The 72,089-nt window shown below is 41.0% G+C and overlaps 4 protein-coding genes across 10 annotated transcripts; 2 read left to right on the forward strand and 2 right to left on the reverse strand.

Annotated features, from left to right (window-relative positions):
• Positions 1–1,430: 1,430 nt before the first annotated feature.
• LOC139209186 (N-acetyltransferase family 8 member 3) lies at positions 1,431–2,736 on the reverse strand. Its single transcript, XM_070838810.1, has 2 exons — positions 2,718–2,736; positions 1,431–2,176 (listed from the first exon to the last, which is right to left on the reverse strand). Exons 1-2 carry the CDS (start codon positions 2,734–2,736, stop codon positions 1,431–1,433), a joined length of 765 nt encoding a protein of 254 aa, XP_070694911.1.
• Positions 2,737–23,389: 20,653 nt separating this feature from the next.
• On the reverse strand, positions 23,390–27,953 carry pfdn4 (prefoldin subunit 4). Its single transcript, XM_070839389.1, has 4 exons — positions 27,894–27,953; positions 27,308–27,415; positions 26,296–26,436; positions 23,390–24,043 (listed from the first exon to the last, which is right to left on the reverse strand). Exons 1-4 carry the CDS (start codon positions 27,918–27,920, stop codon positions 23,912–23,914), a joined length of 408 nt encoding a protein of 135 aa, XP_070695490.1. The 5' UTR covers positions 27,921–27,953; the 3' UTR covers positions 23,390–23,911.
• A 1,666-nt stretch (positions 27,954–29,619) lies between these two features.
• On the forward strand, positions 29,620–43,204 carry bcas1 (brain enriched myelin associated protein 1). Of its 7 annotated transcripts, none has more exons than XM_070839381.1 (16): positions 29,620–29,846; positions 30,002–30,058; positions 30,283–30,367; positions 31,258–31,565; positions 35,450–35,629; positions 36,603–36,662; positions 37,164–37,199; positions 37,520–37,738; positions 38,961–39,026; positions 39,413–39,454; positions 39,637–39,702; positions 40,014–40,052; positions 40,649–40,771; positions 40,882–40,962; positions 41,321–41,530; positions 42,057–43,204. In XM_070839381.1, exons 2-16 carry the CDS (start codon positions 30,020–30,022, stop codon positions 42,135–42,137), a joined length of 1,635 nt encoding a protein of 544 aa, XP_070695482.1. In that variant the 5' UTR covers positions 29,620–29,846; positions 30,002–30,019; the 3' UTR covers positions 42,138–43,204. The 7 variants fall into 7 exon arrangements, with proteins under 7 accessions (XP_070695482.1, XP_070695484.1, XP_070695483.1 ...); XM_070839383.1 differs by having other exon boundaries at positions 38,961–39,020; XM_070839382.1 differs by having other exon boundaries at positions 38,964–39,026.
• Positions 43,205–54,746: 11,542 nt separating this feature from the next.
• Positions 54,747–59,658, forward strand: znf217 (zinc finger protein 217). Its single transcript, XM_070840416.1, has 5 exons — positions 54,747–56,061; positions 56,250–56,357; positions 56,499–57,881; positions 58,007–58,131; positions 58,277–59,658. Exons 1-4 carry the CDS (start codon positions 54,747–54,749, stop codon positions 58,117–58,119), a joined length of 2,919 nt encoding a protein of 972 aa, XP_070696517.1. The 3' UTR covers positions 58,120–58,131; positions 58,277–59,658.
• Positions 59,659–72,089: the final 12,431 nt, after the last annotated feature.

The following is a 72,089-nucleotide window of genomic DNA, read 5'->3' on the forward strand; positions in this document are numbered from 1 at the left end:
CTCGAGGCCAGTTGTACTGGTAATTGTGAGAGGATGACAACAGGTTGGCCAGCATTAAGGCTCATCTTCCTCCGGCTAGTTCAGCACCTGCCTGCTGGCCGCCAGCCTAATTTTTTTCCGACAGCCTCTGCAGGAATGATTGATGCCTGAAGGCCTCTGATGGTGTGTGTGTCTCAGTGCCAAGCTGTTCTATCCTTACAGTACCCCCTCTTGAAACTCATTTAGGCCACACCTGTCATTGCACACAGTGGTTGCTTGAAGTTTTCCTTTATAGGCTTACTGTGGACACACAATCGCTCGAGATAAGCAGGTACTGTGTGGGGTTGATAATATTTTGGAAATTGTAATAACCTTTGGGGGATTTCTGAGGCAATGTAGGTTAAGAGATGTGTACATTTATGTTGCTTAGCTGGTGCTGCTCTGTGTTTGTGGCCAATGGTGGGTTTATTAAGAAAACATCCTGCTTGCATCATCGCAAGCTGACGGGAAACTCCTTGTTAACATTGTTTCAGAAATAGTGTCCGAGTAATTCCCATGGCCTTTTAACCTCTAATTTGTCCCGCAACCCCCCCTCCAACATATCATAAGACCACCAATATTGAAACACTTAAGCTTTCTATTGTTTGGTGTCGATAATCTGAGTCTTTGCCTTGTATACGTTGGCCTGAATGCACTGCGGTATACTGAACTCTTTATCCTCTTTTTATGCCGCACACATACACATACACACAAGGCTCTTTCAGCTCCAAAGAATTTTAAACCTCCCAATGTCCTGATACTATTGCATTTTTCATTGGTATTTTAAGCAAAGAGTTGTGAGGTCTTAGAAGTCAGCTGGCATTAATTCCTCTGAGGCAGAGGGATTCAACTTCTCCCTGGAAAGAGGCTTAAAAGAAAGTTCTCCTGCTTCCAAATGACTAAATTTCTCCTTTCTCACACGTAGCTTTTATATTCCTTAGTGGACAAGAGAACAATGGAGAATTGAATGTGAATATAGTTTTTTTTTTTGTTCAATAATTAATTTAATAAAATATCTTATTGAGATTAATTGTCCTTCTATATGCAAATTATAAATTAATTTGACTAACCAGATAGGTTGACCCATTGTCTCATTGTTTTCCATGGTTTTGGGCAATAGACTATCAGGGATGCACATGTATACATAATAGATCAAGGCGAGAAAAAATACAAGGAAACTGAGATCATTAATGCTGCTTTGTGGAAAAACATAAAATTTAATGTGTGTTTTTTTTGTGTGTTCAAACTGCCATGATAGTGAGCCGAAGACATGAGTGACTAAACATCACACAACAGAGGGATTTGTGCATCAAATGAGACAAGAAGCATAAATTAACGGTAAGTATTCTTAATGTGGTGTACAGTTGAGGTTGTATCAGGTGCTGAGGCATTACAAGTACGTCCATTTTGCATCAAATTAACTTCTCCATTCGCATCACATTTATTCTGGCCAGTTTGGAGAACCAGCGATTAGCGTGTGTGTTACTATGGGACGTAATTTGAACAAAACCGAATTTCTGGTACAGGGAAATGGCGGCTGACTGTGGCGAGCTGACGTCCACGACGAGGCGGGCGTAGCCTTGCTCTTTGCAGAAATCGAGGGCCTTCCTCATCAGCTGTGAACCCAGGCTTTTGCGACGCCATGGAAACAGCACAACCATGTGGGTCATCTCGCCGTGACTCCCATCTCCAGCATCTTGGGCAAACTCTGAGCCTCCTCCCACTGCTCCCCCGTTGCAGTCATCAAACCTCTCCCCTTCCTCTCCTCCCCTCTTCCCCATCACCGCCACCATCCCCACCGCCTTAGACTGGCCGTTGACGTCCGCCTCTGCCACCCAGAAACCGTTATCTGGGTTTTCCAGGTAGGTGGCTTGAATGTCAGCCATGTCTGTGCTCAGCCTCCTCATCATGTAGCCTTCGTAGATCTCGTGGCAGCAGTAATAAATGAGGCCAGCCCATACGCTGCCAAAGAGTAAAGCTTGGAAGTAGGAGCTTCCTCCCAGCACATAACCAGCCATGGAAATGCTCAAAGCAACGCCAACATGGTCTGGATGGCTCATGGCCTTGAAGAACGCCGGGTATACGTGCTCAAGTATCCCATCACGTAACATGACCACATGTTGATCAGAGGGTCTATATTCCCTGATGGTGAATTGAACTGCATGTTAGTGAGGGAAGGAAACAGAGAGAGAGTGAGGGAGGGAGAGAAAAAGAGCTCAGTGAGACTAATCTGCCTGTTGTTGCAGCAACGAATTCCTGCTGGATTTCACAATGAGCTCAATACGCTCACGTAACATGTTCAAAAATAAAAGAATCAATACAGAATCTTACCCTTTTCTTTTCTAATTTAACTCTATACCACAAGAGTGTAGTAACACCTGCCACTTAAGTATGACAACCTGAGCTGAAAATCACAATTAAAATGATTTTCAGCGTTGCTTTCTTTTTAAGACTTCAAATGTGAAAGTCACACAATTAGATCTCAGAAGTGCCAATGAGGAAAATCAAAGCAAGGTGAGAATCCTGTGGCAACAAACAAAAGGTCTTAAGCTTCAGTGAAATGTGTTATGTGTCATCAAGCCAGGTTAGTAATGCCATTCATTTACACCCTGGCTGTCTTATTAGTGCTCTTGTCTGTAATCACCTCGCCTGCTTGAAAAAGGATATAAAGGATGAACATAATCAGAACATCAACTTACAGTTAGTTTCCTGCGCCATGCTGACTCTTTCCCCTCGTCTTTCGCTCACTCTGAAGGACTTAACGCTGCAGCTCCCCCTGAACCTAAGCCACAGATTGTGATTATCAGCCATTCACAAAAGGGATTGAAATTAGTCTGAGCATGCTCACCTATGACTATACACACACACACACACACACACACACACACACACAGAAAACTAAACCTAAATGACTTTGAAATAACATGGTGCAAAATACTGATCATATAAGAAATTTAACAATTAGATTGAGATGACGGCGATTTGAGGAAGCATGCTTTAAGTCTAATTGAAATTAATCACAGTGTTGCCTTGATTATTAAATGTAGAACATTTCTTTAAACTTAATTAGCTTAGTCAACAGAGTAAAGAACTCTATCATTGGATTTCTCAAGGAGAATGAGCAAAGATCCTGAACACATTAAGTCAGGATACTGAGCAGAATGTGAATTCAACGCTCGCTCGAGCACTTCATAGATATTTTCCCCTCAAAAAAATGTTCTTATTAACCTCATTTTGGTTGCTGCAGTTTTAGTGGTGTTCTGTCAGGGAACTGCAGTGGATCTCCACAGCGATTTTCCCCCGGAATATAAGGTGAAAGTAAAATTAATATTGTCTCGCCCCCTGACATAAAGTCGTCCTATGGTGTCGGTGACAGTGTCTCGTGCAATAACCCGGTGGCCTTCTGACATGATTAAATTTCCTTGGCAGGAGAAGGGCCTTTACACCTGTTTAAATCAATAGGGCTGCCTCATGAATCTGTGAGCGCGAGAAGGTCAAGGAACTCTGGAACTTTCTCAAACCACCGACCGCACAACCGCCACGTGATTTCTGAGTTGTGCACCCAGCGAGTGAAAACCGTTTCACAACCACTGTAATCACATTTGAGCACACATTATTTCTCCTGCACATAAAGAGCAGCATGATATTAGAAAATCACAGGCCCCTTTCAGGCATGTTTGTAGTTACACATGAATGTGAGGGCAGTTCAACGTGTTGGTCTCATTTCTGAATGAGTCACCTTTACTTTGAAGTCACAATGGCATCTCACAAGGTCGAGCCAAGTAACGTTTCTTTGGCACGGCACAAGTATGAACTGAATGCCATCTGATGTGAAAGCTTCAGCGGGACAAGGTTAAATATACTGCAATCGCTGCAATACATTTCTCAGGTGAGTCATTTCCTACGCTCGCTGAAAGTAGATCAGTTTAATATTGGGACACTGTGAATGAGCTGATTTTCAGTTATTAAGTAGATGCTTCTTCTCTCACATGGTCAACGATAAATGGACCGCACTTGTATAGCTCCACATTCTAGTTACACTCGCATTCATCCTTTCACACATTACTGACTGGTGCTACCATGCAAGGTGACTAACACATTCTCAGACACCGAAGCACAGCTTTCTTGCCCAAGGATACTTCGACATGCAGACTGGAGGAGCCGGGAATCAACCCCCAGTCATGCAGCATGGAGAAATACAGGTTAACAAAAACCTTCATTATAATTAGACCAGCTGTTTATTCTTAGTTTTTATCGGTGCCAACTGCATGCTGTACGTTAGCTCAGGGTTAGAGAAGGGGGTCGCCTCTCAGGGGGCTCAGTGCAGTTGTGACGGCACAGTCTGACACCCACCACAGGGCCTATGACGGGTCAAAACAGCATTAACGCTAATACTGGGCGTCCACAGGAATGCTCACCCACATTCACATCTCAGTAGCTTAATGAGGGCAGCAGAGTTAGACATTAAATGTCTCTAATGTCGCACTGCACAGACTACAGCTCACTTTGAAATAGAGACCGACCGTTTGCTACTGGAGGGAAAAGAAGAATATCATCAGAGTCGTTACAGGGAACGTATCTATGTATTCACTGAAAATACTTTGACTTTTAACTCTCACATTATGATTGATGTCTGAAAACAGTGAAGAACTCAAATCGTGTCATAGTCATTATATCACATCATGATCAAAAAGTTGTTACAACAAAGCTGCTTGCACCGGCAGTTCTAAAAACTACCTAGAAGTCATGACCGTTACTTTTAAATTAATTCATTAGGTACAAGCAGCATTAATCAAGACATATTTGAACATCTTGAATGTGCTGTGGTATGAAATGCTGCAAAATACTTCATCATCACGAGCAATTTCACTCGATAAAATTAACTAAGGGTGATTCAGAGTTGATTGCACATTGTCTTGAAACAAAAAGTCGCAAGAAAAAGGGTTGAAGTTGCCCTGGAAACTAACCACTGTAGGCTGAAATGCAAGCTCCACTTCTGAATGGAAGACGAGTGCCCAGTGAATTGCATTTTTATTCATGGACATGTACTCGCACAAGCATTGTAAGAGAAAGAGGCTGTTCGGTATGCTTGTCATTGAGCTACGACATTAAGGGATTAAACCATTGCATTATTGAGTTTTTCCCCTCATATCCAATGGCTAGCCATCATTTCAACGCACCTCATACAACTTTATTTCCAACCCGCTGCCTCTCCAGAAACTCTGAATGGAATCGACTTTTCTTGTGTCTTCCTGTGCTTCGACAGTGCATATGCACCGAGCTAAAACTCTCCCTGGGGATGTCTATGTAGTTACAGCCATCTTTCATTATTATAGTAATGCATTTGCTTTTGATTAGAATATACTGTGTGTTTGGAAACAGCGTTTATGATGTAGTAATGTTGGAAAGTGCCTCTGTCCAAGTAAAACAGATATTGAGTTGGACCGGTGATATGTGACAGTAGAAACTGGTTCAGTCTCATGCACCAGTAATGGCACCTTCCCCTGGTGCAGGACATACAGTGTCTCTGGGAAACACTGAAGAAAAACAAGTCTGATGAAGCAAATGTTTGGAGTCAAAAGGGGAACGTGGTTCAAGTCAATCACATTTTTTTTGGTCCAGATTGATGTGTCTTCGGTCAAAGTTCAGAACTGTATTGATCTGAGGTACAAAACACTGTTTTCAGTGAGAATGATGATCAAATGATTATGTTTATCTGAGCCTTGTATCCTAGGAATATCATTTATATACTAGTAATTTGTTCTGACAAATATGTTTGGAAATGTAATGCAGCCAATGATTAGGAACATGGTTTGGAAACCGGGGCTTCCATCCACCCTAAACACCTTCCTATGAAAAAATTCATTGCATTAAATAAACAGTGTACCTCCTCCTCTCAAAAAAAAAATGGAGCATAATCCGGGAAGCAGTTAGGTTTTCTTACAAAACATATTTGTCAGTACAAATTAGTATTATACAAATGGAATTTTTCAGTGACAAGGTGGGCTTATCTGTGTGTCACAGGCAGCAACCTTCAAGTTTCTGCACGACAAAAAATGAGAAAAGAGCATCGGGAAGTTACACCTTAGTTTTCTGCTGAATGCAAATTCTTACAGTTTGTGGTTTGTTTTGTCTTTTAATCACAGATTGCAAAGTAATTGTGGTGAGAATCCACGGAGCGCATTATGCATTGGTTATCTTGCAACGCTGTTTTAGATTATGAGAGATAAGACAACATAATGAAAGTCTGAAATCACAACAAACCCAAGAGCAGTGGAGGGCTGTCATCTCTCAAATCTTATTTTATGATAATCTTACTTCATCACAATCCAAGTCATGCCTCCTTCTTTGTAGCTGCTAAAACACTTCACCCACTGAAAGCAGACAAAAGTGATTGTCTCACCTCAGAGTGAGAATCCAAGGTAATTTTCATACTGGAAATAACAGGATTTCTGACAGACACAAAACTCCCTCAAGATGCTGCAGTCTACAGTATCTTAAACTCTACCGAAACGTGACAGGAAGCTGTCCAGACACATGGAAAGTGGGAAAGTGATGATGGGGTCGGCTATAAACACTGTGTAGTTACTGTTAGTGCTGGACATTATCTTCTGGAGTTCATAGGTGTTCCATGGCTTCATTTAACAGTGAGGATTTTATTCCACCAAACCAATAAAAAGTTAATAATCACCACAATGGTCCCGTAAGGATTTCTCTGCATACGCAGATAAATGAGCAGTAAATCGAGACGTATCTATCCTCAGGTGGACACTAAAGCGTTTAGAGATTCTCATGGCATCTCTCTTATTCTATCTTTATTTTTTTTCAGTTTTTGGCATGAGGGTGTTTCTACAGGAAAGGGGGTGGGGGGATATCTCGGGGATGGGAGTCATGTTACAATGACAATATGTTGACAAGAATAACAATAGGATCACAGTAAGAACGATTACATGAGACAGGTATCAGTGGAATAGATGGACCCAGTGTGCCAGTACTAATTACTGTTTGTACCTTCAGGCAGCAAGATCTTTGCTTTTGCCATCAGCATTTGGGTACCTAAAATATTGTGTGTTAAACTTTGGAACATTATGTTCAGCAAATATCAGTTGTGGGAACAAGATCATTAGTTTCAGAGATTTGTTGTTTGAGTTTGTTGTAAACAAGATGGCGAAAAAAAAACAAAACACTATTGGTGGCACTAAAACTTCACTGAAACCACCAGCATTCATCCTCTGGGGAGCATGACTATCTACCAAACAGTAATCCATCAGTAATTTATAATTTATTAGTAAAAAAACATGTAGTGAATTATTAACCGTGTTGGCATTTTGATGTAAGCCAGCACTATGGAAGCTTCTTGATTTGTCAGTTCTCCAGAAGAGCAGAAATTTTAGATTGTTATATTGGGGGTCCTGCTACAGGGGAGCTGGAGGGAGCGTGACACATGACTTGTGTTATTTTGTGTAATCAGTCTCGAAATTATTGACAATATGTTGTTATTTTCCATGCATTTCTATTTTTCTGTATCTTCATCACAATGGATCATGCGTAAAATTAGGCTATTATTGATGTATGATTAATGCATGAGGGTGATTCATCACTAATTCACTTTAATATACTGGCAGGCATGAAGTCCTGCCGTCACCATCGAAGCGTGGCGGCACAATATCCTAAACTTCACTCACTTCATCTATAATTAAACTTTACTGTAGTATACATTATATTAATCACTCTGCAGAGAATACTGTGCCCTGCTTTAGTTGTATCATATTTGATCACATCATAATGTGTTGGGTTTTGATACCAGTGTGGAGCTTTGCTGTGACTGATTCTAATATGTCAGATGTGCAGACATAAAACAAGTAGGCCTGCATGCTTGCAGCTATGAATGAGACACAGTCAGTCTCCGTTTTGGGGCACACACAGCTCCCTTTTACACTACACCTTGTCAACTCTGTCTTCTAGAAATTACTTTTGTATATAAATTGTTTTCCCAGTATGCTTTGCTGAGAAACACAATCGCTTCCAAGATTATGTTCACAGACAACTTTCCTTGAATGAATGAAACATTACATTTATGTACTGTGGTGGATCTGCAGGCTGGTGGTCGGGGTGGCTTATAAAGTGCAGGACTGAATCACGGTTAAGTTTAGGAAATAAGAGCACTTTGGTCAATGTTAGGAAAAGATCCTCATTACAGTTATTTTAGCGAATGAAATTAAAATTCAGCTTGCTAGGAACGCTGATTAACCCTAGAACACTAACGTTGGGTGATTTTCACCCATGTGATTGTGGTCACTTGATTTTCATTGTGTTTCATTGTGAGTCTTTTTTCATCAACGATTTCCTAATTTTTCACTATTTTTAGAGCCTTTTTATAGGGTTTTATGAGACGTTGTATAGAGGAAAATAAAAGAAGAATACTTACCTTTGCCATGTATTGTTGTACTTTAATATATTTTTGATGAGACGTATTTTTTTACCAGGTATATCATATATAAAATATACCCGACGTTAGTGATGGTGTTGCTAACTGTTAGGTTAGTGTTCTATGGTTAACAAACAAGAAAAATGTACTTTGGCCGGCATACAACAAAGCAGTTGTATATTTCTAGTAGACTGGGACAAAAATAAAGCTTTTTTTTGGACGTACTGCTCCAGTTTCTTATTCTAAGTCTGACACATACAACTGTCTATTCATTAAATTATGAATCCAGATTTTTGGAATTGTTATTGGTCTCAAAGGGGGATACAAGCCAAATGATGGCTTATTGGTCTCATCTGAGAGTGTTAGGCGGGAGACAGCAGCAAAATAACCATCATTACAATTATTTTACTTTATGTATTATTTTACAATGCAAGAGCAACACAAATGATACATATTTAAGGCATCTACGTGACATAAACCACTTATAGTAGATTCCTGTCCCTTCTTTGTATGAATATTGTTAATTGAATCTAAACCCTATCTATCTATCTAACTCCACAAAGCTAACAAATAAAAAGAAAAATCTTTGAGTAAAGGTGGTCTGTTTGCTCTTCTTCTGAATACAGATTGAACGACAACAAAAGGCTTTTCAGCAGAACTATATTGTGGCTCAGGCTCATCCGAGGCTCTCTGGGGACGGCTGGGTCAGAGAGAGAAGAAGCTGCCGCAGCAGCAGCAGCAGCCTGAAACTAAACTCCATCTATCACACTTAAAAAGCTGCCCACCTCCACCTAGCCACCAATATGCCAGGAGATGTTGGGGGATTATAGAGGGATTTTGCAGCGAGATAAAGCTGTGAATAACCATTGGCTTGTTTTTCATTAGGAGAGGCTGGTATTGTTTAAGGTTAATTACTGACTTGGGGACATGGCTCTACAGAATATAAGTCCCTGCGTGGCTGTGGGCTGTGTTAAACAACTGATTGGTCTCAGACAAGGTACATTTTAAAGAGCAGCGTCTTGAAGACAGCTTGATAAAACTAAAACGCAGCACTGAGGCAATAAGTAGGTAAATAAAGACAGGCGGGATCCTTCCTTCGCTCAGTCACAATCACTGCGACGAGGCAGAATGAAGACAGAAACAGACACTATTAGACTATGTGACCTTGCTGACACTGAGATACTTAATAAAGAAATTACTTGAAAAGCCTTGAAATAAAGATAAAAGCAGAAAAAATGAACTCCTTTCAACATTTAATCCTTTCTACTTTTTTCTTTTTCTCTTTTGTGGTTACAGTTTCTGAGAAATCAACACAGGTTCGCTTCTGCATACAAGAATTAACAATGCATTTGTATTATTATTATAGCAGGCGAATCACAGAAGTTATTACTGAGGGGGGAAAAAAAAATCCAGCTGTGACTATCACACACATTATCAAGGGAAAAGAGTGTATGTTACAGCTATTTTTACATGTTTGGACAGCAATGCATTGCTTTCCATGTCAGCTTCGCTCCAAAGACAACCAGGTAACCTTGCTGACTGTAGCTGCCTCTCAGCTCTCGACTGATCCTGAGATTCTCCACAGAAAAAGTTGTGAAAGTTTGGATCATTCACCCATTTTAATACCATTATTATTCATGTGTTCTTCCCACCCATAAAGGTAAATATTGTCATTTTCATCACTCCTCCTTGTGTGGTGTTATTGCCCATCAATCTCATGGAATGCCCTGTTTAATATAAGTCTTAATTTTACACAGTCATGCCAACAGAGGAGTGGAGTCTGTTATTAGTACTTTCTGCTATTTATTTTCCATGACCTGGTAGTGCTCGGAGTTCATTTAAAAGTAAACATCCTCCTGATCGACTGAGAGGATTTTTTAATGGACTCTGCCAAACTGTATCCCAAAATTGGATTAGATGTAGAGAGGATTAAAGCCTAAAATGTTTCCAATGCATCAAATCATTTTCTCTGATATAACATATTACAAATGCACATCCCATAATGCACAAGGCGTAAAAGTGCGACACTTTTGTCTTTTGACAAGGTGAAAGCACTATTTGAGAATGCAAATTAAGCTGTGAGATTGAAAGGATGAATAAAAAAAAAAAGCAATTTACTCTTTCAATTTGTTGCATTTTCGAGAATATTAATATTGTTTGGGCGCGGCTCCAGTAACAGGGAGATATTTTAAAAAGTAAACAAAACTAAATAAGACATCATCACCCTGGCATCCTGCTACTCATCACGGCTGTACAGTAACGTCACCTCTGATCCAGCCAATTTCACCACTACACCTCCACCTCTGAGTGGAATTATAATTAGTGAGACAGATGCAACAGCAACTGCTGCATCGTGTTGTCAGATGGTTTGGATCATTGGGGTCCTGTGGTCATAGTTACTTTCATATTGAGAAATTTAATTAAGATTGTGCCTGAAAATACCTGCATTTTTCATCCCTGGAATCACAGTAAGCACAACGAGAGGATTCTGCACCTAAACCGTCAAGCTCCAAATCTAAGCTTTCATAATGGCATTTGGTGAGTGGAAGCACAGGAAGGCACGATGAGGACAACTGCTGTTGTTGTGCTGTTAATGGGCAGTAATGAGCGGCTATTTGGCCAGTGGCCATACATAAGATTCAGATCTTTTAATATCACAGTGCAAAAAATTCTAGATAAGAAGTGAAGGTCCCTCCAGTAAAGAAGTATACTCAGTTAAATGTAATAAAATATCAAAAGTAACAGTCATTTTAATATATATGATATACTCTACTCACAAAAAGTTAGGGATATTCAGCTTTCAGGTGAAATTTCAGGATGAACCTAAAATGCATTCTAACCTTTCCAGGTGAACTTAATGTGACCTTCTCTAAACCTTTGAATGCACATGTCCAACTGTTCAGTGTTTCAGTACTTTTTGCACAAGTTGCTGTTCTCTAACAAGAAGCTTAACAGCAACATTCACAACAGGTTTGATCCATGAATCCACCAATACATTTCCTGCTTCAGTTAGAATTGGTATTTAAACAGTCCTCCTCATCCTGCTGTTCACATTCTGACATCATGAGACCAAGACGACACCTAACAGTTGATCAGCAGCACCTCAACACTGGAGGCTTCAAACAGGAAGTCCTCAGACGGAGGTGTTCACTGAGCTTAGAGGGTCACAGAGTGTCATCAGGAGGTTGTAACAGTGATACAGAGACTGGAAGAGTCACAGAAAGGAGAGGAGTGGACGTCCTTTGGCCACATCCCAATTTAGTGAGACACTGAAAATGTTTTGTTGTGGTATACCTACCACTGTTGTTAGATTTTCTTTCAATAAATTGTTTAAGATGAATAAAATTACCATTCCATGCTTCTACTTAAATGCCCTTCTTTCATGATATAATATCACTGTAGCATTCACTTTTTCCATTTTCCATATATTTCATCTGAAAGTCGAATATCCCTAACTTTGTGTGAGTAGTGTATATTAGCGTATTTCTTTTACCGGTGTGTTATCGGTAAGTTAGTTAGAGATGAGATCATTTAAATACTTGGTTCATAACAAGCCATTTTATTTTTGTGTGCCAAAATATCTTGATCTGCAAAATAGCAGTCAGATAAAAGTAGTGGAGGAAAATTGCAGCATCTCCCTCTAAAACTGTGTATAAGTCAATACCCACCAAGTTAGCACAATGTAAATGAAATTAATAGACAACTAAATTAGATTTTGACACAGGGTCTGGTGCGTCGAGGTTTGATAATACAGCCTTTTGAAATGGGTGAGCCTTCTTAAACATGTTACAAGTTAAAGCACCAAATGAGGGGTTCACTCAGCCAAAATGTCTCTTCATTTGAATTTCTCTCTGCATTATTTCTCTGCATTGTTCCCTGCATGCTTGGCTGGTACTGACGGCCAGCACACCTGCTTTTCCAGAAATGATACTGGCAAAAAACTAGGCTGCCTTTCTTCAAAGACTTTGAAAGAAAAATCGCTGTTAAACACACCTCAGTGAAAGCAAATGAGGTAGACAGCCAATCCTCAAACTCACCTGTGAGAAGTGATCAGGAATAAAAACATTTTGCAATGTGTCTTTAGCATGGTGTAACACCTGTCCTGTGACGCAGGATGAAGAGACAGCTAAAACCTGTCTGGACATCGATAAGCAGTGTGATGAACACTTGTGTTACACAGTGGAGGTTTGCAGTGTTGATCACTGATGTCTGAATATTAATCACATTAACAGTTTCCTCCAAAACCTGATGGAACATTGAAAAAAAAGTCTTTTTTTCTCCAAGCATGTAAACACTTATTAAAATATTAATTGATTTACATCATACAATTCTTTTCATGCAACGCTGAATCTGTCCCACAGAGACCACGCTGCCAGTTCAAAGATAAGCAAAGACAGATCACACAGCATGGTTTACAAGTGCACAATTGAAAGATAAAGATATATGTCACGATGAAACAGGGTGGAAATCCCAGGATGAGGTCATTTCTAATCCTTTTGAAGAGTCTCTGGAGGCAGGAAGCGCTCTGACCCATATCTTTGAATGAGGACAGTCTGTTACACTTTTTACAATTGGTGACATGCATTTCTCAGTGCTGAGAAACTCCTCACACAGTCAGGTGAAGAGAAGTCAAGGTGGACTAAACGGTGGCTCACTTTTCATTGCTTTGACACAAAATGCAGTCAGCACATCTGGGAAAATGTGTGAACTGTTTTCTCACTCAAACTAAACCACAACCAAACGTCTGTGTATTTACAATCAATTTTGCACATGTTTACATGCTATTGCAAATTTACATTAGAACCCAGCATAACATAAAAGTGCTGTAAATGAAACTGCAATTTGCTACATTCTGCTACATCTACATCTAAAAAAGACCAGCCACAACGGATTCCTATGTTGGCAGAGCACGTACCCACGTGATTATCCTGTCCGATTTCATTCCATAAAGGGCAAATCTTAGGAATGAGATCTTCTCAGTAAACATGGACCCATCCAGACAAGGAGAGAATACAAAGATCTGGCAAGTGCAGGAGACAGAGTTTACAAGTTTGCACCTCTGTATATCTATATCTGTAGCTTTCCTGTATGGGTATGTAAGTTTGTATGCATAGTGAATTTATGCACGGCTGTATTGTATCACTAGAATTAATTTTGCTTAGGAAAATAAAGTCTATTGAAGCATAAAGCAGTGTTGCTGAGTAATTTCCCCAACAAATACAAGGTACACAATCCATGTGGTTTATGCTCAAATAGGATCAGATAAATTGACAAACCGTTACTGCAGGGACACAAATGTCGTCAGTGTTGATCCTCAGAGTGAGATCCTGAAGTGTTTTGGCATTTTTGGCTGTGAGATTAACTGTTGCGCTGAGCTTCATGTTGGTAAGGACAAATGTGTGAAGAGTTTAAAATAAGCCAACTCAGTACAGAAGTATGTGTGTTGCCAATCTTTAGAAAAAACTGAAATATTGTGTGAATGTTGTAAAGCACCTGGAATATATTTAGATGTGTTGATTCATCACAGAGTTTAATAGGCTGAGCTGCAACAAAAACACATCTAATAATAATATATTAATAAAACACCAAGTCAATTGATTTCACAGATGCTCTTAGTCCGCAGCAGAAATAATTACATATTCTTATTGTTGCATATCTTATCTCATACTGTACATGTAATGCCTTCTTACGTCTTCCTTTCAGTTCAGTATCGCTCATGACACATTAAAAACGTAAATGCACAAACAGACTACTGCACCTGAGGCGTAATGTCTCTCAAGTTTACTGTAAAGTGTGCAACTTTTGTACAGCGCATCAATTATGCTGCCCTCTACCTCATCCAGTCTATGAATACATTCATGCACGAGGTTCCTTATCACTGTCTTAACTGTGGATGCATCTATAATTGATAAATGACTTGCATATAAATCTATATAAGTCATACCCAATACCACCGTCATAGCGTCATTAGAAGCAAATGCGCGTGTCCGTGCACTGCTTCTTATACCAAAGATGAGGAGAATGGGCCTAAACTGAGGTCTCAACATCAGTTGAGCTCATGTGGAATTCAAGGGCATTATTTTTGACATTGCTGAGCATTTCTCTACCAACCACAAATCATGTAAATGATGATTGCTCAGCATTAGAGCATTTAACTGCACTTCTAACACTGTACTGTAATTTTATGGCTGACTACCAAGCAACACAAGACCAACACTGCTCCTTATTTGTGTGTCTCCCACATGGATCATCAGCTGGTGAGGATGCTGACTTTTTGCCTTTATGTGCAACTTAAGTCTCTGAAATCATGTATGCAGGCAGCATGTGCACATTTAAGACCCCCTTCACAGAGTCCTCACTTTAAATCGAGCCAGCTGGAAACACCACACAGTTTCATCAAAGAACCATTGTTTCTACTGTTTACTACAAGCTTTGAGTTATAAATATGCTACAGATGAATTACAGATATACTGTATAGGTAGACATGGCATCAGTATCTAAGGAGGACGGAACTCAGCAAAGAGTCACTGCACTACTTCTTTGGATATTAAATCTGAAGTCAAAGTGAGTGCCGCAGGGAAGTGATTTAAACAAATCTACACACATGCAATGATTAATTCTCAGATTACCAAAAACACAACTTGTGCTACAAGCATTCAGCCGCCTGGATGAGTTATCGGTCTACAAGCTGCACAAGAGAGGAGGTGCATCCTGCCCAACCTCACCAGCCACTGACAGAAAAAGTCACAGCAGCATATAATCTGAGAGAATATCATGAACTAGAAAGCCAGAAAACATCTAAAAATTGCATTTTATAGATGCTCAATGTGAAGCAACCAGCTCCTTAAAATAAAGACTGCCATGACAATTACAGCATTACATGCTTTAATTAATCTCACTGTGACGGCATCAGTACCGTTACTCATAATTCTGACCTCTTTCCAATATTTTTTATTAGTTTTACACTGCAAGACTTTTGGATGCAAGCACATCTGCCCTCACAGTACCCTCATTCCATTTCATGAAGTTGAGATCATATTTAAATCTTGCACCGGCTCATTTGTAAGGCCAAAAAAGCGCTTTTGTTTTTGTTTTTTTTTACGTTTCCAGCCTCAACCCACAGCATAAAGGCCGCTTGTGTCGTCCATACCAGCCAGGATTAATAATACATACTTTTGTTTTTACATTTAGAAACTGACTCATCATCCAGTTTCCAACAGTGTCACCCCTTGTAGCCTATGTTAGACATTTCAGAGCATTTCCAATAAAGTATATGCTATTCAAAAGTAGGTCAGTTTTCCAGGCATACCTAATAATATCATGCTGTAACCTTTGCCTTACAGACAGGTAATATCTAAAATCATAGCAGCAGTGTCGCAAAGTAATAGATCTCCATGGAAGCAGGTGCATCCCCATCTACAGACACAGTGACGCACAGCGAGTTCATGTTTTCACTATGCCAAAACGGCTCTTTATGCAACAATATCTTACTGGGTAGGATAACATCATTGTCTTTTACAAAAAGAAATGTCTAAATTGTTGTGTGAAATGACATAAACACAGGTTGACTGATTTTCCTCAGGGAATGAGCCTTTAATCTACTTTCTTTCTTTTTTGATTAAAGCGCTCAAGATCAGCCTACGCGCTTTGTCTTTGCCATCTGGTCATAATACTAACAACACAGCAAAATAACTAAAAAAGGGAGGAAGAACAAGAGAAGAAAAGGATAAAAAAAACAAACCTTGAGTATCCAACCAATTCCCCTGCCAGTCCTGATGGAGATATGCTGATAGGATTCCTTGGACAGATACCATAACATATCAACATCATAACAACCATAACAACATCAACGCACAGTGAGATGGTCACGTTTTAAGGTTTCAAACGGGCTGGCAAGGCCATCCTGGGGAAAAAAACTCGATGCATCAACCAGGATTACGCAGTTATTAAATCTTTTTTTGTCTATGGGTGTTAAGTTGTTAATAAATCATACTTAAGGACGTGTTTTTCTCACTTAGATAGTCACAAAAAAACAAGTTTTCAGGGGCTCTAAGACATTCATGTTGTTAATCTCAATGTCAGTGCCCCAGCCATTAATCTTTCACCATTAATTATTGAAACACGCTCAGTATTAAATACTAAAATACTGAAAATCTTTCAAGATCAACTCCTGTAGTATTTCTAACTAAAGGGTTCGTTCTGTATTACATGATCTTTCGTTGATAAACGCGTTGAATACATGAGATGTCACAATGCCCACCAACCTATTCAGCCACAAGGGCCTTATACATGTAGGACAAGTGTGTGCACGGTTAGATGACACAATCTGGACTGTTTTCAGCCATTGAGCTCCATCCAATGAAACTACTTGCGATCAGGCTAGAATTAGGCTAGGCTGAATTGTGCTGCAGTGTTATGTATTCCTCTGCATCCCTTTTTGATGGTATTCTCCTCTGAGCTGGTCGAGTGGCCTAATTGAAAGTATTCAATAGACAATTTATTGGCAGGACGACATTTTCTTACTGGCACACATCAAAGTTATATTTGCCAGTTGGAGCCGACTGATGTGTTGAAACCGAATCTGAAGTGAAAACACAGCACAGCACCTACTGAGGTGTTAATAGAAGAGATTCAGCAGCAGGATCAAGGTGAACAACGCCCACAGACATCACAGTGTCAGATTTTAGAGTGGTGTTCACAAAACACATGAATGAGGATTTGTAATGGAATTCAGTAACACAGATGAATTCACCGCTATGATTTGATGAACCTTTTACTGCTCAGCAACACAGCAGATGCTGATTTTGTTTGTGCTTAAATTTGGACCGCTATCGGCCAATTAGATTTAATTGGGTGAAAACCAGACAAGTCATTCATCCTTGTTTTCCCCTTTCTATTTTACCCCATTAATTAAGCTGTGTGTCTGCTTCAAAGACAGGGTGAGAACATGAACACTACAGCGATTACAGAAATCACAGACTCGTCGAAAAAAGTCATCCTAAAGGACAACCATGTAAAAGCATCTTTTGTGTTATTTGCTGTTGTTGGACCATAAATTGAGGCTAATTGGGTGACAGTAGAGCTGAGTCGGAGCAACACTAATATGACTGAGGGATCATTGGTTTAAATCTCCACTTGGGGAAAATCCTACCGGGGTGAATGTGAAAGCGCTCATCCTTCCTCGGTAAATGCCATTAGAGTGGCATTGTGCAACACGTCATCAGCTCAGCATACGTAGTGCGACTGGACCACCAAGGCCGTGGAGCCCTGTGGGGTGTGTGCTTAGAAGTTACACTTCCCTACTTAGGAAATTAAAAAAAGACTCTTAACATGTCATAAGCAACAATAGCCTGCTGGCATGTCTTTCAGGCTGCAGGCACAAAGGTGGTTTGGGCTACAAGCCACCATTAGCCATTGTCCACATCTGAGTTTAGCATGATAGATTAACATCCACTCATCTGGATTGCAGAAAATTATTTCAGAGCTCAGTAAACCAATTAAGCGCACCTTTCAACACCATGGACACAGCGTTTTTGTTGGAGGCTACTTTACGAAGGAAGGAGTCTCTTTAGAGAAGACTGACTTTCTCTTCGGCATGACAGCTAACTGTTAGCATACTGATAGGCTCAGTCAGAGAGAGCCGCAAAGACTGACCAATCAATGTTGAATTCAGTCGTGTAGTGCATTGATTATGTTTGTCTAATATTTTAAATATGAGTATATGATGGTGAAAACTGGGACATTTTGGAGTTTAGCAGATATGTGTCAGGATTCAGAACAGCCAGCTTGAAACAGGAACAGTCCCTGACAACTCGGGACTTCTGGTCACAGTAAATTAATTAAAATTAAAAAATAAAAAGACAGACATCAATAGTCCTGCAGGGATTTAGATATAAGCTACAGTATTTTACAACTTAAAATGTTGACCAGATGGCGGCACTAGATTAAAAAAGAAATCTGGATCAAAAGGTTTAAAAAATACCAGGGCCACCTATTTACTTTGGTGCATAACAGCCACAGTGAACATGATCAGAGAATAAAATTATAAATATAATTTGATTTAATATAAAATATATTACAAAATATTAATAAATAGATAAGCAGTCAACCAAAAGTCAATGCAGTTCCTCCAATAGTAGTTTAGTAGTAATAGTAATTTCACACAGAAACAAAAATGTCCCCGTCACGGTGGCGCTAGATGCAAAGTAACCAAACTCACTAGGATCAATCATCTGATGACCATGAATATCTGTATGAAATTATCATAGCAATCAAACAATAGCAGTTGAGATATTAGAGCCTCGGCTGACTGTTGCCATCCCTTAAAACACAACATTTGTGTGGCTAAAATGACTAAATGAATGAAACAGTCCCATAAAATCCATGTTGGATCACTAATCAGAGGCAAATATTTATTTAAGTTGTCCATCACTTCTGAAGAGCTCTTCAAACTGTCCTCCAACTGCTTGAATGTGTCAATTTCTTCAAGGTCTCTGCAGTGTAACTGACATAAAATCAGGCTTTGGTAATGATATTCATTGAAATATTTGGAGGCATTCTAGTGTCTTTCATATGGTAAGTTAGTTGGTCTATTGTTCCATGGTGGATATGGAAATGCATTTCCAAAGTAATATCCTCTGCATATTAGGGGCCACTGATTAAGGTAGATAACTGATGGAAACTTACAAGCGTAGACTCCTGCACATTTTAGGCATCTTAGATGGAGACTTGATGATACATGAGTGAAAGTTTTAATTTCCAATTCAGCAATTCATAAATGAAAGATAAACAAATCTTTAAATAAACCACTGGATGCTGGCTCTGGGACACCAATTTGTTTTCAAAGCACTTATAAGCCCTGATTGCTGCACTGATTCTACACACACACACACACACGCTCACAGAGGGATCGGTCCACACAAAGACTTGTCTTCATCATTCTGATGATTCATACGCTGCCGCAGTGGAATTGTGCCTTTATTGTCTTGGCTGATCAACTTGACAGACAGTAATGAAATGAATGACAGAAGATATCCCAGCTTAGTGCTCAGCCTCCGCAAAGAAATACAGAGTCCCTGTCCACAGGAAGTGAAGGATAGGAATTCATTATCAACAAATTAATTAGTCTTGAAAGTCTCACAGAAAAACTTATCATGTCTTCGGTCCATCTGCAGTTTGAGCTGCGTGCCCTTTCGCTGCCTCCTAAATGATCCACGACATTTGCTCACACAGATGCGCCGCTGCGCAGTGCCTCTCACAGCCCCTGACACCTGGTCTCTTCACTGCACTCAATCTTGCTTTGTGCTTTTTAGGCTTCTCCTCTTAACCCCCGTGATACAGCTTACTTGACATTCTCATAATGTGCTGCGGCACTGCTGTCGAGGCTAAGGACCTCCATATTCTGTCCCATCATTCAAAAACTCAGTGGGGTTTTCAAGTCTAGTTGACCGGGGCCTCCTTGGTGGCCCAGTGGTCTAGGATTAGGGCTGCAAATAACAATTACCATCACTACTGATGAATCTGCTGAGATATTTGTCAATTAATCCATCTGTTGGGTCTATAAAATGTCAAATCACAATTTCCGAAATGGCAAAATGACATCGTCAAATGTCATGTTTTGTCCAACAAAACAGTCCAAACCCCCAAAGTTATTCAACTTATGATAATATAAAAAATAGGAAAGCTTCTATTAATCTTCTGTTGAACTAGTTATCCATAAATCCTTTCTATCCAACACACATACCACACGATTTTCTGTGCAAAAAACTGCCTGAACAGTCTTTGATGCATTTTTCTTCTTTTCAGCCTTCACTGAGAGCTTTTCAAGCAAGACACAAAATAACAAGGAAATGATTCGACTTCCCAAAAAGCAGGATTTAAAAAAAAATGTATCTAGCAAATCCAAGTGTGAATGGGCCCCTGCATGAACTGCATGGCCTTTGTCAGGTGCCATGCTGCATTGTGCTTTTTAGGAGTGGTGAGATTGCTCCTCACTTGTAATGAATAAAAGCTGGCCGAGACAGAACAGCTGTAAGTGATGAAGAATGGCTGTAGCTGCTATGGATTTTTCAAACCGTCTGGGCTGACTCTCCTGACATTTCAGCTAACATACAGAGACAGTGAGCAAACACAATTTTTCACAGTAGCACCAGTACAGAAAATGATGAAGTTTGCACAAACTCTTTGTGGAGACACCAGCTGCTGGATTCTTCTTTATTGAGAAAGAAGAGGGAGATATGGTCGGGCGGAGGTTGTGGCTCATCACACTTTGAAACTAGAGCCCAAATCATGAGTGTGGCATGACTCTTAACATCACAGTCCTCCGACTACTCCTCTGCATATTTGTGTATTTGTGTCTCTCCGTCTCATTCATATTTCTTCTGTAGGCAGCTCATGACACCGACACGTGTGACGTATTTCTTCAATATTTACATTGTGCAGCCATTACAAATAAGCTCCAAGAGCTCATCTTGATTTTAGTTTGAGCTATTTGATTTCACTGTGAAATTACTGGTGAGACAGAGACACCCTCTGGTCTGTTTCTGCTGTTACTGCAGTCAGCCTGAGCATAGGTGAATATCACACATATGCAATATCCTTTGTTTTCTGACAAAAAAAAAAGAATTTTGTTCCTCCGGTACGTCTTATTTTAGTCAAATTATTAACATTTCTACAGCTTTAAGTGAAGCAGCAATTAATGAAACATCAGTTTCTGCCAGACGACATCCCGCCATCCCGTGATACTGGCTGCTTCAGCTGAAATCTGACCGATTTAAAAGCTGTTAAGTGTCCTCAGTGTTCACTGCAACTGCACAGTTGATAAATAAACATCTGTGCCATTAGAGAGGAAGCAGGGCAGCGAGAGGACAAATAGAAATGAACAGATACAGCGAGAGAAAGAGAGAGAGAGAGAGAGAGAGGGCAGAGTAAACAAGGCCATCTGGGAAATAAGTCCAGTCATTTCCATGGGTGTTCCTCTGAGTCGGGGTTTAACAAGCTGTGCATAAAGACAAGCCAGTGTGGGTGGAGTTCCTCTTAATCATAGCTATGAATGTTCAGCAGGAGACCTACCGGGAGGAGAAACTTGTTAATTGAGATCTTGATCCTCCAGAGGTGTCTTGCTGTGAGTTCCAGCTCTCCGTTTCTTTTTTCAGATATTTTATTAGCTCATGCAGGCCACACTTGAGGGCACAATTTAATGAGGTTTGTGCATTGTTGATGTTTTTGGGAGCCACCAAACCATCCAGCATATTTAGAGAATCATCTGGAAAAAATGAAGCAAAGATGTTCTGACAACAAAATCTAGATTTCATTTGAATTTGCTCCTTTGAGGGCACCTATTTTGACTCATTAATTAAGAAAACATACATTTTTATCTGTCGGGTACCTGTATCGACACATTCAGTAGTCCATTCATGTAACACCATCTGTCACGGCTCTATCAGATAAAGGGGATCTTGTTTGTGTTATCATAGTGCGACACAATCTTCCTCCATCACAAACCTTAAATTTAAGATGTGTTCGATAGACCAAGCTGCTTTAATTCTGTATGCTGTCAACTTCTCTCTCCTTGTTTCTATTCTAGCATAGTGTTTTGCAGACCTGTTGGCTGTAATTCACACAGAAATGTTTAAATAGTCATAAAACATTTCCTTTATTTCTGCCTCTATGCTGTGCCAAGTTTTCTCCAAAGTATTTTGCCTTTTGTTTGTTCTGATTTTATCTAATTTTAGTTGTTTGTGTTCTATTTTTGTAATATATCTACATAAACCTATTTTTAATCTGACCGACTCAATTCTTCCTGTGTTGCTGTATATCTTACTTGTGCAATCGGACTAATTTACTAATAATTATACACTGTATATATCAACAGTCTGTCCACGAGAAGTTGTTTTCCTCCCTTTGCTTCACAAGTTTGCCATTAAATATGCCTTTGATCTGCCAACTCATGGGTTTCTCCAAGCCACATGAGGATGTGAAGATTTTGTTTACTACGTGAACAATTGGTCACAATAGCAATTGTGTGTGAGTGTGTGAGAGTGTGTGTGTGTGTGTGTGTGAGAGTGTGTGAGTGTGTGTGTGTGTGTGTGTGTGTGAAGGGGGGATTGGGGGGGGCTCAGGAAGTGCACTGCCAATTTGCTGAGTTCCATAAACGACTTTCCTTTAAGGCCAAACTTCAGGTAATCTTAGCATCGGTCACAGCCAGTTAAATGCAGACACACGTGGAAAGTAATGAATGTCACACTTTACAGTTTGCATAGCAAAGTAAAATCTGAGCTCATTTACATCAAAGTAGGAGTAAAATCCAGCTCTGCGCTGATGTACAGTTGGGAGCGTCTAGCTTGGGCACCTCGTCATGTTTACTTAATTCAAAAAGCTGCTCTGAGGCTCAAAAGGGTGATTCAATATTTCTCAGAAAATACAAAGATTAGAGAAAATAAACAGTGCTGAAATAAAATGTCTACAGATTTGAGCTGCAGAACTGTTTTTTTCTTTTTTTCTCTCTGATTAATCATCTCACAACCCCTCACATTTATCTTGTGAGTGTGAGGAGGGGGGGGGGTCTGACCCCACAGTTGGGAACCACTAGACTAACTTGACAATGAGTAAAGTAGAACAGGCTCCACTACCCACAGATGTATGCAGCGTCAGTATAGTACTGTAGTATACAAGAATATTCCACTCAAGGGTCATTTTACTGTGGAACAAGAACTTTTACTTTGCACTGACACCGACTGTAGTCCCTTTTTCTCACTCACGTCAATTAAATTTCTGAATTTCAGACATGTCTGGATATCAAGGCTACACTTCATCATCTAAAAAAACGATCCTGAGTTTGTCTTTCTGTTTCTGATTGAAGGTTCCTCGGCTCACAATGTTACTGCTTTTCATGTTATGTGCTGTGTAAAAGACATCAAACACGGGATGTAGAACAGGCAGGAGTAAAGGGTACTAATTTAATCAACTTGATTGGATGTGGAAACACCACAAAACTCTGAATAAAGGTCAAGCAGATTCAATACTTGTAAGGGACTTTCACTTTTCAGTCATTAATGCAGAGATGGCACAGAACAGACATCCTTCCTTCAGGGCGGTCAAACACAAGGAGCTCACAAATGAGACAGGTTTTTTATGTAAAACACAACACAGCTGTTTTGTTCCTCATTTTTTACTTCTGTTTCATCGCCAGAGTAAAAGAAAACATTAATGAATGGACCAATTAAATTATGTTGGAGAATATATGTGCATTTCTTTAATCTTTACCTTTGTTGTCCTTGTGAAACTGGTTTGCCAAAGCTAAACTGTAGACTCGTCTGTGTAAACAAAAAGAAGCTACAAATCTAAGCCGTTCGTGCCGAGTCCTACTTGATGATTTGTTTGGCAAACGCTCTGTATGTCTGATGCAAGAGCTGCAAGGAAAAAAAAAGTCCACGTTGGGGCAGCTGTCAATGTCCATTTCAGTGCTCAGCTTTCATCTGCCTCCAGGTTAATGTTGTTACCAAACTTGGCATAGAGCTGGACCTTCAGATCACCCAACACCTGCTGTATGGCTGACACTCGCTCCTCGAGGCCTTTGACCTCCTGCTCCAGTGCTTCCTGATTACAGAACATGGAAAGTCCGATTACATGCTGATTATTACAATTCCCCACACGAGGCAAGCAACAAGGGGCTTCAGTCATTTCCACATATTGGTTTAAATAAATCACGTCTGCTAGTTGATTCAGTAAAAACACATTCTGAAGGCAGAAGGCGGAAAATTAATGAGCAAAGAAAAACAACTATGTATATAAATGTGCACCAAATTATAATCAGCAGAAATTACGACTTGGAAAGTGAGCCGATCAACACATTTGTCATTCACTGTGTGTAGCAGACTGCTCCACATCAATCACCGCAGGCCTGCGCAGGGAGCTTTGTTGTGTGTTGAAGCATCAGCAAACACAAAGACAAACAGGAAGCTCCTTGAAGTGACATAGTGGAGGACAAGGTCTGCTCTGAAGTCTGGGTCAGCGCCTGTCCTCGCTGTGGTTCAGCAGCTATGAAGCACTGGTGCTGCCCAGCTGTTCTCCCAAAGGTGCACCAAGGAGGACGTCATGTGTCCCTCTGTGGCAAATGTCCGACGCAAAGGCCTGAGCCGGCCTGGAGGAGTGGTGTTGATGCCTGCTTGGACTGTCCTGATGAACTACTTTGGACTGTACATATACGTAAAAGCAATAATTCTTCATTTTATGGTCTGTTCGCTTCCTTGCTGAGAAGCAACATCGATACCACCCTCATGCCTTGTTGTCATCACAGAGACCGTCACTGCGCCTGGCCAAGAAATAGTCCAGCACATGATCCTCTGTGAAAGAACCACTTGTCGTTTTCACACTTCAGTTTTTGTCTGGAAACAAGATCTAACGTGTTAATTAGTGAGCTTTAGGGGTGCTGACTGGTGGTTTGTGTCACCATAGGACAGAGCGGGGCAAGCTGTTTCTCCCTGTTTCCAGTCTTTATGCTACTCTGAGCTTACTGGCTGTAGCTTCATATTCACTGTACATAAATGAGTGGTATCATCCAACTCTCGGCAAGAAAGTGAATAGTCATAAATAATAATACCCAAAATGTTGAGCTATGTCTTAAAGCATTTAGTTTGTGGACAGATAGTCTGCTTCCATCCGTAAAATGGTCTGATAAAAAGTAGGAAGGAAGGAGGTAGGAGGAAGTATTGAAATTTGAAACATCATCTGTACCAGTCACAGAGCCAGTTTGGGCTCAAAACTTTTTTTTTTTATGTAATGAAAAAGAAATTTTAAAGACAGCGTTCCATCTGTGTTTTGTGTCCTTGGCAGTCAGAAACTACAATGACAGTTTTTCAGACTGCGCACCATGTTGACAGATTGTTAACACTGTTTACTTATAGTCTATAGCAATAGAAATGCTAAAACAGTGCAACAAAATACTAACATACGCAATTCAATCCAGAAAGATGAAAAACACTGTATGTAAAAACTGATTATGAGTTGTACTCGTCTGAAGAGCAATTTGATTATGAATTTATAAACAAAATGTATTCGTTGTACATTTGCGTTTTACAGGAGCTCAGCAGTAAGTTGAAATGAATGGGCTCTGGCCAGTGTCTGTCCTGGCAGTAGAATTAGTTATCAACTATGTTACAACCACATTTGTCAAAACCTGTGCTTAGTGAGAAAGTCTGGATAGGTTTTAAGCTTTGTGTGCACTTAAACTAGTTCCATATTTCTATTTTCCGAACTTCTTTAGGACTACTATGACAGCTCTCTGCAGGGAGTACAGGTAGGAGAGTGCAGCGGATATACATTTTAATATGATGCGTGAATGAGCGTAGAGACATACCACAAACTAATTTCCAATGGAATCCAGTTCTTCAGCTTTAAAAAACAAACCTACCTTCATGTCATTAAGACTCAGTAGCGAGAACATTACATGAATACTTATTATAAACACTGAAAACACCTAGACATTATTATAATGTTTCGAAGATCATTCACTGACCTTAAAAACAGTATAATGGGGCAATCATAGAGTTTTTCAAACATGTTGGTGAATCCCACTTTTGAAATGAGGAAGCTCTCGCTGATAAATGAGGGACAGATAGCATGTTCCTATCAGGTTTTGCTGGCTTTTGTAATCACTTTAACAGTCATTTTCTAGAGGCTAATTGCTTGTCAAATTACTTTCTATCTCCGATCTATCTTTCTATCGTGTGTTAAATTCTCCTCCGCAGTAATTTAACTTGATGACTTTGGCTTAATGAAGGCTTTTTAAAAATTTTTTTACTGGTGATTACAAGTCTGAGGAGAACGATAAGGTTGTTAAGAAGCAGTACCTTTGCAGCCTCGAGCATCTCCTGTGTTTCTTCCTGGGTGTGGCTGATAAAGACGTCACCGATTTGATAAGGGATGAGCAGAGAGTCGTCGTCGAACATCATTAGGTCATCGCTGGCATCCTGCAAGTTCTGCAGCGATTTCTGCGTGGAGACGTTGGAACACGATGGCAAAGTCTCAGTTAGGGCTGCATTCAAAGTACTATTAGTGATTTAGCAGCTCCGCTGCCCCTCAGACCACGATTAACCATGAAACTTTCACTTTCAGTGGTTGATTCCACATTAAGTTAGTTTCAAAGAGATGTAGCTTGTGGCTTGGATGAATCACACCAGGTCAAACCAACATGTGTAGACTAGGTAGATGTATGGGCAGAGTAAGTACTTAAAATACCTCACAGTTGACTGCATTTCAATCAACAGCACCACAAACTGCAGCCATAAACTTTAATGAACACCTCATTAAAACAGTTGAACGGAAACAGAACATGTGAATCCTCCTGAAAGTAGGCCTGTTGTATTACACAGCATTTGTTTCAGCTAATAAAACAGGTAACTAATTGTAATACATGCAGTATCTTATGTCAGTCAGCTGTTTATAGCTACACAACCCACTGTTATATAGATCCATTCATTATTATTAGCATCACTTGGACTTAGAACTGCCTAAAGCTATTGCTGAACAGGTTCATACTGTATATAATTTCCAACTCAGAGTATTCTCTCACACACTACTGCCCTGTTACTACTGTTCATACAGTATATGTTGTTTATTTATGCATTACTTTACTGCTTTTTGCCCTGATGTTTAAAAACTAATCTATGCTTGGTTGTCTCAGTCCTTCTAATCTGTGCAATGACAATAAATGTAAATCTAATCTCAGAGTATCTGGTCTGAGCACAGTGTTTTTATTCTCCAGCATCATGATAGTCCAATCTCTTGTCCAGATGTGGGCTTCTGTGATCTCAGCTGACCGCACACTGAACCCTGAGTGTGATGTGAACTCTCTTTACTCACTTTCTTTGCCTCTATTTCATTTTTCAGCTCCGTCATCCGACTCGTGTTCCTGGCGAATTTGTTGATCTTCTGCTGGTCTTCAAAAGTGACGTTCACGTCTTCAACCCCCTGCAAACAAGAGTTAAACCTGTGGTTAACCTTAACCTGCCGTATTTTAACGAGCAAACCTCGTCAGCTCACCGTCTTATTATGAGCTGGTCAAATGAGCTAACGTTAGCTGTTACTGCAGCATATAATACCAAGCCTGCCAACACACTAGTTAGCAGGAGTAGCGCCCCATCGCCACTGTCGACTCACACGGTCCGTGTTTATCTAGTTATCGTTATTATAAGCATCATTTCAGGCTGGTGAGCTCTCGCCTAGTCCGTTAGCTAGGTTAGCTAACACCTCCCGGTAGCTAGCTGCTACCACAGACGTGAGCTACACGAGGGTGTGACCACGACTTCAAAATATCACTGGCGACCGGTAGCTGTGCTTTTTCCTTCCCCCACACACACTTGTCCTCTATTTCTATTTTTATTTCCGCATGAAACAGCACCGGAGTGATTCGAAAACTAAAACAGCATTTCTTCTCATTTAAACTTACTACAGGTCCCTTCATGGTGGCCGCCATCTTGGCTTCCTCGACTGCACAAAGACGGCGGGACTCAGCAGGACGACGAAGTGACAGCGCCACCTAGCGGGGCGGAAAGCCTACAGTTTGATAATAAATAAAACAGGACGGACTAATTTGGTCAGTTTTGTGCATTTAGTATCACAATAATCTGATTGTCTGTCGATCACACATCTGCTTTTTAAATATAATATGTCATCAAACATTAACTTACAGCTAAACTCTCACTAAGCTAAGATGTATTATCAGTTTCAACATAAGTGATAATTCACCTGATTTGTTTTTGTTGTTTTAACATTGCCATCAATTATTTCAAGAAATGTGCAAACTATCTTACAATATGTCAAACTAGTTATTGTATCAACCGGAACTGCTGTTCTGTAAATATTTCTACAGCAAACAGTACTGCACCCAAATTCAAATATTTACTTAATACATCTGTAAAACAAGCCAGAGCGCTATCAATCCAATTTAGATCCACTGCAGAAGAGGTCAAGGGTTCTAATGAAGTGTAAGATAGATGAGTGTTGTTACACAGCATGTCCAACCGGGCAGATCGGTGAGAAAATCCTGTTTTGACCTGGGTTGGATAACTCCTCGTGCACAATGTCTTCCAACGTGCCTTAAAATCAGTGGCCTTCTTGAATGGGGTTTTGAGACTAGCAGAACTAGTAGGCTGCCATGCGTTGGTACATCATAAAGAGTTTGCTTGAGGTCTCTCGGCTGCAGGCGCTGCATGAAGTCAGAAATGCACAATCCAAACAGGGGAATCCAACTCCCACCTCAACGTGCAGGCTATAGGCTACAATCGGGACATTGTGCTCATGGATTCCAAGCCTCGCCATGATACAGTCAGTAAATACTGCACATTTAAAGCTTTCAAACACAGTTTCCTTTAGCAGTTGTTTGTGGTAAAAACACATTCAGGCACTTTGTGGTTTGGTTGATTTGCATAAAGACAACAACAAAATGAAATGAGTGTTGAGGAGCTTTTGTCAACATGATCAGGGCGCATTTACTCACAAAAGCACCAAACAAAACATGTAGATATGAATAACAAAAGCAGGAAGAAATCAGTTGATGAACTGTTTGTCTTTGATCCCTGAGCGGCCCTCAGATAGGCCTGTGTGTATTGATGCATTGACGGGCCCTCAGAGACACTGAAATGTGACGATGTGGAAGTCTTTAAAGACAGATGATTTCATCATAGAGCTCTTTGTACGCCTTGATTAGCTGTGATAATAAAGCAGATACTTGCTCTTTGCAACTCCAAAAGCTTTTTTATCAAATGATATCAGAGCAATACGTGGGTATTTTAAGGCACATATCAGTTTGATGTTTTTTTTATGATCAACAAACCCATAATCTTTAAAACAAATCCTGGTTGTAATGACTTTAATGATAACATGCTTAAAGTTTCCTCTTCAGAATAATAAAAAAAAGGCTCAATAGCACAGAATTGTGAGTGCAAACATATTTATTTTTGTTTTGACGAGTATGTGTGCACACATACCAGGCCAATATCCTTAATACACATCCTGTTACTTACACTCCTGTTAGTCACCTTTGTCAACAAAAGAGTGCTGCACCGCCTCATCATAGTGTGATTGATTAGAGTTTAATCTCATTCTGATGTCGTCGGGTTATATTCAGAGAGTTCACAGAGAGAGATTACCATGAGCTGATCATGTGGTTTTACTAAAGAGCACAGGGATGGCGGGATTTTCGCTGGAGGAAATCCAATTGATTACTTAAAAACAGCCCCACCCATTTTAAAGCACACATAAAATAGCCTGTTAACAATAGCCTATACACACAGTTGGGCAGGATCAGCGAAGTCATCTCTCTGACAGAGTGACAGAGGCTTTCCATATTTTTTTTTCTTGAGGAGGATATCACTTGCTTGACTTGAAGAAGTGTAAGAAGGTAAGGTTTTTAAATGACGCTGAAGTTAAGGCAATTTGGAAACATATTCATATATTTTATGTATTGTATATGTAGATACATATACAACATGTAAATGTATTTAGATTATTTCACTGGTTTCAGTTGAGTCTGAGCTAAAAAGCCTGTGTCTGTAGGTCTCAACTCAGAAAAATATGGGGAACGAGCCTTCCAAGAACACAGAGCCAACCAAGGTAAAATCACACAGCAAGCCTGTCACGATGTCAGCTGTTAGATCTATAAACTTGGTGGTGAGATGCACGTGGAGAAGTAGATGTTTGAAGTTTTAAAAAACATGCTGGATTGCTTTCAGTCAAAACCAGTGTTTCTGTAGGAATGTAAGCCACTGTATTATATAATGTCCTGCGAACCGTTAATAGCTAATATAGACCAGTGTTTCCTTATCGTCTTTTTATAGAATGGGAAACTTCCCAGGAAGCATGAAAATGGATCAGTGAGTGGCCTCTCTGCAGACCTCACATCAAATGGATTGGAGACTGATGGTGAGCGAGATTTTTAAAAAAATATCTTCTTGTTCAGAGACATGATAACAGTGGTAATATGTAATATTTAAATACAGACACAAATAAATGCAGACAGCATCACTTTCAAAGTCCTTTTTCTAAATATGGAGAATCTGAGAGAAGATTAGGTTGTCACTTCTTTATTCTGCTTAATCTTGCTGTATCTTTTTGGGAAAATGCGGCACATTAGTCTCTGACAGACAAAATCAGCTGATCTCTCCATGTCTTTGCTGGATTAGTCTTTTGGACTTTTGTAATGCTCTGTAAACACAGTGACTCCCAGCTGGACTATGTCTTGAGTCTTCCAGTGTAAACTATAGGCGTAGTCTCAGACATTGACAAGGAGCAACTGTTTGACCTGTCAATGTGCGGTTTGTACGTTTGTGTCCCTGCTGTGACAATAATGCTGTGGGATTCCCACTGGCCGCTGGCGCTGGAGAGCTAAAGCTGAGGCTGGAGATAGGGATATAGACTCTTTCTTGCATTGACTGGCCCTGGTTTACTTCATAGAGCATTGCACAAGCAGATATCATGCTTGAGTTAAATGTTGCAGGCAAAAAGAGATTAACAATTATAATCTGATAAAAAATCACTGCTACAACATTCACATTACAGAAATCAGAATTTTTTAGTGTCCCAAATCAGTAACATTTTGATAACATAAAGAGTATACATACATATAATCTGACCTGTAAATTAGATAATGTATTAATTAACAGGTACTTTTTTTTACCTCGTGTAAGTTTGTTTATTTCAAGAGTGGTCAGTCAAGTTTTGTGTCAGCAGGTTTCAGTTGTATATGTTGAAATTTTGTGCATGGGCCAACCATGGTGTTAACATTTTTACATCGGTTTTATTTTTTTTTGCAGTTAACAGTGAGGCGCCAGTCCAGCAAAATGGCAGGCACCCCTCTTTAAACTTCGCCACAGAATCAACGGAGCTTGGTTTTGTGGTAGTCGAATCAGATGCCGTCGCTCCGGTCATTTCTGAAATCCTTGAGACGGCCACCATCCAGAAGGAAGAGGTCAAGAAAAGCAAAGAAGAAAAAGTTAAATTTCTTGGCAAAATGTTCAAAAAGAAAGCAGAACCTCCAGCTGAAGTGAAGAGTGTTCAACAAAAAGAAACCTTAAATGAAGATCAAACGGATGTAAGTCCTCCTGTAACTGATCCACAGCTGGTAAGTGCACTTTTGGGTCAATTTTTGAAGTATAAGTCTGGTGATATTTTATGTTCTTCTTATTGTCAACAAATCTTATGAGAAGCGAAAAAAACAACAACAGTGAATTGATCTTATTAACAAATGCTGGCTGAGTTGCCAAAAACTGATGTAGCTTATTCCTCTGTACAATGTAACTTCATTGTTGTTCAAAAAATATGTTTTTTCCCTTCATTATAAAGAACAAGGGCAATGCACTTCATTTAGACTCAATCCTACACACACCACCCTGTTGAACCAAGTATAACACCAAATGTGCATTAATCCGCCGCTGAAAATAGTCCCAGAGAAATGAGGCATTTACACAAATCTACATTTTTTTTTTTTATTTTATAAAATTAAATTGTTGATTTGTGAGCCATCTTTGAAGATTTAAATCTTTGGACTAAGTGCTACAGACAGGAGGGTCAGGAAGTCAATGAGAGAAGAATTAATACATTGTTGGCTTTGGTATTTGTTGACAGTAAGGAAAAGATAGAAAATTATCCTTGAATTTTTTTGCTCTAATCTCTAAAACAATCTGCCTGCAAAATTGCCAAAAATTACTTCAATTTAGATTAGATTTTCTTAACAGTGACATGTTTACCAGCACATTAATCAATCCAAAAATATTGCTAAAAGAGAAAGAAATAATTTCTGTAATCATGAAAAAAAAAATTGTGAAACACAAAAAATTTGGACATCTGTACGGTGTAATGCACTGCAACATACCAGCCCTGCAATTAATACTACTTTACTTAAAAGTGTTCAGTTGTTTTTAGTTCAGCAACTTTAGTTGTATGCTGAATTAGTATGTTTTGAAGCTTTGGTGGTTTAGTGTTGGGCAGCATTATATTGAATCCAATACAACAACACTACATGCTACAACCTCAGTAACTACTAAAGATTCGAAAAAACTTTTTTTTAAAAGGCTTTTTTTTTTTGTAGGACTGTTGTGCTAAGTGGCATTACAATCTACAGGGGTTTGTATGATCAAGCATGCGATTGTCGTATATGTACCGGAAACAAAAGAAAACTGTACTTTCTCTAAACGTGAATGTTGATTTTCATGATGAAGGAGTCGAGCTCAAGTGGAGATGAAGCTGCCGCCATGATCATCGCTGAACACGGAGATGACAATGAAGATCTACATCAAAAAGTCGAAATATCAACGCAAACGGACAAAAAAACTGAATCAGACATTTCAACGCAAACTGGTGATGATGTTACAACTACTTCTACTGAGGGCCCAGCGGAGCTTGTGGTCACAGTGGAGACAGAAGCAACTGGAGAAGATTCAGTGAATGACTCCGCTGTTGACATTGCCGAGGAGGTTGTTGAAGACAGTGCAAATGAAGAAGCCATACACATGAGTCAACAAGTCGTCATCTTGGAGAACAATGCGTATCTGAATATGGTGTTCAGAGCGGAGAGGGTGGAAGTTGTTGACAGTTTTGAAATTAACCACATAGAAAACTACAATCCCGAGGAAGAGTGTGTGACGGGGTGTGAGGAAACGGAGCAAGAAATTACTGCAGAACCAGAATGTAACCCAGAGGAATCCATTATCGAAGGTGAAATAATTGCAGAGGAAAGTAACAGTGAGCCATTGCAGGTCTCTTTCACCCTTCCTAAAGCTTTCCTAAACCAAGACATCCCTGTAGGAGAACTTTCTGTCCCTCTTGTGACAGAAATTGTAGTTCAGGTGGAATCAGCTCATGAAGAGGTCACCACTGATGGTGGTGTTGCACTTGAGGATGTACCAGGAATAAGTGAACAAGAAAACTTCAGCCCCAGTAAGCCTATTGAGAAGTGGGATAGTTGCTCTGCAGGAGAAATTCTCATTCTGGAGGCTCCTTCCAATTACCTTACCACAATTGAGGAACTTCCTGAAGATATTTTAATTTTCCTTGATGATGAAGTCACGCCTGAGTGTACTCCTGAAGTTATTATTACAGACGAGAATGCAGAGGTTGGTGAAGATGTGATAACTGATGTGGGACCAGAAACAGTCGAGGAAGCAGAACAAAATTTGGTCTTTGCTGAAGAGGACTTTGAGATGATAGCAGAGGCAGCAATTGAAGCCCTCTCTCTAGAATTAGAACTTAGTGCCATCATTCCTCTGGAGCCTGCGATGGATGTTAGCATCTTCCTGGAAGAGCAGGTAATTCATGCAACAACTTTTGTGCCCCTTTGTGAAGAATCATCAACAGAAGAAGTCCCCAAGGCTGCCAATTCTGAAGAACCTGAAATATCTGAAGATGCTTCGGCACAAGCTGAAAGTCCTGAAACGCCCGAACAAATCCTTGTAATCTCAGAGGAACCTGTTGAGGAGAATCAAAGCCCTTGCGAAGAAGACGCAACCACTCAAGTGTTGGAGAGCATAGCAGAATCTGTTATTGAAGCTATTTCAGGGAGGCATGGAGTAACTGAAAACATAGCTGAGGAACCTGCAGGTGAGCAAGCAAATGTGCCACTGATGGACACCACAGGAGAGTCTGAGACCTACATTTCAGTCCAACAGGACTCCATAGAGGAGGACATCGGCCCAGCTGAGGAGCTGTTGGAAGATGCAGATAAAGAGGCAGCTGCTTCATCCGTGGTTGCAGTGGAGGAACCAACTGACTCCAATCCTGTGATTGCTGAGGAGGATGAGAGTACAAGCCTTCTCGAGCTACAACCAAAAACCAAACAACTCGCGACAACAGAAGATGAAGTAACGGATGAGATAATACACGAAACAGATCATTCTGATGATGTTTCAGCCACCACTGACGAGAACTCGGAAGACCCTTTAATTGCCAATTCAGTTGAGCCTGTGGCAGAGTGTGTCAAGGCTGTTCTTGAGACCACTGTAGAAGAAATCATTGCAGAAGAAGTTCTTGCAGCTGAATGTACCCTTGTGACATCAGAGGCGGTAGCACCTGAGACCATTGCAGAGGAAGAGTCTAAAGAGAAATCGGAGAATGACTCAAATGTGAGCTCAACAGATTCAACACTGGACTCACAAAGTGTAGAAATGACTGAAAATAACCCTGTGACAAGTACTGACATGGACGCCTTGCTTGTTGCAAGGCTGCAGTCAGCTTGTACATCAGTTGTTGAGGAATCAGCATATAGGCTTCCTGGTTCAATTAGTTATAATATTACTGTTACCATTCATGTGGATCCAAGGCAACAGCAATGAAATGGTGGCTTAATTGTCTGAATATTGTTTTCTGTTTTAAAATATATTGGTCTACCTCTCTTTGATGTCATGCCTTTAGTGGCAGTAATCGCATCTGAACTGTAAAATGATTTGTGTTTTATATAATGCCAAGTGCCTCTGGTTGTATATATCATCCCCACAAAGCTCACGTTGTAAAGTACTGAAACATTTTTCAATAAAAATGAAAATTGAAAACAATGAATATAAAGACATTTTATTCATTCATTTTCTTCATAATTTATTGCCATTCTTTTAGTTGGTGTTTAGTTACAAATAATTTTTTCTTTCATCAAAGAGAGACTTTGTTTAAAAAGGAATATGAAACTTTAATCAGGCACTGAAGAGAAAATGAAGTGAACAGATTCACAAAAAATAATCTTAAAATCAGGGTCGCCTCACCATCAGGACACTGCAAGGTATTTGAGTGTCCTGGCATTTCTCAGAGCATAACTCTGACACATTGTTGAATATCAATGAGTGAGGGGTGGGACACACACATTAATAAAAGGGTGATTGTTGACAATGCCCCGAGTAGGCAGAGGCATGGTTGGAATTGTGCGCCCATCTCAATGCTGCGATTAAGACACTCGCTGCTTGCATTTCAGCTGCGCAGCTCTAACATAATTCTCAAAGGCTAATTCTTTGTGATGGTGTATAGGAGACATCTAACCTACAGCAAGAATCAGAATCATTAACGGAGCCAGAAAGTGTAACTCTAGTCCCGGGTCCAGAGGAAGAAAACGCTCCTGAAACTGACAACGAAAACAGTCGACCTGCGGAAAATCAAGAGGAAGGTACCCCAGAAGAGAATCCAGTTATGAACTTCTTCAAAACACTAGTAAGTGACACTATTTGAGAAATTATGTGTGTTTTATCCACAATTCATATTTCTTATTGCCTCTCTGGTAAAATTAGACTGCCTGGGAAAGGTAAATTGAAGAATTGCTGTAATCAAAAGTAAAAACAAACAGATCTACCCTTGTTATCTCAAACTATTACTGGAGGCAAACAGCTGCTCAAACAAAACACAAGTCAATGTGTGTTCTTATTATTGTTTAAAGCCTCAATGAAGCCAAGACGTTTGGTAATTCGCTTAATGAGGAGATCAGTGATTACAAATCCAACAGTGAAGATGTTTAAATGGGATTTTGTGTGTGATTTCTGTTATTCTATGTATGTAAAAAGGGATTCTATGGCAGTAAAGGTATCCATAACTAAATCTGCCATGATGACAGTGCCTGATGGAAAACCTACAACAAGCAGCTATTGTATTTCCTCTTCATCGTGCTGTCTTTTGGACTCATGCCGTTTTAAAGAGTTACCATTGCCCTAGCCCCATGCTAATCAAGGCTTTGAACATGCGGGAATGTGGTGGCCCATTGTTCAACCCATAGTGTGAGCTCACAAGGGAGGCCTGTGCAGTTGGAAGTTGAGATTTGTGAAGATAGAGCGAGGGCAGGCCTACGCCATCTCCGGAGCACAATGGCTGTCACAATGACAGCGCATGTACTGTATGTGCTCTGTCAGGGACCTCGGAGTGCACTCTGTGGGCCTCAGTTAGCTTATCATAAAGGCCTATGTCTGCATTCATGAAAGGCTTCTGTTTTAAATAAATAACTATTTTTCTGTTCCTGTTACATAAACTATATAGGCCGGTTCTCATTTTCCACTGCAGCTTCATTGTTAGCTATTTGGAATAATGTAATGCACAAACACTTGATGACTGAGAATCTTTTTTTTTTATTTCTGTGTGTAGAATGAATAGAAGTTATGGAAGAAGTTAAGTTAATTTTCCCTCTGTTGTTGCACAGGTGACGCCCACTAAAACAACCAAAAAGGAAACAGCAGCTCCTGATGCCTCAAAAGATCAGGTGAGCAGATGAAGCATTACATTACATTACATTACATTACATTACATATAAAACATGTCTAATGATCACTTGATCATGACATCACCATTGTGGGCTCATTAATGGTTTTGATATTCTGGTTTGATTTGCCTTCAGTAGCCATTTTCATATCATGCTTATTTTCATTTGCAAACCTGTAAAGGTGAACTCAGTAATGTTGGGGTTAATTATTTGTCTGGCTGATTATATATGGTTATATACTGACTATGTATTGACCACAGGAGTAACCAGTTTGGAAAATGGAGACAGTGTTTGCATGTTGCTTGGCTGGATCCATTTTTGTTAATTTCTGTTGCTTAAACTAAGGGTATACCTGATTCCAAAAAAAGTACATTTTATTTGGAAAGAACCAATAGGTTCTCCAAAGCATTTTTAGAACACAAACACAAGCTCTCTGTAGATATTTGTTTGCTTCGGTTTAACTTTATCTCTCTAACTGCTTCTTTTTCTGTTGCCAAATAGTCCCAGAAGGAGACCCAACCAGAGGCAACCACAACTGTGAGCTCACTGCGTGTGTTTTAATTTGGATAAGAGATCTTGAGGTTCACCAGAAAGGATATATTTACTGGGCACAGTTGGGTTCAGTTAACTTCCAAAAATGCCTGATATTTTAATTTCTAATACTTTCTAATACATACTTTGTGTTAGCCGAAAACTTGGTTGTCTAAAATGAATTGAGCACTGTTTTGCATTTATCTTGTCATACCTCACCTAAAATTGTCATTGTGTATCTTAAAATGTAAATGTGAACATATGGACAGTTTCCTATGGTTTTCTATTGCAAAATGTAATGTTAACACCTGCTCTCTCTTGAATAGGTTGCACAAGTATCTGAACCACCTGCAGCACCCAAAGGAATGTCTATCCCACCTCCACCTCCTCCAGAACCACCAAAAATTGAAGTTAAAGGAGAACCGGCTGCCAAACCAGTAAAGCCTGCACCAAAAGAAGAACCAAAAGCTGCTGCAAAGGAACCCGAGTCCTCAAAGGGAAAATCAGCCAGAGACACTCTGAGCAAATTCTTCCGTGGTACTAAGGTAAATAGACAGCAGACTGGACATTACAAGATGAGCTCGTTGTTTTCAGGGATAGTTATTCATGCAAATGTATGTATAATGTAGTGTGAAACATATGTGAATTTGAGGTACGGCTAGGACTCAAGGCATCCAAAGGGAAGGGTGCTTCAGCAAGTGGAGCCAATGCACCAGCCAAGACTGCAGCAGTGGTACAGTAGATTATCGTATTCTCAGACTGACAGTGGCTCATCCTGTTACTAACTGAACAAGAGCCCATTTGTCTGGAGGTGGCAGAAACTGAAGGATTTGCTGTCTCCAAATTGGAACATGCAGCAATTGTGTAAGGCAACATTTTGAAAGTCATCCAGGAGAATCAGGTTTTTGTAGTTATTTTTCAAAAACATGCATCCAGTAAGATGTGCAGTAATGTGGTCAATGTGTGCAATAGTGTGACTTTGGTCAAAAGGCTTCCCAGGAAAAAAAGCCTCGTAATCGTAATGTTTCTACCACAGTCCATATTTCCGTGATACATTTTAATCCCAACATTGCATTTTCATAATTTTTTGGAATTATACTTGTTGTTGTTTTGCCCAGAGTTAGATGAGAAGATCAATGCCACTCTCGTGTCTGTGTGCAAAGTATGAAGCTAGAGACAATTAGTTTAGCTTAGCATAAAACAGGGTGGAAACAGCTAGCCTGCCTCTGTCTACAAATGCACAAACACACCCTAAGTACCAGCACCTCCACAGTTATTATGAATGCATCTATTACAGATTATGTGTTCAATTTGTGCTGTCCATTACTTTGTCTTTATGCCACCGTGAGGTTACCCCAGGAAGTCACTGCGTCCAGCTACTAGTTACAGCTCACAACTTTTTACACTTCTGTGTTTGTGCAAATCAAACAAATGACATACAACAATTTAACCAGTGAGCATTTCAATTGCTGGAGGGTGTATTTGAATTTTGGAGCCAAGCTAGTTGTTTCCCCCTGCTTCCAGCCTTTATGCTAAGCTAAGCTAACATGACATGAGAGCGGTCTTGACCTTCTCAGCTAGAAAGCACATAAATGTGTCTTAATAGACTTAAAACTATTGCTTTAACCAGTTCATATTAGTCACTATTCATTGCTATGCTAACCTATTAAGCATTTCATAATTAAAATGCTTCCTCTGTTTTTGACAGGACATTTCCCTTCTGTCTTGTTGGCTTTAACTAACAATAAGAATTCCTTAACTGTCCAGCAGACAATCAAGGAGGCGCCACAGCCTGCAGTAGAAGTAGAGGTACAACCAGTTGTAGAGGTACAGGTAAACCAGAGAGTGTGCTCAATTTTGTGATTGTATTCAGGGAAGGTTACATTAATGTATTCTAATGGGAGTTTGAATGTACCAGATAGATAGATAGATAGATAGATAGATAGATAGATAGATAGATAGATAGATAGATAGATAGAAATACTTTATTGATCCCCGGGGGGAAATTCCGGTATACAAAAAGTTAAAGAAAAAGTTGAATAAAACTAAAATGTCAGTACATTTTCCTCTCACTAGCACAGTGGATCTTAGTTTGAGCCATATTTAAGGATTACAACTGTGCTCTTAGCAGGCGTCTTATATAGAGTAAAATACAGCATGTACACATGTCTGTCTGAATTTGGATCTCTTCAGAATAAAAAAGTAGTTTTGCTCTGCAGGAGACACCAGTGGAAGTGCCTGAGCCTGTTGTAGAAGTCCAGGTAAATCAAAAAATAAAGGACAATCTTTTTTCTTTTCTTTTTTTTTTTTAGGGAGTGAAACAATCTGATCATCTGAATCTGATTCTCTGATTATATCAGATATACGTACATACACATCTCCATGTTCTAAATTGCATAGCCTTTTGTTTTTTACATGTTCTGATTCATTTGCATCTGTTCAGAGTGAAACTAATGTTGACCCTCATGAGACAGCAGAGGAGGTGGCACAGCCAGTTGTAGAAGAGCAGGTAAATCAGCAGGAAGTGCTCGGTAATATTAATTCTTAATTTTCTTCACTCTACAGGCACCACTGACATGATGACTCACCTGATGTACCAAATATTATGTTGAAGCAAATATAACCTTTCATTCATTTCAGTTAACATACACGAAACTTGACATTTGCACTTTTTCACATTTTGGCTTAATTGATTTGATTTATTTGCTAAATCATTCTATTGCATTGCATCACCTGTTTCTTAATGTTGTAAATTTGCAACAAGACAGATGAGGCAGCCCATGATTCATTGCATTTCATACAACATTTCCTTCCCTGCAGATGGTGAAAGAGGTACCACAGTCAGTGGTAGAAGCTGAGGTAAATGAAAGGAGTTTGACATTATGGGAAATACGCTCATTCACTTTTTTTGGTGAGAGTTTGATGAGAGGATCGATACCACTGTCATATCTACCTGTTAAGCATGAGACACCAGCCGACAGCCAGTTAGCTTAGCATAAAGAGTGGAAACAGGGCCAGACTAGATGCTTCCTTGTTTCTATTCTTTATGCTAAGCTAAACTAACTAAGTCTCCTTCATCATATTTAGCAGGCATGAAACTGGTGTCACTTTTCTCATCTCTTGCTAAGAGAGCAAATAAGCGTAATAAGCTCCAAACTATTCCTTTAAAGGACAATCTCAGAAACGTTGGTGGTGACTGAAGCATTCACTTTCCTGTTTTTTTTTTTGACAAAACATTTTAACTTTTGCGCATGACGGTGTGGGCTTCTTTATTCTTACAGGCACTGGTTCTAATCAGACTTTTCTGCCTCCCTTCCTGCTCTGATTATAGATTTTTACCTTCTTCTTTCACGTTGCTGGTGGCAGCTTCTGGCCTCACTCTGTCAGCCCAATGATGGTCATGCCCTTGATTTAGCTCATGATATGTGTTTTCTTCTCTGCTGTTTTGGTCAAAGAAGGTGGATCCCTCAAAAGCCAGCACTCTGGAGGCCGCTTCAAAGCCAGAACCGCCACCGCCTGTTCAGGAAGAGAAGAAAACAGACTCAAAATCATCTTTCTTTTCGCTCTTCAAGCCTAAAGTAAGGACCTATACATTCATGTGCGTTTGTCTGTCTTTAAAATATCTGAAAATATATGAGTATGAATTGTGGTGGTGAAACAGAAAGTAACAGATTAATGTGAATTTGAGGTACTGTTAGACCACATGACAACAAAAGTCCAGGCAGCCTCCACAAGTGGAGTTCGGCTCCTCAAGAGAACAGCTGGAGTGGTAAATACAGTAAAACTACCTCTTGAGAATGGATGTATTATTAACCAGAGTAATTTCATCTGGTATTAAAACCTGCTCTCAGACAACTTTTATGGCAGATGTATTTTTTATCATATTTGAATATCATAACAATGCACATCAGTGCTTCTGTGATCACCCCTCATAATGTTGCAGTCAATGGATCCTAACAGCTGGTACATCTTAATGTCACCTCAAATTTTACTTCTCATCTCCAAGTCCATCTGCACTTCATGAGTGGAGCACATGAGATGTTGTTATTTAACAATGCAGATGTCAGATTGACGGCTGCTGTAGAACGAGTGCCGAAACAACTCATTACACACCGCAACGATTTCAGGCTGCTGATCCCAAGAAGGCCACCCCTGCCCCAGCCGCAGCAGCAGAGGCGGCTAAAGCCAAGGAGGAGCCTAAAGGAGCACCCAAGTCATCAGAGGCGGTTGTAGATAGCAAACCAGCTGCAGTGGCCTCCCAAGCTGGAGATGACGCAGCCAGTGTGCCCAAGAAACTGGAGAAGAGGAACTCCATCCAGCTGTTCTTTAAAATACGGGTAAGGAAAGCATCACTTTTTCCCTTCTGCAGTGCTGACTGTTCATTCAGGTTTATATTGCAATGTGTTACACAATGCACAATGTGTTATACAATATGTAGCTTCATCTCCACTAGATGGCAGCAGCTCATTAAGTAATATGAGGGTGCCGGCCCTATTTTACAGTGCAGTGCACATCATGGTAAACATCCTGCGAATTGTTGTTGCACAGTTTGGTTTTAATAATTCACAGTTAATGCATTTGCATCAGAGGACACATATCACAGGCAGTGTTGCAAGCAATGCAGTTTAATGATACAAGTGTGAAAATGAGGAGACATTTTTGGTTAAAACCCTCAAATTCAAGAACGGGGCCTCTTGGAGACTAACTAAATCTACTAAATCAAATGCAAATGAATATCTACTGGATCAGATATGACATAGCTCATGGGTGCACGCACAGATGACATGGCTCTTTAAAGAAAAGGGCGGTACAGTAGATACTGTAAGGAATAAACACTTAATATTATCTCCCTTCGAATTTCAGAGTCAGAAGCGCAACTCTACAGACGCCGGGGTCCAGACAGAGCCAGTCGCTGTTGCTCCTGCAGCTGAGAAGGCCAAATGAAACCAAAACCAACAGTGAAGTTTCCCTGTACAAACTCCCTCACTCTTTCTTGCCCTTACTCAACCTCCTTCTCTCCGTCTTTCCCTTTCTATCATCTCCCCGTTCGACCCCTATTGAATTACTTTAACTATATTTTTTGTTTTTGTTAGTGTTTAGAAGTTACATTACGGAAGGAAAAGCGGATAAAAGCAAGTGTAGAGTTGTGAGAAGGATGAACAGTAGGCAGATAGCTGAACTGGTGGTGAACTGAAACGGTCAAAGGCAAGGTCGTTGAGATATATATATATTTTTTTGGTCATATAAATGTCTTGGCAAGTATAGCAATGTGAGTGTAAAACCTTTTCTACAGACATTTGATGTGACTTCTCTGTGCAACCTGACACACTAGGCTTACGCAATAGACAGGCTTTGCTTTTAGCGATTAATTTGTCGAAAACACTTCAACACACAATGTCGTCTAGGTTCTCTTTTTACAGTTCATACCAGGAAAAATCATGCAGTCCTGACAATGCAGAAGTTAATATGAAAATGTGATTGAAAAAAGTACTTAAATTCGTCTGACATTGAATTTAACAGCTCCTAATAGAGCTGATAAGAGGTTCACATAACAAACTGCACTTACTTTTTTTTTAACTTTATGTAAGCTACTTGTAGACTAAAGCACATACATATCCTAACATCATGTACTGGGCCTTATGGGAAAAATCACAATCTTTACTGTTCTGTGGGGAACTGATTGTAAGTGTTTATGTTAACAAATGCATCTGAGATGGCAAAATGGTGTCGTTGTGCAAATGTGTCCTTGTGGTGCGTTTTGCAGTTAGTCATAAATCGCAGCTGATTAGCTTTTGATTTGAATGCAGACTCTTCTGTCGTGTAAATTAATGGAAGTCATATGGTGTTAGTCATTTGTGTTTGGCATATGTGCAATTAATATTGTGCTTTTGTTTGCCTCTACGTATGTATGCGAGTAAGAGTAACTTCAGCTATCATGAAGACAATAAATCTGTTCACCATTCGTTTGCTCTTCATCAGTGTAAGAAACCTGTCTGTTGCAACAACTGCAAAAAACATGTGACTCCACAAGTTTGTCCAAAATTAAATCAATGACATTCCATTCCATTACAGTGACATCATTTTAATGCACACAAGTTCACACTCATCGTGTGTGCTGATTAGATGTGACACACAAGTCACACTTTGCTATGCTGGGTGTATCTGCAAATGCTAGACGCCTTACTCATCTGTGTATATATTTGTATGGCTGATGGACGAGTGACAGTTATCTGACAGACATGATGGCATGAAAAGAAATTCGACCGCAGCGCCACCCGTCATTTTTAACCGTGACAGACAGAGAGATGACTGCTGGACATCGCTGTTGAATAGTAATTTTGATTTTTTTTTTTTTTTCTTTGGAGTCCAAGAGACACCTTAGAGATGAAAGATGTTAAACAAGATCTAAAGAATTAGGTTTTTCAGGTAAAGGTAGCCCTCAAATCTTCTTTTACCATTTATAATGTAATTTCTATGATGGATAGTGCAGTGTGCCGTCTATGGAGGGATGTGTTTTAGATAGTAATGTCTAAGACCAACCATTCACCCACCATTAAGTGATGAGTCGCAGCCCCTGAAGGCATAACTCACACTGCTCCTTTGTTATCAATGAAACACACTCCTCTTGCATTACCCTCTGTAATAGGTGTGATCATTTTAAATTGTGCATCAAAGTAATTGCCATGGCACTGAAGGAGAAAATGTGAGGTATTGCTCACACTGCGTTCATTATCAAACATAAAACCATGAGTAACACTTAAAATTGAAAAAAAAATCATGGTACCCACACCCAAGCTCAGCACAAGTTCATGATGTCTCCACTGTCTTGTGGACTTAGTAAGAAATTCACTCAGCGTTTAATGCGTCAGGGTGTCCTGGCAAAAAAAAAAACTGTGCAGATGAAGATAACATCTGCATGTCCCTACATGCAGTATTCTTAAATAGAGTTGTTAGCTTGTAAAGGGAGGGATTTCCTGTACATTTATAAGCACAATCAGGTTTCACAAGAGCTGCTCAAACCTCTCTGCACAGTCACAGACAAAAAATGAACTGGGCTCATCAGGATAGAAGCAGTTATAGGTAACACTGCAAAGGGACTGTACACTGCACAAGATCTGCCTGACCACCATGTTGCTGCAGTTCATCCCAGGACAATGCATGCGACTGTGTGAATGCACTGAGCTCAGAGGGGGTGGAACAAGGGAACAGTGGGCAGGGAGGCCTGACAGGAGGCCTGCTGTCAGCACTAATGTGCATCACGGTGCTGCTCGCTAGCAGCAGGTCTGTTCTGTGGGGAAACATTAGGGTGAAACAATTCCAGGGAGCAGTGAGAAGACAGTGGTCGCAGATTCTGATCTGATAACAAATTAGTGGCAGTGATCCAGCCTCTTCAGGAGAGTCTTTCTCTTTCACTGAGGGTGAATCAGCAGGTTCTGCAGGCACACCGTGTGTGTTTGTGTGTGAGCGGGGCTTTCTAATGCAGATGCTCTCAAGTGATGTTTAGGGTTGGTTTTTGTGAGCGAGTCTTGTCGGGGGAATGTTACATCCTGCTGGAGAGATCCCATAAATGGCTTAAGCTGTTTTGACGCCATTCAGAATGCTGAAACGTCACCATTATGTGGAATTCAAACATTTGCTTGATATTCAAATCAGCAATGTGATCATGTTTTAACCTCAACTGAAAGATAATAAGGTCAGCTGAGCACTGAGGAAGCCCCATAGTAGATGGCATGATATTTAAGGCAAATGTTCAGACTGAATGCCTCCATTTCCTCTTTTTTTTTTGTACTGGGTTTGGTTGCTTAAAAGTAAACAGCAACAAATTGCACGGTGGATATTTAAGTTAGGTGCCTCAAAACCAGGTTACATCCTGTGCTGCAATGAAAACAGCATGACAGTGGTAAACATGGGTCCAAATGGTTCTCTACACTTAAAAAAAATGCATGAGTCATGGAGATATCAGTCCAGAATATATAAAATTTAAGATAAGATAAGATAAGATCAACTTTATTCATCCCGAAGGAAATTATTTTAGGTTAACCTCAGACTCATAGTTGTGTATCTTCAGGAATGGTGTGATTAGATCTCTGTTATCATAGACTGAACTATTAAATACTGTTTATTATTCTTTGTTTCTTTTGTTTTTAATGAGTGACTGTGTCCCTGTGGGTCACCGTGAAATAAAGAGAAGTCTGAAAGTCAAAAAAAAGGTTGCAGCAGTGCCTAGCAGAAGAACAAAGACCACCCCTTCTCTCAATTTCTCCTCAGGAAGGAAGCAGAATATTGCCAACATACAGAACATTTCTCTGATGATCACCAACACAACAGCTGGTTGCAGTGAATAAACATTACCAGCTAGGGGTGAGAAAGGAGATTATATATTATCAGCGTCTTTCAGGACTGACACCGGGATTATGAAAGAAGCCAGGCAGTGGATCTGGAGGAGAACAATGCAGTCAGCTGCTCCTGACACGTCAAGACAAAAAGAAGCCACCACAGTCTTTCCCCATTCGTTGATCCAGCTCCTATCAGGGTGTCTGTCTACTGAATACATAATTATTCATTCAAGCATTGAGTTTTTCAGAGATACTTTATCTATAATTAGAATTTACTAAATGCCCGCATACTGTATATGTTTGCACATGCATGTTTTAAGGGTTTTGATGTGTAACACAATCTGAAACAATGAGTTTGCAGGATTTGGGGAGAGAGAAATGAAATTAGCATAAAGTCAAACAAAAGGACAAAGATAATTAAATCAGTTAAAAAATAAACAATGTTTGCCCACTTGCTGGTATTACCACTACAGAGCAGGAATCCTAATTAAATAACTTCATAGAATTGTTATAATGTTAAAAAACACTAACACAGTGTTGGAAAGGGCGTTTACTCAAATGCTGTACTCAAATACAATAAAGTATTTTACTTAAGTATTTCACTTTAATGCCATTTTATGCTCCACTACATTTACACAGAGGGAAATATTGTACTTTTTACTCCGCTACATATATTTAACAGCTCGAGTTGCCTTTCAAATTAGGATTGTACAAATAAAATATGATTAACTCATAAAACACGATGCTGTGCCATAGTGTTAGATTCTCCCGGTTCTTTTATTGACAGTCCGAGGATTTCAGCCGGAGAGTTCTGCAGTTCCCAATAGCAGTTTTATTCAAGTCACAGAAGTCACAGGTAAAGTACATACAGCGCTGGGCTCGGAGTGACAGAGGCCTCATGGACCTCTGGCAGTGAGCCCCGACTCTTTCATGCATATGCTTTTTAAAGGGTTGGCTGGACCGAGTACTATACATGACTGTCTCTAACTGGCCATTTCGGTGTGTGCGTCACAGATAGTGCATCCCTGGTGTGGTCATATAATACTCAAACACTTGTGGATGTTGTTTGCGTAGGCGTGTATCTCTAATCATAACTTTAGAATATGATTAGCACAACAAAATTATTACAATCAAGGTCCGTCTGGTACATTCTGTCTATCTTCTTCACAAAACAATACAGGAGAAGCCACGTCTGTGGAGGTCAGATTGACATATTCTGTTCACTCTCATGAGGAGAGAGTAACTTTATTTGAGAAGGCCTGAAACATTCTATGGTCATATTAAATTCTAATTCAACAATTCCCCTTTTGACATGATTTTATCATGTCAATCCAATAAGAAGTAGGAATGTTGTGTGTATTGTACTGTATTCTTCAGCAGCGAGTCGTCTAGCAGGGCCCCAATCTGCAAACAACCAACCACATCAGAAAGCAGCACAATTACATGGGAGACTTGTCGGCGTCCCCTTTTTGGTATACCTTTACTACATCAATATACAATATGTAGGAAAGGCAGTGCAGATTAATGTGACCTATATGTGGGCAAATATGTGTAAGCTGGTCTTCAATTGCAGTTAATAGCAGCAAGCAGTCTTCCTTGCACAGTGCATGTGGAAATTTCTAAACAAAGTGATTAAACCATATGATTAAAAGCACAATAAGCAACAACATCTATAAGTATCACGCCTCTAAGTGTGTGGATAGCTATATATGGGTATGTATTAAACGTTAGCAGTTTATGGTGTGTGCAGCCAAGGGCGGGATCCTCTTCATCCTGAGAGAGAAATCTGTGGAAGAGCTTCATTAGAATAGTGGAGTAATTAATAAAGAGGTGGTGGAAATTTATCATTGATGGAAGCTGTAATACATTTTAGACGGAGGTGCCTGATGCAAGGACTGCAGCAACAACCACAGAGTTACTGAAAGAGTTACTGCAACCACAGACTAGATAAAGATAGAGCTAATCAGTGTTTTTCATGTGCCAAATGTTTTATCAAAATAAAGTACAAACACCACCTCTTTCTGCTAAAAGAAAATCCAGGGTCATTTTTGTAGTATATCAGAGTGGACTTAGTTAATCATGTCCACATTTTTGTTTATAGTGACCCATCAGTAGAGAGATTATTCAAAACCAGCGGCTAACATGTCGGCTAATTTATATTCATCAGGCACTCTGAGAATGTCAATTGCATCTATGTGGGTATGTGAGTTCTAGTAAAGGTTAAATGTACTTCTTTGGGTGTGGTAGTGGTGGTGGGAGGTCGTCCTCAGGATCAGGGTCAGTAGTAGAGTCTTAGGTCAGGTGTAGAGGTTCTTAAGTCAGTCTGAACCTCAGTCAACGTCCTGTCTTTTTAGGCCTTGTGTCAGGGGACAGTGAGTCTCATGGATCCAGTCATTCAGTTTGTCTGTCAGTCCTCTCTTTACTGTGAGGCAGCCTCTGCTGCCATGTGGGGTCCCTCCCAAAGGGGTGGGAACCAATTGAGCTTGTTGACCTCTCTTAAGGTCCAGTCTCCTGTTTCTACAGGAGAGTTGTCGTGGCTTTGTTCCTTTGTGAGTATTTCCGTTAACTGTTGGGAAATACTCATCACAGTGTTTTTCAACTTTGACATATTCATGTGTACTTTCATACTGTAAGAGTAATGGTGGCATATCAGTGGTAAATGGACAGGGCATTTTTCTTCCTGTCAGTATCTCATGTGGACTAACATTCATGGTGGAAGTTTGTGTCTGCACAGACTTTCGCTAGTCCTTTTTGATAGTTCTGTTTGCTCCTTCAACCAGTCCTTGTGAGGCTGGGTGGTATGCTGCCCTTAGATGAGTGCTGTAACCTTAGAGCTAGCACAGTGGCCTCCACTGTGAGCTTCTTGGCACAACATGTTTAGTAGTCCAGTCCTTTATCTCTCCATACTTGTTTTTATCCTTTATTCATTTGTTTTAACATAGTGAAATATTGTATGCGTATCTGTACAGAATCAGTGAATGGCACAGTGCCCCGTGCCCAAGTGTGGACCTAATCAAGAAGCTTCCACACAGACTCTTACCAGTCTTAGTGCTTGATCGGTAGGGTTTCCCCCAGTCTCACCACTCGTTTTAATTCACAGTGATTCTGAAACGCCCAAGCCGAATTGTCCCCTTAGTAATCCATTGCCCCGACAGAGCTGCTTGTTGACCTGGATCAGGTGTTGGGATCCCCAATCAGTAGTGACTGATCAATGCCAAACACCTCATTCAGTTAAAACATCATCCAAGCAGGGGGTACAGCAACAGAGGAGAGAGTTACTCTGTAGTTCTTTAATGTTCTGCACACACAATTCCCTCTGTGGTTTGTCATCAGGGGTTATGTGAATCATTTGTTTGTAGGGGTTGTACCCTAGTGTTGTCCTTGCTGCCATATCTGACATGGTGAAAAAGTTGTATACGTGCTTTCACAGAGTCGGTGATTGCCCGAGTGAGGACCCAAACAAGAAGCTTCTACACAGATTCTATTAATCTGTGCGCTTGTTTGCTGGGGGTTCTCCCAGTCTTATCACTCGTTTTAATTCACAGTGACTCCAAAACACCTTAGTTTATGTGTCCCATTATTCAGTTGCAATATCATCCAGGCAGGAAACTGCCCACATTGTCATGGAAAATAACAAACTTGTCCCTGTGTCCTTGTTTGTTTATTATTTTCATTTTATTTACTTATTTGTTTATTTTTATTTTTTATTTATTTTTTTTAATTTTATTTTATTTTTTAAAAAAAAAACCATCACTCTCATCAGTGGCATCACTCTCATCAGTGGCATCACTCTCAACAGTGGCATCACTCTCAACAGTGGCATCACTCTCAACAGTGGCATCACTCTCAACAGTGGCATCGCGGCATCACTCTCATCAGTGGCATCACTCCTTAGCGGCATCGCCCTTGCGGCATCGGTTAGCTACCCGGAAAATATATACAATAGTGTACAGTATGGAGGAAAGCAAAATGTCCTGCCCTAAAATTTGGGAGACAACTCTCAGTGGTTATTTACCCAGTGAGTTCTGTCCCTTATCAGGCCAAATTAGCTGTCCTTGGACACTTATTTTCTTTTCCCTCAACTGTGACTATGTGGTTCTGTACTTTACATGTGACTACAACATTTCAATGTGGTTTAGTTATACTATACTATTTTGGTTTACGTTTTAGCGAATGTAGGAACAACATTATTCAGACAACTTTGATTTGAGTATGGCCAATGTGCAGAAATTCTATCTCAAAAAGGTTTTCTGCTTACCCTTACTCAGGCGCGCCTTGAAGTTGTCTGAAAAAGTTTTCCTCCACTCACTCCGGGGTTCCTCAACGGGACACGTCTCGGAGTTTGCCAATCCGGGTCACGGCACCAATTGTTAGATTCTCCCGGTTCTTTTATTGACAGTCCGAGGATTTCAGCCGGAGAGTTCTGCAGTTCCCAATAGCAGTTTTATTCAAGTCACAGAAGTCACAGGTAAAGTACATACAGCGCTGGGCTCGGAGTGACAGAGGCCTCATGGACCTCTGGCAGTGAGCCCCGACTCTTTCATGCATATGCTTTTTAAAGGGTTGGCTGGACCGAGTACTATACATGACTGTCTCTAACTGGCCATTTCGGTGTGTGCGTCACAGATAGTGCATCCCTGGTGTGGTCATATAATACTCAATCACTTGTGGATGTTGTTTGCGTAGGCGTGTATCTCTAATCATAACTTTAGAATATGATTAGCACAACAAAATTATTACAATCAAGGTCCGTCTGGTACATTCTGTCTATCTTCTTCACAAAACAATACAGGAGAAGCCACGTCTGTGGAGGTCAGATTGACATATTCTGTTCACTCTCATGAGGAGAGAGTAACTTTATTTGAGAAGGCCTGAAACATTCTATGGTCATATTAAATTCTAATTCAACAATAGATTAAACCATCCGGCCGTATATGAAGTAGTAAAAAAGTGCTGCACCTCCACCAGCTGTGACAGGAAAATGCTGCTTATGTGTTAAAGTATCAGTAATAATATTCCACTAATATGCTATACTGTATATAATCATGTAACTCTTTGAAAGGGACCATTCTGCCCAACAAGTACTTTTACTTTAATACTTTAACTACATTTTGCTCTTGTGTACTTTTACTTAAGTGAAACCTTGATTGTATGAGTATTTTTACTGTAGGCCTATTGCTACTTTTAGTTAGGTGAAACATATGAGTACTTCTTCCACCGCACCCCATATAAGGTGCTTTTTTTTTTTAATAATAGGCAACGACATCTCAGTGCAATTTCATCATCCTGAGACATCATACCGCTTCTCCAGATTGATGGCTTTTCACAGAGCCTTTGTGGTCACAGAACAATAGGAAATGAGCGGGAGGCCTCGATGTGTCACATGTGGTGCCTTTGATTAACATACTAGACTTGTTTGTGTAACAGGATCTCGGGGTGAGGCTAGAACACCAAAATCTGAATCAGACTATTGCAGGGGGTACAAAAATGTTTTAATTTAGTGGAAGCACATATAAGTGATTGAGTCTGACCAATACAAACACATGCAGGATGTCTTATTTTGCACCGTGGGTACTCAGAGAACACATGGCCTATTTAACCAACAGTTTGATAAGACTTGATAAGAACATTGTTGTTAGATTATGCACAATATATTGCTCCTGTGTCTCAAATGTGACAGGCATACAATGTCTTTCCTTGTATGCGGCACATGCACAATAATCACATTCTTTACTGAACTTGGTGCTCGCTAAACCTGCTGATCTACTTGTGTTTTCGTTACATGGGCGATTCTGCATTTGGTCTGATCTGTTAGTTACGAAAGGGGAAACTACTTTTAATACACAGCCAAAACAGTTTAGTAGCTTATACAAGAGGAGGGATGGGGCAACAGCCCAGCATAATGCAAGAGATAGTTTGGGTAAATGGTGTCTTCCACTCTTTGTTCACTGTTCCTTAGCTGGGAGTGGTTAGTGATAAAGTGATTTTTTCAGACACTGCTGCCATTCAAGGGGAGGGTGTGTGTGTGTGGGTGTGTGTGTGTGTGTGTCTCACTGATGGCTGTAAGCTGAAGTCTACAGAATATCTTCAGTGAGTGTATGATGTATGGCTTTAAGCTGCCATAGGTGTCTCTATGGAAGGGTTTAAGGGTGGAGGAGGGGCTGTTGTTTAACTTAGCAGCAGCAGCAGCAGCCAGTGGGTGCTACTGTAGGTGCACAAAAACGCACTATGTGTGATTTACACTGACCCCCTCAGTGTTTACAACTATCAGTAGCATTATTATGATATAGTATTATAAGTTTGATTGGATGTTTCCAACCTTAACAGAGAACCTCCCCATCTCCAGTGATCAGTCATATACATATGTGTGTGTGTGTGTGACACCAGCATTATGGCTTTGTCAGATGTTTGCCTAGGTAACAGCGAGTGGAACCGGATATAAAACCATCCATGTATTATGTCGTGAAATAGGAAGGAGATGAAATTTGTCATGACTCAACCAACCTGCTTCTGCAAAAAAAAAAAAAAAAAAAACCCTCATGTTACTGTGAAAAGTTTGAGGCACCCCTCCCCCACCTCCACATGGTAGCTGATGCGTGACTGTGAGAGCGTGGAAGAAGGGCTCCCCTTGAAAGAAAGTAAGTCCGCTGCAGCTTTACAATTCCATAAGAAACGGTGTTGTTACACGGCCTGTGGCTCTGATCGCCACGCAAAGTCACCGTGGGACACTTTATTGAACTGGCTTTAGACGCGCTATCAACAGGTAAGCTCAAAGCCAGTGGAGCAAGCACAGTTAAAAGAAGAAAAAAAAAAAAAAACTAAAACATAATCCTAGCCTCCACTGTATGGCATCATGGGAATTGAAACCAAGGTGATTTAAAGTACAGATCCAGCCCACATGACTTAATCAAACACCCAAAGGCTGTCAGAGCAGCTGCAGCAGAGTGTTCAGGACCGGACCGGTCCCAGAAACATATTTACGATTTAAAAGTGATGCCTTTAGTCGGCGTGCATTAGCTGAGACAAAGTGAACTACATCTTAAGGGTTTTTGTTGTGATCCGTGCCACGTGACGCGCCCTGTGGGTTTTTTGAGGTTGCCGTGCACGCGCCCCATCTTCCCTTTGAGGCTGGTGGAGGGAGAGGGCGCGCGCCCCGGAGCTCAACAGCTGCACAGTGAGGAGGACTCTCCGAGTCACAGCCAACATGATTCACGGCCAAACTATTGAATAGGTGAGCCGTCCGCCGCCGGCAGCGAGCTGTGAAATGAAGAAGAGACTCACAGGAACGGCCTCGCTCGCTGAACCGGGCCGTCCGCAGTGTCAGTGTCATTATTAATGCGGAAATTTCTGAGTTGGTGGGTATTGTTTGGTGAGTTTCTACAGTTGAGTCCAAGTCCAGACCACTGAAGGTGTAGCTTCACTCTGCTAACGTTTGGTGACCCTGCGTGGGGGTTCACGGCTCCACTCGCCGTAAACTTGGCGACGTTAGCGTGGCGTTTACTGTCTCGTTTTGTCGGGGTTTTAAAAGTGTGGAAAGTGGCGTCAAACTAGGCAGAAAGCAGCGACGTGAGTACCCTCGGTGTGGTCGGTGTGTCGGTGTGTTACAGCCTGTTGTCATGAAAGTTACGTCGTCGCTCCCGGATCGAGTCTGTGTTTGACTTCGTGTTAGCTTAACTCAGCCTCTTGGTGATGTGAAGCGTCCTCACTCCGAGTTAACCTGACTGATATCGATCTGTGTGTCTCAACAACACACACGCACACACACAAAAAAAGAAAAAGAAAAAAAAAAGCTGAAGCAAGTCCTCGTGTTGTTGCTTATTATGCGCACATAGAAATGTAATAAGCTCACAGTGAGACGGGCACTGACTTTAGTGGTGGAGTTCACGGTGAGTTAATTCGTAAACTGTGACTTAAGAGCATCCCACCACGAGTAAACTAACGCTAATGGTGTTAACGAGGGCTGAGCTCACTTGAATAACAAGGTGGCTAACGCTGCCTCACACAAAGCGTGCCTGAGCTTAAAAAAAAAAAAATCACACTGGGTCATTATCCACTGCTGCCTGTGCCCACCTGGATTAAGGCAAAAGGACAACCAGGCAAAGTAATTCTAGCTGAACAATCCATGGTGAACTGGGCACCAGCGCATATAGGCCACGTTTAAGATATGAAATCATTCATATTAGGGAGACTGGGGGGGTGACTCACTGGGAAATCACAAGCATTGTCAATGGTGAATTGGGAGTTTCCCTTTGATCAACCAGCAGTGCCCGCTAGTAATACCAAACGGATGGTGTAGTTTTAGTGAAGTGATAAACAAAAGCTTCTACAGATACTGTGATAGTGGACTGCCATATGTTCTGCTGTAGTCAGCCTTGGCTTGTATTTGCATGAGTCCTTGAACTTCCTGATTCATTCTCTCCACTCCAATCACACTAAAAAGGGGGGGGTTTGAATTCCCTTAACTTTTCTCTCTCTATAAAGAAGCAGTTCTTCTTTATACATGGTGAAAGAGCCGACATGACAACACTGCGAGGAGGAGTGCAACTTCAGAAACAGAAGTTTTTATGTCTTGGGTGTCTCGCCATAGCTAAATGTTGTTTACTGCTACTCAAACTAAGTCCATATGAATCTTTGTCTTGGTTTTGGGTATGATCTAAAAGTAGAACTTAAAGGCTTAACTATTACCATAACAGTTTAATATAATTTAATATATGATAATAATGGTACTTAAATTTATGCCATACTTTTATTCAGCTGCAGTATATTGTCTAACAATTATATCATTTTTTTCTTATTTGGAAACAATGTAGTTTACAAATTTAGCTTTTTCTTTGAACAAAAACATGTTTAAATGTGAGCTGGAATGACTCTATACACTTATATTAACTTTTATTAAGTCAGTATGATGTTAAGTATAGCCAAAGTGTGTAGTTGAGTCTCTCAAACTAAGGTATACATGCTGAGAATTAAGAAATGTTTCAGTGGCCAGAGGAAATGAGTTGTTTGTGCTGTTGATGGCTAAAAAAGATACATTTCCTGTTTCAGTATAAGGGAAGGCAATTCTGTGTGTGCCCTGTTTTATATAGGCTGAAGTAAGGTAGTAGCTACCTGATTCTGTTTTGACCTTCACTAGTTTCTAAAGACACGTTTCCCATTGTTTACAGGTTCCTAATAATCTGAAAAGTGCACAGCATTGTTGCTCCGCCTGCAGAGAACAATGCCGACTCACTCGTTGCTGCCGTTTGTGGAGAGCCCAGATGGACTTGCCCAAGATATTACCAGTAACAATGCGAGCATCCCAGGGGCTGGCTCTAGCATGACACCACACGCCACATACTCAGAAAAGGCTGTGTTGCAATCTGGAGGAAGTGCACCGCTATCCTGTATGTTCTGTGATGAGACTTTCTCTCATCAGGATGAGCTAGGGCCCCACGTGTTAACACAGCACCCCACCACTTTCTTTGAGCCCGCTGTGCTTCGAGTCGAAGCAGAATTCCGGATCCCGGGAGAGAGACCGCGGCCCAAGCCGAGCAGCCTCCCTACAGAGAAAGTAGAGGTTCACAGCTGTATCGTGTGTGGTCAGGTTTCACAAGATGCCAGTGAGGTGGAGGCCCACATGAGGAAGCACAAGGACTACTTTACATACTGCTGCAATGTCTGTGGACGGCGCTTCAGAGAGCCATGGTTCCTCAAGAACCACATGAAGATGCATGTAAAACCAGGAGCAAAGAGCAAGGCCCAGCAAGACCTGGAGACCCCAGCCACAGTCAATGGCATCGTCCAAGACCCTGCACCAGAGCCTGTAGTCACTCTGTACAAAATGTGCATGGTCTGTGGGTTTTTCTTCCCTGACTATGACAGTTTGGCTGAACATAGTAAAGTGCATAATCGCGAGGTGGAGACAGGTAAAGACAAAGAGAACATGGATGGCACTGCTGAATCCCTTGCCAAGCAGGAAACATTTCTTCTCAATCTAAGACTTGTGCCTCGCTCTGCAGGAAATAGTTTGCAACAAGAGAGATCATCAAAATGGATTCCTCAGCTAGACCCCTTCAACACATACCAGGCCTGGCAACTTGCCACAAAGGGCAAGATAGCAGTTGGTCCTAATACTACTAAAGATACTGGCCAAGAAGCCAGCACAGACAACGAAGAATGCAGCTCTGATAAGGAGGAGTTGAATAATATTTGGCCGGAGGGACAAGGAGACAAAGCTACGAAAGAGGTCCTTGGGAGAGAGCTCCGTTCTCAGCAGCAGACAGCAGTGGAAAACCCAGAACCACAGCGGAGGTCTCTGATGCAAAAAGACAAGGACAAGGAAAGGCCAACCACTTGTGAGGAATGTCAAAGGACCTTCAGGACCTACCATCAGTTAGTTCTCCACTCCAGGGTCCACAAGCGTGAGAGAGGTGGTGAGGAGAGTCCAGCGTCTGTTGATGGGAAGCTGTCACGAGCGGGCTCTCATGAGCAACCAGAGGAAGGCTCTGAGGAGGGCTTTGAGGAAGCAGCTTTGACAGAAAACCTGGGTCCAGGTAAATTTATGGCTCTCGACAAGCTCATGCTTAACCCATACTGTCTTCAAAGTGACTTAAAAATCAAGTTGCTCACAACCCTGTTACAAAGTGCGCCCTCTGCTGATGGGAGGGATGATAACACATGCACCACTCTTTTTTCTGTCCAATTCCTTTCTATGTAGTTACATGTCTGTCTGTTTTCAAAGGTGAAGATGGTTTCGATCGATCAAAAGTCAGATCAAAAGAGTGCAGTTACTGTGGCAAATCATTCCGATCGAGCTATTACCTCACAGTTCATCTGAGGACTCATACAGGTATGTCCAACGCGTTTGGCTATAATGATTATTTTATAAATATAAGGCTGCATACATTAGCTGGGTTTTATACAGCTGGTCTAAACGTGTGGCTGCTATTTGAAACACTGCTTGTTCTTAACAGCTGTCTGTCTGTTTCAGGTGAAAAACCGTTTAAGTGCGCTTACTGCGACTACGCTGCAGCCCAGAAGACTTCATTGAAATATCACCTGGATCGGCGTCACAAGGACAAACCTTATGTGGACATTTCCAGTAGACCCGTGCCCTCTCCTAATGATGAAAAACATGGAAATGACAATGAAATTCCTGCTTCAAACAGATCCAAACTTTGGGTTCCTGGAGCCAGATTGTGCACCAGTGGAAAGCCAGAGGACAGGATTGATAGCTTAGGGAGCAAGCTTGGCAAACCACTCGTGCAGATGAACACGGAGTATGAGAAAATAATTGCTAAGTCTGCTTACTCCCCGATTGATGATGTGGTAGTTAAATGCCCCGCACCTGTTAACCTGAAGATAGAAAGGGAGGAGATAAAAGAGGAGAATTCTGAGGCCCCATTAAATCTGTCCTTAAAAGTGTCTCTCTCCATCCCTGCCAGTGCAGAACCCAAAAATGCATTACTTCCTATCGCCTGTTCCCTCTGTGCCTATAAAACCATGTACCCAGAGGTCCTGGTAATGCACAAAAAGCTGACGCATAAAGACAAGTCAGACAGTACAAACAAAAATGGATATGGAGGCAGTTTGAAACAAAAACGTTACACAGGCTGCCCCCCTGCACTTGATGGGAAAGATGTCACCCCACTTCCGATGATTGACCGGCGCCACCCTCGTCGAACCAAGTCGCCACCTCCTCAACCGGCAAAGTCACAAGAAAAGACTCCCACTAAACCACCTCCTGGTCCCAGGCGCTCCCCTATCCACGCCCCCCAACAGGATGCTGTCCAGGAGGCCCAGCGTCATAGACATAACATTGATTCACATCCCAGTCAAGACTCCTCCAGGTACACAGAGCTCATGAGGAAATCCAACACAGGCGGCAAGTATGTCATGGAGCGAGCAGGCCCCGCGGACAGAGTGGGAATTGGTGAGAGGAGTTACCCGGCCAGAAGTGGCGTCATTTGGCACTCCGATGCTGCCAGGCTGTGCCTGTCGAGCCGTTTTGGGACCCTCCCTCAGATGGATTTTGGAGAACCTTCCAGCAAAAGATTAAAGTATGTGGTACCTACAGGCAGGGAAGCTGACTCCTCTGAGAAGCCTGGCTTCAGAGGACCAGCAGGAGATGGATCCAACAGGCTGCTTATCTCAGGGAGAAGTGTGAAAACCACATCACAAGGGTCGGCCGCCTCCACGGTTTCTGAGAGCCTCGGCCCTTTGAAAGCCACATCTACGGCTATTGGAGGAGGTTTGGACACAGAGTGGAGCATGATGAACCTTCTGCGCTCCTACACCCCCAATGACTTGGCCTCTCTCTATCACAGCACACCAGCCAACCCCAGTCATGGAGGGCTGGCCAACCCTAGAGCAGGTATGTATTAGGTCAGCTGGCTCTGTAGAGCTACAAACCATAGTATGGTTTTTATTCAATGGAGGCTACTTTACATCTGCATATTCTAGCAGGCTGTAGAGTTAACATTTAAGATGTTTTCTCAGGGGGCAGAGCTGTGCTGTACCAACACTTACCCACTCTGCCCAACCTGCAGAGGAGAGACCCCCCAGGCCCCTTCCCTAATCAACGCTATGGGACCTCTGACAAAAGTACCTAAAGTGGCACTAAGGTAAAAGGTGACACACGTAAAATTAGAGCCTCCTTTTTTCTCAAACCCTGACCAGCATCTTTTTAAAGTTTGGGAATGACCCTTGATATAAACAAATCAAGTCATATTTGAAAAATAAAACAGTGTTGTTTTTCCTTCTCTCTAGATTTGAACTGTGCTGCTACCTTATTTTGGAGAACTTCTCGGAAAGTTTGTTTAATATATGGAGAGAGATGGGTCGTGCTCTTGGCTCCCCTGATTTAATATTTTTCAATAGAGGAAAATTGTGTTGCGTAGACATTTCAGGCCTTTAGTGTGCATTTGTTTTCTTTTTTGAATGAAAAAGTGCAGATCACCCCCTATCTGAAGATACTGTTTCACTGGTGTGCACTGTGAATTTATTTTCCACTCAAAACAGTAGCTCAATCCATGTTTGACCCACACTAATGTTCAGATATCTGTCTAAGACATAACAGTACAATTTGTATGTGGAATAACATAAATATATCTGTAAGCTTTCAGTACATAAAAATTGTATGAAGTAAAAACTTAAATATAAATTTGTGTGAAATATTGCTGCTCTGTTCACCTGCTGTTGATGTCCAGGCAGTAATTAAGCACTGTTCTAATTTGTTTTCCTTTTCCAAGGCACTGAAGGGTGTGGGTATTTTCTGTGGAGCAACTTGACGGCTTCGGCCCAGTGGTTAACAAACAGGCCACAGTAACGAGTCCTGTGGATGCTGAAGTGGTCTACCTCACGTTGTGCTCTAGACACTGTTGTTTTTGCTAAGCTGCTGTAGCTATCATGTCAGCTGAGCCTCCGCAGCTCGTCGTCCATCCACCAGAACTGGATGTTTGGTCTTGGGCGAGATGGACGTGTTTGTCCGGCACCACATTATAAATACAAACTCATCTGGTGACGACTGCTGCTGAGGCCATATGACATAATTAACTGTAACACCATTTGGGTTGTGGATTTCCTTGATAAACGCTGCGTTTTCAAGCCCAGTTTTATACACAGAACAGATTTTGCGGCTATTATTTGTCCTTTTGAAATGGCAAATGGCCGTCATCTGCTTTAGCGGTGCCTCAAATCCATAAGCTGTAAAACGTACCGAATTGCACGGTTTCTGGTCGTGTAATAAATGGGCGTGCTGTATTATTTGGACTGCACATTTAGTCACTACTCAGGAGTTTTGCTTTTACCATGCAGAGTCCTGAAAGTGTTGTTTTGTTTCAAGTGGCAGCAGTCAGTCCTGGCTGATCATCAAGTAGCCATTTAGATGTCGTATGCCTGTGTAGATTGGAAGAAATAATACAAAAGCAGCTATGTTGAGTAATGGCTCAATTAATTCTACACTGTGAATAAGAAGTCTCAGGTTAACTCATATTTACAAGCTGTTTAGTGTTTTTGCCCCTTTAAACGTTGGGGTTAAGTTATTTCTTTTTTTTTTGTTGTTATTCACATTACATGTGTACTTATGTAAAAATGAAAATATTGTTTGAGATTTGTATGACACATTTCAATAATAAAGCGACAGGCGAAAAGTTCTGTGGCGTCATTGGTTTCCTGGCGGCTGGACACGTGGACGCCCACAATCCACCGAGCACAGCACACAGGCTGAGCTGCAGTCTGACAGCGGTTTGGTGTTAAAAACCAAAACACATCTGCCGGGTTTAGGTCACACAGAAGCGCAGCTGGAATACTTGTTCAATTGTTTTTTCAACTCCGCCATCTTCTGTTTTGTATCACAACTTGCCAATCTAATACACGTTAAGACTCTTCCTACTGTTTCTTTTTAGCGTCGTGTCGTCGAGAGGGGCCCCATTAACTATTGTGGATGTGGTCGTTAGTCTTTCTGGGATCCTTTCACGTGCACAAAAGGAACACTTGGGACTAGACCTACACAACCTGTGCAGTTATTAAATGACAAGACAAAAGAATAAACAATTTAAAAGAAAACTGCACAACCCAAAAAGAGTGGGAAGTAAGATTTACACTACACCATCTTAACTAAAATAAAGTTCACTTTGAATCTGAAACATTTAAGTTTAGAGATGTGATCGATGTAGGATGGTGTAAGGTTCTTTCTGATGAAGCTCAATATAGACTAAGGTGAGTTAACAATAACAATCAGAGTAAGATTCCCCCAGCACCCTCAGCCCCTAACAAGAAGCAACTTTGACTGCATGCATCATTTCCATACCTCTGTTACAAAGAAAGGATGTATTAACTATAGTTTTGATATGGGAATGCATCATTGGTAAAGACGTGTGTGGGTTCACATTAGATTGTGAGGTGTTATTTCCTTTCCTCATTAATGACTTAGATGGGCCACTAGAGGGCAGTATTTACAAAGCCTAGATTTCATTCTTGTCTGCTTGTGGTTTTTAAAGCCCTGCATGTTCAGTCTGAACAGCAGACCTATGTAGTCCAGTTAGTTATGAGAAATGCATATATTGCGGTCAGGATTGAGAATAGAATTAAAGAACTGTGGTGCAAAATCCAGCTTTAGGGTCTATTTGCCTTGATACTGAGTAGACCGTAAAATACACGTTTCTCTTCGTTTTAAAAAGCGCACTTCTCCACACAGGACAAAACAAGTGCTCGTGCTGCTCTCCTTGGTTTGAAACTCGCAGTAATGAGGATACTGCGCTTGTGGCCTCACCCTAATTGGTGATGTCACACAGGTGTTGCTGATCAGCTGTCAAAGGCAACACACCTGGTCACAGCTTCTACACCTGCAGCAAGACACGAGCACACAATCGAGTGTTCCACATCTAGAAACGGAAAACAGAACCTACCAAGGCTGTGCATTTTGTAAACAACAAACTGCAAGGGACAATCTTCAGCACATTGAACACTTTAAACTTTGATTCCACCCCCCCCCCTCCCCTTCCCCTCCTCCCTTTTTGAGTAGACCACATCTGTTTGCTGTCTGTTCCCCTGGGCCAGCACTGTGTAATCTATTGCATTAGCTCACATTAGTGCATATCGCCCATGGGCCTTGGTAATCACAAACGCAAAATGAGCATTTCACTTAGCATCACCCTCATATTCCCCCCCCCACACTATGGCAAACTTAGTGCAAACGCATGGCGGAGGACGCAGGCCGACAACAGCTTATGACATGCATCCCGTCATTCTCGATCCCCGTGTCCAGAATGCTGCAAGGGTTTTCATGTCAGAAGTCCCTTTGACAAGAAAAGATACACTTTGAATTTCCTCTCTGTTTACTTCCTCTCCTGCATGTTTTTCTCTGTAATTCGGGGGCCTCGAGAAATGTTAGAATTCGGGCATTTCTGCTAGAAACTTGGCCTGACCTTTACCTACGTCTTTATTCCTCGTAGATGAATGGCACTGCAGGCCTTCCTTTCATTAAAGCTGCGCCACTGCTGGGCCCAAAGTAATGTTGATTTGATACAGTCATGTCGTAGAAGAAAAGACAGATTCATAACACGGAGCATCTGTTAAGCATCTCTCAACAGATTTTTATTAATGATTAGAACTTTATTTATTTGGCCGCATCAAATAACATTTTCCTGCCTCATTGCCGATCATGCACAGAGACCAAGACAAGGACAACCCAAGAAAAAAAAAATACACGTTTCATGGAAATTCAGTTGGGATTATTGTTGGGGGTTTTTTTTCTCAAAATGCTTTGGCATATAACACCTGAGGTCTTCGCAGCTCCTTATCGAGTTTCTTTCGTCACATTAGGTTTTTGTGTGATGGGGATTCAAGCAGCAGTCATTTTAGTGCACAATTCAATACACAAATGGCATTTTATGCTTGCATTGCCATCCATTCATCTGTTCAGAGTGTTTGGTTTGTAGGGGAGGTTATGTTTCGCAGTTGTGGATACGTTCATCTGTGACTGAGATGTGTTTTAGCATTTCCACCCTTCTCCCTTTGCAGTAGCATGACTATCAAATCTCCTACCTCCCTCCTCTCTTGTAAAGTAAACTTCATGCTTTTCTCCTTCCCCTTAAGTGCTCTCTCCTTTTATTTTCAGTCCTTTCATCACTCATAATTGTTGCCTCCAGATTGTCAACTTGCATGAATTAGCAATTGGGCCAACAAAGCGGACACGGTCAATTGTTGAATATCCTGTCAGAATTTGAGGCAGAAAGTCTGCTCTGGTTGTGATTGTGCATCATCGTCACCCCATTCCTCTGAGGAAGAGGAGCAATGTAATGGTTCCCACAAAAACAGCCGCTGGCCTAAGGAAAGGGATTTGGGTGTCTGGAGACAACAGGGGCCATATGGAGCGGGCTGAGATAGCAAGGCACATGTACAGAATAATGGATGACGTGTCATGTTTCATGTTGCCGAGAAGCCATCAAGAGACTTGGTTTGGGGAAATCAAAAGGCTCACATACAGCAAACGCGACTGTTGGACCATTTAGCATTTTTTTTATTTTTTTGTTTATTTTTATGCTGGGTGAGTGTGAGAATGTGTTGCTCTATTTTCAGTGCCTTTGGTCTGTTGAGGTTACTTGTGAGTAAACACAGTAATGGCTCTGGTCTGCTATTATAAGTTGGCTCATGTATGATATCATAGCAACTTTAACAGCTTAATGACATCATTTCTAGTGACGCTGGGGACACGGCTGTCAGCTAAGACTTTGATCCACACAGAAATATCTCAACAATAGCCATGAAAATGTCTACATTCATGGTCCCCAGATGACGAATCCTAAAGACTCTTGTGATCTCCTGACTTTTCATCTAGCCTGATCATCAGGTCAAGATTTCATGTGATCAATACTTTAGTTTTTGACCACACACCCGCAAAAGGAATAGCGGCATTCCCATCAGCCTCGGCTGTACTTTGTGTTAGTGCTATTTGACAAAGGTTAGCATGCTAACACGCTAAGCTAAACATCAGCATTGTCATTGTGAGCGTGCTAGCACGCTGATGTTAGCGTTTAAGTCAAAGCACAGCTGGGCCTTAGTGCAGCCTCACTGAGCTGCTTTGCATGGCTGTTTAATTTTCAGTGAATGTAAAAAAAAACATACAGAACGCAGCATAAATAGATTGCAAATCCAAAATATTAATATCAGGCATTCAGGACAAAGTGGATGTTACATTAGATAAAATCCAGTGTTCTTTGCGAAGATAAAAACTCCTCTGTCCAGAGCTTTCATGCTGAGGGGGGGTCGTATACTTAGCCCCCCCACCCCTCCCCGTCGGCTCTACCTGCATGTGGAATAAGCCGAGTACCTCACCTCTGTTTTTCTCCCAGTGTCAGAACTACACTTAAGTGCTGTTTCCGATACCCATGAGTAAGCCCCATAAAAGCTGCCCCACCGCTGCAGCGTTATTGTTTCTTGCGGATGATTGATTGATGGATGAGGGCTGACACTTCAATGAAGCCATTTTCACTGGCATCTCTATCCGATGATGTGCAGCGTATATTTTCCATCCACGCCTCATTGCTCGCCTGTGTCATTCCTGGAACTTCATTTACACCATGTTCCCTGAAGGACCTTTTTTAGCCCCATCTCCCTTTTTCTTTCCCTGGCTCCTCTTTTTATCTCCTCTTTTTTCCATGCCATAAAATAATGCTATTTCTTGTCGACTCTGGAGGGGCCTGGAATCATTTGCAGGGAATGATAAAACCAAAGGCATGGAGGGGTTATTTACAGGAAGTGTAACACTGACAGGGTCCCACTGTTCTGCTTTTTTCACTGTCAGATGCCAAGTCCATGCTGAGACAGGGCAGGGCCATGATATACATTTCAAACGCACTCGACCTACACCGCAAGCACACTCAATCATTTAATGTTATTTCTGTGTGCCAAAGGGACTCCCGGCATTGCAGATTCCACCAAGATGTTGTCCAAACCTACCTGAAAAACATGTTAGAGTATATTAGTTCAATGACAGTGTGATTGAGGTGCCTTCTCTGAGACAATTGCCTGTTTTTGCTCATATGGGGAGCAGATGGTAAGCAGGCATCAGTGCGGCAGGCTTTCTGGGATGACAGCCATGAGATTCCCCCTCAGGTGCCATTGGAGCCCCTTTAGAAGGGGAGAGTGATTGGTAGGACATGGCACCTCCTAAGCAACTGTTTTTTCCTGAGTTTCTCCATCTTACAGCTCTCATCAACAAGCTACAGTGCAGTGAGCGTGGGTACAGTGTCACCAAAGACCAAATCTACTCACTTTTGTTTGCAGTATACACCGTATATGGAATGCAGTACATTTATTACTAATGATAAGAAGCCTTTCAGGACATATTCGTTATCTTTTAGATTGTCTATAAGAAATAATTGTTTTGCTCCAAATTAATTAATCTGTGTAGCACCTCTCCGTTTTAACATATTTAACTCTTCTAATCTGTTATAAACAGTATATAAAGAATGAATTAATACATTATAATCAATTAATTCTAGCACATAATAAGACACCCTAATGTAGCTGTAACTAGATATAGGCCATTTCTAAAGGCTAATTTGTGTAATTTTTGCAATCATGTACAATTTTATCTTCTAAGTAGCTTTATATACATTTATAAACCGTTTTAAACCTGCTGTGTGATAGTTAAAGTATTTTATAACCCAGTGTAAAATATCTTAGAATTCACTATTCATACATTTATAAAACTTAAAACCCATCAGAGCCCAAACCAAAGGATTTGATCATGTGCATAATCGCTTAACTAATGTTTTAAAAATTCTAGTTGGAGTAAGCTATTGTAAAGATAATTTAAATATTCCTAATAATGAACAATTCAGACCCCATTCAAACATGAATATCTATCCAGCCTTCTTTACTGAGAGAAGCAAAATACTTTGCTGATTTGTTCCTCGCCTATAACTATGGATCATCTTCCAAGAGCAAGCTGTTGAACATAATCAGTGTTTTATTTGTGCTGATCAAATCTGTGTACTGTATTTTAGAACCTGTGTACTGTATCTGTGTACTGTATATTAGAATCTGTGTACTGTATTTTAGAATCTGTGTACTGTATCTGTGTACTGTATATTAGAATCTGTGTACTGTATATTAGAATCGGGGCCTGTTCCAACAAGCAGGTTTACTGAGTTATCTGGATAACTTTGTTGATTAAAACCTAAACAAAACTAGAACATGGACAGAAATTCAAAGTAATGTTGTATAGCTAGAAAGTAATCAACAATTCCCCCCCCCCCCCTCAAAAAAAGTGTTTACTATATTTTTTTCTTTTTTTTAAATGATGATGTTAACTGCAGATTACTTGTGTGGAATTAGACCAGACAGTTTCTACAACACATGCTGTTTGTTTTGCAGAGCATAAATGTGCATCTTGTACAGATCTCTATGGATTATGATGGAAACATGTTCATACAGTTTCCTGCTAATACTAATTAATATTGTGTGAACTTCTTGAGTATTTATCATCCCCAGAAGTGAGCTTAACGTAAAGCTAAGTATTCTTTACAATAAAATCATGAGTAAACAACCGTAAAATATTCATATACTGATTTATTTATAGATGTGTACTGAACATACATATTTATATATGATTACAACTATGTTATGCAGTGTTACAAACATTCATTAGCTGCTTATTAACCAGTTATGCATGACTCCTAGAGTGAATCCATAGCTACAACAAATACCTTAGTAAACATTAAAAAATGTCCTTGTGTTTGTTTACAAGTACATTACAGTGTCTAGAGCCCATTAATTGTGTATATACTGCCAATAAATTCTAAATAGGGGAGTTAATCTACTCTCCAGTCTATAGATGTGATTACAAAGACAAACAGCCTGTTCCAGGTTTAAACAGAAGTGCCTGTAGGTTGTGTTAAGCGATGTTAATGTGATATGTTGAGCCACCCCTTTTGTTCGAAATGCATTCGGAGCATCTGCCTCTCAGCACCTTGAGATGGAAGCGCACCCTACCTTGGACTAAGGGTGAAATGAGAGGACATGATGCACAGTTGAACACATGATCATTTACTGTAGCTGTGTGTGTCTGTGTGTGCATGCGTGTGTGGGCTCAGTGTACTTGACCTTGGCTGCTATAGGACATTTTGGTTCATCAGGAAAGATGATTGTTTCCTTTAAAAGATATTAGGAGGACTGTGTCTAAAGGAAACTGACATGGCTCCCTGCATCCCTGATGGTTTCCACTCCGTTTCTTTTATAGTCACTCAATAGGTATGGGAATAGTGTCCCACCTCAGTATTTATATATTAAGCAAGGTCTCCCTCTCCAGAAACAAGAGAAGAGCAGTGATTGGCCCCAGAGTATAATTTCTCCCGTGTCTACATTGGCGTGTCATCCTTTATCAATAATCACCTTGGAGGGAGTGCTGCTCTTGTTCCAGGGAAATTGACCTCTGTGGTGATGAGGGTACGTGAACGGGGTCATCCGTTACCACAGCCCATAGTCTACCCTGTATGATATCCCCAGATGGGGAGTCTGGGAGGAGCCCCCTTATAGCCCGTGCTAGGATCAGAGTGGGACCACATACCACCACTCCAGTAAACCCATCTCAGATCTGCCGCTTCCACCACGTGTCTGTTAAGAAGGATGATGGCAAACAGTATCATGTACACAAAAAAAAGAAAAAAGGAAGAAGTGGGAATGCTCAGGCCTGTAGTTTCCTTTAAATGCATGCCTTAAAGCCATTATGTGATTGCAATACATTTACATTTGATCGCTTTGTTATTCTATGTGGTGGTGTGATGCAAAAAAAACAAAAAAACAACAGCATGGGAATGAATGAGCAGCTAGATCTGGGAAAGGAGGAGCGAGGAAGTTGCGCATCCATTCCACAAAGCAATAGCCCTCCTCTTCTAATACAATGTGACACTGAATACTACACACAGAGAAACAAGTAACCTCAAATTGGGTTATTCTTCCTACCTGCCAGTAATCCAGTTGATAAGCACTATACATGTAGATTTCTGGGGAGCAGAGAAATCAGATTACCTTGAGCTGAACTGGGATTTTCGGTCTAAATTGGCTGTTGTTCCTCGGGTCTCTCATTCTATCAGGATGAATGAGGGGAAATAAATGATTTGACTTTGCACCAGATAAATTGTCTGCAGGGGAGCGCACATAAAGAAACTGCGAGGATTACTGAGCGTACAGAGATGCACCACATATATAGATTTAATGCAAAAAATACAAGTTAGAAAATCTAAAGAAAATAGTTGGATGATTCATGTAAGGTTGTCTCCATTATATTTAGGGAGGAAACTAATCTAAGGGCAAGAATTCTGCAGTGTTTCTTCACTCATCATCCAAACAGACTTACATAACATAAGGAACTTCTCAACGTGTAACATTTTGGTTTTTGCAAAGGACTAGCGGTTAAGCGTCGACTGGAAAAATATAATAAACTGTTATTGCTTAGACCTTTTTTGAACAATAAAGGCTAATGTGGCATCATTAATGACCAGAGAGGTGTTTCACAAAGGTGATCTTATTGTAAAAAGCCTATCTTGAATGAGCCTAACAAACCAAACCAGGATTAATCTGTTTCAGAAAGCCAATCCAGAACCAAGAGCTGATAACATCAGGCTTATTCAAAGCCTGATTTAACAGGATATAGAGTTTACCGTCATCTAGAGGTTCTGTGCGGCTGTGCTTTGGCGTTGAGCTAAATGCTAATGTTAGAGTGCTCACAATGACAATGCTAACATGCTATGTTTAATGTGGTCTAATGTTTTATCGTGTTTACTGTACCAGCCAGGTAATTAATAATAGCTAGAAATAAATTGGAGAAAATAAAATTCTCAATATGTTATATGTATGGGGATTGATCCCTACAGTGTCAGCTGATGTGGATACTCTCTCTCACCATGCGCTGATTGGCAGCATGTGGCTACATAAGCGCTACATGTGTGTGTGACCTCAATTTCCTCATTCAATCGTCTGTGTATCATATTAGTTATATATGTTATTTAGCATGAAGTCTAGCATAGTCGCAGCAGTAACCAGGTGTACTTTAGCCGCAGGTAATTCCAAAGAGAAGAGGAAAAAACAATCGAGAAGGAAAAGTGACGTGCCTCCACGGCCTGGGCTCCCGTGGCAGTGTAGCTGAGTGTATGAGGGGTGGATAATACCACTGAGTACATGTTTACCTTTTCATTTCACAAGCATTCATTTGTCGTACTATGCTGAGAAAAACAGCAAACCCAGTAGGTCACACTTGTTTTAGGCTGATGGATAAACATGCCAATGAGTCAGGATAGGGTCGGCAATACCCTCTCTTTTTGCAACAGGGGCAGCTCCATCTACTACCCAGCACCCCACCTCCGCCCTAATAGGACAGGAGGAGCTGGATCTGGTATGCTTTATGTTGGATGCATTGGATGAAGGGGATATTGACGTCCTGGGGTTGGACTGAGGGGTGAAGACCTCCCTCTAGGTCAGGTGTGTGTGGAGGCAAAGCAGAAGCAACCATCACCACCTCTAACCATCACCACCTCATTACTTAGGCTGTTTAGGCAGTGGAAATGAAAATGCCAGCGGGGCAAACCCAGTGATCCTCCCATTGTGATGATGAAGAGGTAGGCCAGTCTTTCTGTAGCATTGCTTCTGATTTAGAAGACATGAGTCTGAGAAAGTTTGCTAAATCAACTGAAGCCCATCGCTGGTCAGGTCTAGCATGTGTGCATGGTTGGGAGAGGATCGGCTGTGAACCACCACCTCCCATGGATCAGGCCTTAGGGGCCTTGGTGTCCCCCATCAAGTCTGTCTGAAGTGCAGCAGTTTTCCTCACTCATGGCAAAGCTGATGAGGGAGTGGGCGGTGGCAAGTGGCGGGGTCATGGGCTCCCTTTGAATGTTGAGGTGCGATCCCTGGTTGTCTCAGTCATGGTTGCAGGGGGAGGACGTGGCCAGCCTGCTTAGGCTGCATGTGGTATCATCTGCTAAGTTTGGGCCAGATGCAAAAAATGGTCCAGCAGGCCCAAGATGCACATCTGTGTTCTCAGGAGATGTTTGAATGCTCCAGGAGGGTCCTTGCAGATTGGCTTGGACAATATGGGAGTGGACACATCCACAGTCCGAGTCCCTGAGGGCAATGCACATGCAAGGTCAGGCAGTAAATCATCTCTTTAGGGGGCACCCATCCCCAGAGAATGGAGGATGCATCCAGAGGTTGTAAGTGAGATCTGGGATGGTTGAGGGACAGCCTTAGCCAGTCTGTTCGCCTCCAGGAAGACAGCTCACTGTCTCCTCTTTTTGAATAAGGTGTAGAGATGACACGATAGAGGCCGGACGGTGACATGTCTAACCGAGGTTCTTTGTGTGGATCTCTCCAGCCTCAAGCCACACCAAAACACATTCCAATCAAGGTTAACCGCAGAGACACGCACGTGTCATACTTATATAATGACGTGTTGCCACCACAGATGATCTTACAGAGTGGCGGTGGTCAATCCCTGTAAACATGGAATATTTAGAGAGTCTCGCCACTCAGAGAACCCTGGTAACACATGTCACCTTCTGTTGTCTGTCAACTGGATTTGGCTATGTGGTTTGTAAGTGATATAAGAGCCTCCATTAGGCAGAAACACAGTTTGAGTTTTTTTCTCTCACTTGTGGCATTTTAGTTTATTTAGTTGATTGACTTTGTTTTACCTACAGTACGTTTAAAAACGCATATGTTGCCGTGCTGGCGTTTTAGACTGAAAAAGACATGAGGTTGGGTTTTAAGAACACCGGAGGTGCAGCCCATATAAGATTGTGATAAATCTGACATGCAAAACAAATTGGTTCATGTTCACGATGCAACATTTGAGGAATGAGGAAGCATGCTGAGTCCATTAGATTGAGTGTAATAGTGGTTAAACTTGAGGTGAAGCTAGCTTAATGAATAGTTATTACATTTTAACCATCACCTATTTGGTTTTAGTTAGTAAAGGTGCATTTAGTGCCGAGTTCACCATTTAGCCAGCATTAACGTGGCTCCTGCATCCATGCATGCGTGACTTGCATGTAACATTTGAGCGTGATTCATGTCCTAAACAGTATTTCCTTGAATTGCAAATGGCCCGAATCTCAGCCTCCCCTCTCCTGTTTTTGTATTTTCTAACATGACACATGAATCCCCAGTGGCGCTGGAAATCAGACAACCCAGGTGCAACACTAATATCTTCGCAGTATCCAAACATTTCCTTTAAAAGTAACTGGCACATTGGGGCCCATAAATTAGAGCTGAACGCTGCTCAAGATGTCTGGCTTCCAATAAGACCGTACCCAGAGCAATAAACTTTGACATTGCTGCTTGAAAAATGCCTGCCCTTTTTCATTGTCAAGTGTTACAAATTGATGAAATGAGTTCATCGATGTTCCCTGGTCATTATCTCTCCAGTGGCACTTTGTTTTACAGACAGTGGGAAAAGGGACAGTGCAGATTAGAGGCCCAGGCACAGTTTATCAAACAAAATCTAATATCATCCATAAGAGAGGAATCTGGAAATCAATACTTCATTACTAAATTGTTAGTGGGGATGAAGAGTAATTGTGTGAGTTCAGAGATGTGTCTCGGCGGCCGGGGCATAGGAAGTTCAATGTCACCCGGGAAGTGATAAGTAAAGGCACTGATGGGAAGAAACATTTCTGTAATGGGGGGTGCAGGAGGAGGGCAGTGGCCTGAGCACAGAACAGACAATAGACACTGGTTTGCCATTGATTGGCTCGGCTATAAAGATGGAATGGTTTAAAGGGGCAGAGAGAGAAAGAGGGGGAGACAGAATGGGAAAAAAAAAAAAGAACACCACCTTCTGAATTTACCCTTGTCTTGTCACCAGTTTTTGTGCATTGCGTAAAGTCTTCTTCTGTGGTCACTCCGATCAATCGTCCGGTACATTTGCATCCTGACAGAGATAAGTGCAATGATAAAACAGTTCCTCTGCAAAAATGGAAGACCGCTTGATGACATGGCCATTACCGCCAGCTGAAGGTTTGTCTTTGAAATGGCTTTGTGTTAATGAACGTTAATAAATAACTTTAATGATTAATCTTAGTCGTCGCTGCACGCTCCGTAATGTTTACAGTACTGTACATCCAGCTATCTGTAAGGTGTGTGATCTTAGCAGAGCCCTCCAGCTCCTCTTTTGTTCACGCTGTGTGTGAGGTCACATCAGTGCAATGAGCACATCACCTCCGTGCAGCCTGCCGCAGCCTCATCCCTCTAAAAGCTTGTGTCTGGAGTCCCTCTGACCTGTTCCCCTGTCTCACCATGTTCAGCCATGCAAATCAGAGTGCCTTCAATTTGAACATTCATAAGCCAAACCTGCAGCTTGTGTTTGGAGCCAGTGGGAGCTTGGAGGGGGCACAGTGCAGCTTAATGTAGAGTAGGCGACTTTTAGATTTTGGTGAAAGGACAAAAAGTGGGACGTAGGAAGGGAAAGGGTTGTACTGTGCGACACCAAATGTGGAATGCTACAAATCTTATGTTTACCGGTGTGTGTTTTTTTTAAATTCCTCTAAAGCCGCTTTAGGGAAATGTGTCTTTCTTTGGTCTTTGATACAGTGGGACATAAAACATTACCAATCAGGACTGGAACTATTAATTATTACGTTTAGTTAATCTGCTGTATTTTTTATTGATCAATTAATTGCTTAGTCCATAAAACTTCACAAATAATGAATAGTAATAACACCTAAGGTGACCTGTTTAAATGGTTTGTTTTGTCAGACAAAGTGTGCAGAATTCACAAATGTTTCATTTAGAACATTCAAACGGAGAAAACAACTATATAATGTGTGTTTGTGGCTCTGAGAAATTAACCCAGATGATGTCATCAGGGTTATTTCGAGAACCTCGAGCAATCTGTGGTACAAACTGAGGGGATGGACTTTGAGAGATGAGGGCATTTAATGGATTGAAGTCTCAGATTGAAAGAAGCAACTGTTGCAGTCGTTATTGTTGCTGCCAGTGGTTGCTGCTTTATGGAAGTTCATACAGCGTTTTTTTGAAGCTTGCTCACTGTAGAGAACAAAGTCAGGACATCTGTGCCATC

This window comes from Pempheris klunzingeri, chromosome 11 (assembly GCF_042242105.1).
Source record: "Pempheris klunzingeri isolate RE-2024b chromosome 11, fPemKlu1.hap1, whole genome shotgun sequence".
Classification (NCBI taxonomy): domain Eukaryota; kingdom Metazoa; phylum Chordata; class Actinopteri; order Acropomatiformes; family Pempheridae; genus Pempheris; species Pempheris klunzingeri.

Bases quoted from the DNA above. Each gene is read 5' to 3' on its own strand.
- pfdn4 (XM_070839389.1), bottom strand. From the start codon at position 27,920: ATGGCGGCCACCATGAAGGGACCTGTA. The intron at 26,437-27,307 runs GTGAGTAAAGAG...GTCTCCACGCAG, and splicing joins ATGAAATAGAGGCAAAGAAA to AAATCGCTGCAGAACTTGCA. The intron at 24,044-26,295 runs GTACTGCTTCTT...TTCTGTAATCAG, and splicing joins AGATGCTCGAGGCTGCAAAG to GAAGCACTGGAGCAGGAGGT.
- bcas1 (XM_070839381.1), top strand. From the start codon at position 30,020: ATGGGGAACGAGCCTTCCAAGAACACAGAGCCAACCAAG. The intron at 37,200-37,519 runs GTGAGCTCACTG...TCTCTTGAATAG, and splicing joins AACCAGAGGCAACCACAACT to GTTGCACAAGTATCTGAACC. The intron at 39,027-39,412 runs GTAAACCAGAGA...TTTGCTCTGCAG, and splicing joins AACCAGTTGTAGAGGTACAG to GAGACACCAGTGGAAGTGCC.
- znf217 (XM_070840416.1), top strand. From the start codon at position 54,747: ATGCCGACTCACTCGTTGCTGCCGTTTGTGGAGAGCCCAGATGGACTT. The intron at 56,062-56,249 runs GTAAATTTATGG...CTGTTTTCAAAG, and splicing joins GACAGAAAACCTGGGTCCAG to GTGAAGATGGTTTCGATCGA. The intron at 57,882-58,006 runs GTATGTATTAGG...ATGTTTTCTCAG, and splicing joins GCTGGCCAACCCTAGAGCAG to GGGGCAGAGCTGTGCTGTAC.